At 35.3% G+C, this 54,290-nt stretch overlaps 3 protein-coding genes across 6 annotated transcripts in view; 1 reads left to right on the top strand and 2 right to left on the bottom strand.

Annotated features, from left to right (window-relative positions):
• Nucleotides 1-5,604: 5,604 nt before the first annotated feature.
• On the bottom strand, nucleotides 5,605-33,857 carry LOC144448248 (fatty acyl-CoA reductase 1-like). Of its 2 annotated transcripts, none has more exons than XM_078138419.1 (13): nucleotides 33,735-33,857; nucleotides 21,657-21,969; nucleotides 17,892-18,067; nucleotides 17,568-17,640; nucleotides 15,795-15,901; nucleotides 15,038-15,215; nucleotides 14,464-14,508; nucleotides 13,902-14,020; nucleotides 13,508-13,575; nucleotides 12,330-12,411; nucleotides 7,807-7,896; nucleotides 7,338-7,467; nucleotides 5,605-7,159 (listed from the first exon to the last, which is right to left on the bottom strand). In XM_078138419.1, exons 2-13 carry the CDS (start codon nucleotides 21,846-21,848, stop codon nucleotides 6,872-6,874), a joined length of 1,548 nt encoding a protein of 515 aa, XP_077994545.1. In that variant the 5' UTR covers nucleotides 21,849-21,969; nucleotides 33,735-33,857; the 3' UTR covers nucleotides 5,605-6,871. The 2 variants fall into 2 exon arrangements, with proteins under 2 accessions (XP_077994545.1, XP_077994546.1); XM_078138420.1 differs by lacking the exon at nucleotides 12,330-12,411 and adding an exon at nucleotides 11,382-11,460.
• Nucleotides 33,858-34,035: 178 nt separating this feature from the next.
• LOC144448539 (coiled-coil domain-containing protein 91-like) lies at nucleotides 34,036-42,055 on the top strand. 2 transcript variants are annotated; one of them, XM_078138805.1, is made up of 11 exons: nucleotides 34,036-34,183; nucleotides 34,878-35,022; nucleotides 35,877-36,152; nucleotides 36,192-36,343; nucleotides 36,948-37,163; nucleotides 37,858-38,037; nucleotides 38,749-38,856; nucleotides 39,271-39,432; nucleotides 40,276-40,452; nucleotides 41,114-41,227; nucleotides 41,729-42,055. In XM_078138805.1, exons 1-11 carry the CDS (start codon nucleotides 34,142-34,144, stop codon nucleotides 41,858-41,860), a joined length of 1,704 nt encoding a protein of 567 aa, XP_077994931.1. In that variant the 5' UTR covers nucleotides 34,036-34,141; the 3' UTR covers nucleotides 41,861-42,055. The 2 variants fall into 2 exon arrangements, with proteins under 2 accessions (XP_077994931.1, XP_077994930.1); XM_078138804.1 differs by having other exon boundaries at nucleotides 35,877-36,361.
• A 4,298-nt stretch (nucleotides 42,056-46,353) lies between these two features.
• The window catches only part of LOC144448250 (armadillo repeat-containing protein 3-like), a 16,088-nt gene continuing 8,151 nt past the window's right edge, over nucleotides 46,354-54,290 (bottom strand). The window contains exons 11-20 of one of the 2 annotated variants that reach the window (XM_078138422.1): nucleotides 54,173-54,290; nucleotides 53,806-53,878; nucleotides 53,305-53,441; nucleotides 52,762-52,930; nucleotides 52,068-52,112; nucleotides 48,949-49,139; nucleotides 48,145-48,357; nucleotides 47,374-47,536; nucleotides 46,752-46,844; nucleotides 46,354-46,510 (exon numbers count right to left, since the gene is read on the bottom strand). The exon at nucleotides 54,173-54,290 is cut by the window's right edge and continues 59 nt beyond it. In XM_078138422.1, coding sequence (XP_077994548.1) covers nucleotides 46,400-46,510; nucleotides 46,752-46,844; nucleotides 47,374-47,536; nucleotides 48,145-48,357; nucleotides 48,949-49,139; nucleotides 52,068-52,112; nucleotides 52,762-52,930; nucleotides 53,305-53,441; nucleotides 53,806-53,878; nucleotides 54,173-54,290 — 1,313 coding nt within the window. In that variant the 3' untranslated portion in view covers nucleotides 46,354-46,399. The remainder of the gene's footprint in view (nucleotides 46,511-46,751; nucleotides 46,845-47,373; nucleotides 47,537-48,144; nucleotides 48,358-48,948; nucleotides 49,140-52,067; nucleotides 52,113-52,761; nucleotides 52,931-53,304; nucleotides 53,442-53,805; nucleotides 53,879-54,172) is intronic. The other variant, XM_078138423.1, reaches the window with a different exon arrangement.

The following is a 54,290-nucleotide window of genomic DNA, read 5'->3' as shown; positions in this document are numbered from 1 at the left end:
TTACGCCTGTCTGGGCCGACTTCCTAAATTATTCAAGAACTGTGTTGGAAGCACAGCAATCAGTTCTGAAGTTGAAGTTACTGCCAAGAACTGTGTTGGAAGCACATCGATCAGTTCTACCTGAAGTTGAAGTTACTGCCAAGATCTGTGTTGGAAGCACATCAATTAGTTCTGAAGTTGAAGTTACTGCCAAGAACTGTGTTGGAAGCACCGTAGCAATCAGTTCTGAAGTTGAAGTTACTGCCAAGAACTGTGCTAGTTCAAAGTGGATGGTCAAGTACTTGTAATTAACTACATCATAGGTTCATATATAGGATCCACTTAGATTTAGCACAGCTATTGGTCATGTCCAATTCTGAACGGATGTATGTGTTTCCAAGTTAAGAGCAGCGCATATGACGTCATGACTTGGTCTCAGACCTTGTCTGGTGATGTGAGGTCTGCTGTAGAGAGCTTCTTAAAGATAGTAACAACCAGACAATTTTATGGGTATAGTTTCTTGAGGAAGTAACACCAAGACAAGTCTCTGGGTGTAGAGAGCTTTTTAAGAAAGTAACAAGAAAAATCTATGGGCGTAGACAGCTTCTTAACATAGCCCACCAAGACTATATGGGCTAATAAACTGTACACATACAATGGCAAGGCATACAATATATTTGGAACTGGACATTGAACAAAGTAAACACACAGGTTCAACTTATTTGGTTATCAAAGAGTGTTTATTGTACTGTACCAAGCATTTTATCCATCAGTGAATTGGGTGACAAGGCCAAACTCTTTGTCATTCAAACCCCAAAACTGAAATCTAACTGACCTAACGAATAAAAACTCAGAAAAAAATCACAATGAGAACACAGAATTTCAACATATCACAATAAATATTACACCGGCTTGCAATAAGAAAGAATTACTGGATCAGAAAATATTGACAAGTGAAATTTGTAACACAACAGACTGTTATGTTTTATCTGTTTATCAAATTGTTTGTGGTTATAAACTTGTAACCAGAAAATTCTGGATTAACTACAATTGTATCATCACTTTGGCTATACTTGCTATTTGTGAAAATGATGCTCAAGAAAGAAGTAGTTTTCTTTGCTTCTTGTCATGAAAAAAACGAAGCTTAAAATAAATCATTTGATTACCCACTTACTGTACACACTATTCTGTTAGTAAAGTAAGGTTGCTACTTTACTTAGCAACCCAAACTTAGCATGCTCAGATACGGTTAACTTACCTAACAACTCAAACTGAGCATGCTCAAATACGGTTGCTAACTTAGCAACCCTGGCAAACTGAGCATGCTCAGATATGGTTGCTAACTTACTTGGAAACCAAAATTGAGCACGCACAGATATGGTTGCTAAATAAGATACTCAGTGACCCAAACTGAGCATGCTCAGATATGGTTGCTAACTTAGACACTTTAATAGCAAACCAAACAAACTGAGCATGTTCAGATGCAAATGACTGTAGATTCTTTATGTTGTGGTAGTACCTTATCTCACATCATCAGGAGGACAACTTTCATGCAAAGGGTTTGGGCAGAGTGTAAACTATGTTGATGGGGTACTCTCATCATTCGCCATCCACTGGAAATTTGCAAAGGAGGTCCACAACGGCAGATCTTTCAGTTTCAGGTTTGGGTAACAAAGATAAAAAATGCGAGTTTTTGCTTACAACAGAGATTAATTCATATTTATAGATAGAATGATACAGTTCCCAGAATGCACCATTCAAGATGGCTGGTGTGCACATTTCTTACTAAAACTAAGCTTTACTTAACACCAAATAAAATTACAAAATTTACTTTAAGAGTTTGTGAAATAACAGAGACAAATTTTATTTCTGGACCATGTCCCTTTTAGTGAGTGTTCGATCCAAATTTTGATATGATGGACTTTGAATCATCTATGTAAAAGTGTGACCTTTTTTTTAAAAGTTAGGTGTAAAAAATCTACATGCTTACAGATCTCATATCCTAACTTCAACATTCAATAACTATATTTGATCAAAATAAAGATATTCTGTGGCTAGTGATAGATAATAACAAAACGATACCATATTTGGACTGATGTTTGGTACTTTATATGCTGTTGTCATGGATATGAGAATGATTGACAACACAAATGTTGTGTGGTGACCATCTCAGATTACATTTGAAATCAATGTGATCATCATTTGGTCACCTGGGGGAATTCTCTGTCCACCCCTTCACTTGGAATAGTTTAACCCTGGATTCACAGGGACACCAATAAGCCCTCAATATAACATGGGATGGACCATTGATAGTAGCAGGGGTGAATTTGTTATAGTGCGGTAGTATATTCACCTACACTATAACTGTGGTAGTATTTGCATTGACAGGAGTTTCAAGACACTGAGATACTGATGGCTTCTTGAAGTAAGATTAGCATATAAGATGTTTATTATGAAGTGTTAGCTTGAATCTAGCAGATAGGGAAAGGTTGAAAATAATGGACCCTATGTAGGAATGTGGATAGTATGTGTCGAATGTACTCAAAACATTAATCTCTGTTCTCCTTAGGGCGACCCTTTTTATTTTTATGTTCCTCAAAACCAAACTGACAGTGTATTTCTTTGATTCAACAAATGATAAAAACTACCCCTCTATGGCAAGGATCAGAAAGGATAATTATGCCGACACTTAAAATGGTAAAAACAAAACCATTGCTGATATACACGATTTTTAAGTCATTTTGAAGGCATGGTGAATGTATGATTATGAATTAAAAACATCACCAATATGTTTTAGATACACAGCAACTTTTTTTTACTGACCTATCAAATTTGACTGCGATTGATGTGACCATACTCAGGATGGCTATCGATTGAGTAATGAATCAGTACGACGAGGTTAACAAGAACATCAAATTGACTGACACTGAGGGCGCACTTCTACTCTAATTACAAATTTTGAACACGCCCAAAAATTGCACTGCTGCGATGAGAAACATACAAATGAATAGGGCCATTGTAATGTCAAAACAGGAGTAATGAAATGTTGTGGAATGGTTAGACCACATTACATATGATTTACTATCATTGCCCTGGAAGATTCCATGACAAAACAGGGAGGGAAGCCTCAAAGGCTTAGATAATCCCTCTTTCTGTTCTTATGCTGATAAAGTCTATGGTAATTTACAAATACTAACATATCTCACTTACTTATTAGTGAAACCACTTTTTCTGTTCTTTGAATTTACTTATTGGCAAAAAAAACCCACTCATTTGTTCTTTGAAATATGTAATTAGACCAAGTGTTTTTAAATTGCACTGAACTTAAAAAAATCAAAAAAACACTTCAAGACAATATCAAAAGTAGAAAGTACATTGACATGTTACAACACTAAATCATTTAATGTTGAATGTAACAAACCAAAGTATAAACAAACAAAAATTATTTTCAGTTGTTCTCAAACACATGTACTGAAGTGAAGTGTACATCTACATGTACTGCACAGACACGTCTCCAAGGTTGGAACACACTAACACATCAGACAATCCCTTTTAAAGGTACACTGGCTGCAAATGACCATTTTTTGAAACTATGTTGTTAGATGTTATGACTGGCATTTATTATTGTACATCCTGAACAGTATTGAATAATCTGTGGGTAAACATATTTGTGTAGCTGTATACGCAGTATAGTGCTATGAATCCAACCAAGTGATTTTTTGGATCCTCACCCTAAAATCAACACCCCAAGGTAATTATGATTTCAAACTGTAACTGTACTACCATTCTCGCAAACCAAAGTTATTATTTCTACCACTACATTTCCAAATAAGTGGGAGGCTCGTTAAGAACGTTGCCGTAAAACAGGCTGTGGTTTGAGACGATGCTGTACTACTTCTGGATCACATAGACCTGTGATTAACATGTACAATGGTATTTTTAACAATTTTCAGTGAATACACGGTTGGTTGTCTTATCGGAAAAATTACACTCCAGTTACAGCTTTCAAAGAACAGACTACAGAGGGCAGAATGACATGATATTTACGATTGTGATTTCAACTACTTATACATGAGTATAGGGTAAAAACCTGGAGTCTATGCACTGACATGATATTTACGATTGTAAGTTTTTTGATACAAATTACCCGATGTCACCACACATTGAGCAAATATGCTCAAGAATTTGATCGTACTCGACTCATTCAATCATAAATTTCCTTGGATGATATGGTCATATACACGCAGATTTTTTTGACACAATACACTCTAATTTTTGAGTTTGAAAACTTCTGAGATAACTTTATTTTGTTCATACAAGATTTTTTTTTTTTTTTAAATGTTTGAAGTGTAAAATCATGTTATGGCACAATAGATGTTTGATTACTTAACTTTTAAATAAATTAAGTAATCAATGATGTTAAAGGAATGGATTGTGATTGCTATACTCAAAATCTTATTTTTATGATTTTTTTTTTTGCTCGAAGAAAGATAATTCACAGTGAAAATGTTTTCGGAAAAGATTTCACATCATTGGGGATAAAGACTTGGGTAAATTATGTCTCATATACTCAATGACAACTGACTTCTTATTTTACTAAGTATTCAAATACACAGAATTGGTATCAAAAGTTTACAGACAAATAATGGTAACCTTTCTTCATGTTAATTTGAAGTACAAAAAAGTACACGCAACAAAATGACAGAAACTAGAAGAGGCTAAATTGTACCAACTTTATTGTGTTTGGTTATTTATATCATATAATTATACTCCACATTAATATATCTATATTTCTATGCAAAATAATGATTTCAGATGAGTCACTGCATATGCCTAACTGGACTAGCCATTGCTTAACTGGACTAGTCACTGCCTAACTGGACTAGTCCTGCTTAACTGGACAAGTCACTGCCTAACTGGACTAGTCCTGCTTAACTGGACAAGTCACCGCCTAACTGGACTAGTCACTGCCAAACTGGACTAGTCACTGCCTAACTCTACACCCATAATACATGTATATTACACAGCTAGCTAGCTCCCTTTTTAAAATGAATTACAAATCGCAAATGTATAAATTACATTATTTATGATATCAATTATTTACATGTTGTGTGTAGCTTGGCTCCAGTGTTCCTTTATAACATCACACATTATCATACCAGACAGGATGGCACATGTTGCATTTACAAGAATTGTACAAAAATTACCATACAATGATTCAAAAGAATTCATAACATATACTGTGTGCAACGTAAGGTATATTAAAATAGTCCCTTCAATTTAAAGAATTTCATAAGTTATATGTTTCCCTAAACCATAAGCTTTGTAATCAACCAAAGATAAGTCATAGATTATAATAGACTCTCTCAGTCCTCGGAGCTTCGCTTTACTAAAATTAAAGCTAAACGAATTATTTTGTATGTACCGATACCAGTGATATAACGGTACTCGAATATCCTTGTACTGTGTGCCCTTATCGACCATGATAAAGATAACCATTCGTTGACGTGTGACTGCAACGTGCCGTGTTTTCGCGAAAACACAGAACGTCGCAGTCACACGTCAACGAATAGTTATCTCTACGTGGTCGATGAGGGTGCACAGTACAAGGTTATTCGAGTACGGTAATGGAGTATGTTATGTAGATGGTATCGGTACATACAAATAATTCATTTAGCGTTAATTTTAGTAAAGCGAAGCTCTGAGGACTGTGAGAGAGTCTAAGATTATAAGGGTACATAAGGACACCAAGTAATAGATATATTGCTATAAATCTGTGAAGGGTGCCCCCACATGGCCATATCTGCGCAAATTCCCAGCAAGACACTAACACTCACAAGTGTCTTTGTCGCTCATAATTAATGTTACATATTTGGCAAAAAAATCTAATAATGCTGTTTAACAGGTATATTTTCAATTCCATTCAAAAAATAAACAAGATTTCCCGCACAGACATTTTAAATAATCAATGTATATACTGAATTGTGCAAAAGTTCAGAACAGCAGACAAGCTTTCAGCTCCTTCTCTGCTTTAGTCTAAATCTTCACTAGTCCACGTAAGTATTGACAATTTTGCTCTTAAAAACTGTACATTTTAAGGTGCGTTTCCAACAAACAGCACCTTCTATTGATGAAGTATCACTGTGCTAATACTTTTGTTTTTAAAATGACATGGGTAACACTGACCAGCTGCAGTTTACACTGTACAGGGAAACATGTCAAAAGATTGTGCTGTTTGGCAGAAAGGGGAGTTTTTTGATCTTGATACTTTTATTCAATGTGCTTACAGTACATGCCTATTATATGGATGATACCATTTTAAGCTTATATGATGGGGGGGGGGGAAGGGTTGATGAGATTGACACTAAAGTAGTACTTGAATCATACCACTTTTAGGCTGGACATGGGGGATGGATTAGATTGTTATTGCAATGAACACATCATGTGAAGGTTTCGTTCAGTATTTCAGCTACACAATGGGAAATCACTTTGAACTCTGACCTCCACTTTGAACCTTGACCTCCTCTTTGTGATAATTGAAGGTAGAAGATAGAACCCTAAATTTAGTATGACCTTTCACTTAGAAAGTAGGTCAAATTAATTACAGGTATTGTTCTTGTCAGCGAGTCCAAAAGGTTTCCCAAGTTACAACTCATCACCATGGTAACTAAAGTACAAAATATGAAACTTTTTGTTTACCGTGTTAGAATTTATTAACTGGTTAATGCCGCCTAAAATACTGCTATGGTATTCAAGACTTCCTGTTTATCTGTTTTTTTTTATAAATTAATATTCCATCTTGATGGCCATATACATCAAAATCTGATTAACTGTCTCTAACTCTTCAGTGAAATGACAGTTGGAGACAATTTGTTGACATCTGTTGTTGTATCTAGCTGGTAGAACTTGTGAGTCTTGTGAGCCTGACAAATTTGACGAACAGACTTGTGACAAAGTACCAAAGATTGCGAGCTATTTGTGATCGGGCGATCAAGAAACGCCAAATGACAACAAAGAGGATGGCGTTAAATGAATAGCGGATGTTACGTAGCTTCTTCAGATGTGCTCTTGCTTGTGGTAGTCCGGAGAGTTCTTCGTTGAGGACAAAACGTTTGGTTCCCAGGCAATAGGCTTCTAGGTAGGATGGCCAGTCAAGGGGACGAACGTCAGAGTAGAATACCTGAAGGAAGATGATGAACCAAAGAAAATGAAAATCAAAGAACAACTCTACACATCAAATCCTAAAATACTACACCATATGCTGAGTAAATAATTTGATAACTACAGACAATTCTAGGGGTCAAATCATACCAAATTGTAAAAAGAGCATTACTTAGCAGCTGATGTGAACACCTCACCTTGTTGTCTTCCTCGGACAGCAATGTACAAAGTGAGTCAGTGTTCTCACTAGACCATTCCCATGTGTTGGTTGTGAAGTATTCTAGACTGGACATGGCTTTCCTCATCTTGTCATAGATACGAACCATTCTGTCAACAAATCAAAACACTATGTTTAGTTTGAGAGGTACTGAAACACGTACCAACCCTTTATCTCATGCATCACACCCCACAACCACTACCATCACAAACCCAACTACTGCTATCACAAACCCAACTACTGCTATCACAAACCCACCTACTGCCATCACATCCCAACTTCTACCATCACAACACCCACCATTGCCATCACCTCACACCACTGCCATCACCCAACGATTGCCATCACACCTGGGACCCACCACCACTGCCATCACCCCACCATTGTCATCACATCCCCTACCACCTTCCACCATCACCATCACCCCCAACACACACAACACAGCCTACCTTGCTTTCTTTCCCATCAAACGCAACAGGAAATCATAGAAGTAGCCAGGGAGTTTGTGACACACAATATTCCAGTATTCATGAACAACCCTAAGAAATGAACAAGACGACAAAAAAAGTTACAGAAAACAAAGCAATTTAAGTAATATGATCATTGTTCAAATGAAGCGAAATTAAAATTTGCATCAGGTGCATTGGAAAAGATTTGTAATTTTGGACTGTATATGAATCTTGTAACATAAATAATGATACCAGTGTGCCCTTGAAAATAAATAAAAAACAGAATTTTTTTACTGAGTGTCAAAATAAGACATTTCTAGCGAGTCACCACATCATAGGGAATAGGAGAATACCAAAGTTTGTTTTTTATCAGATATTACTAGGTGCTAGTTGTCATTAGTGTATGATATTACCTTTGAGGACACACTGAGTATCTGGCACCCTGTTTTTTAGGGTATATACATTAACCAAGGGATCATACATGATCATTTGAGAAACAAAATCTAAACTTGCATGGTTTTGACCTTGTTTCTCAAAAAAATGAAGAAAGGAAATTGACACAAAAATTATGTACGTAATTTAATAATTAACATAATATTTATATTTCAAAATATTCGCTCTTCATCATAGATTGAAAGATTCATCATTGTTGGTAACCATGGTAACACATTGAAAGATTCCTCATTATTGGTAACCATGGTAACACATTGAAAGCGACCTCATTGTTGGTAACAATGGTAACACATTGAGAGTCCTAATTGTTGGTAACCATGGTAAAGCATCGAAAGATGCCTCATTGTTGGTAACCATGGTAACACATTGACAGAGACCTCATTGTTGGTAACCATGGTAACACATGGTTAAAGGGCTATGTTTCAATCCCAAGTCATCACATCTTAATAAGGATTCCATGGGATTATTTGTTCTGTACCAACTTTTTCAATGCTGATAAATAAATAAATACCAAATCCTCATCCCTGTGGTCACTCCAAAGAGAGCACACAATGATAAATCTTTCCATCTATCTATCTCTCTACTCCATGCAGTTATATACATTCACAACACATCACTACGCCATGCAAATGTAACCACTATATATGTCACTTGAATGCTATTGCAAATCTGAACTGTTCAAGGGACATTTATACCTGGTATATATACACTTGCATGTAGTTGTGAAGTTTATTACATACATCTATAGTTCCAATTTATACCATTATGTATTGTAATTACACCAAACTGGAGTTGTCGTCAGCTAGCGGGGAGGCTAAATTGTTGATAACTTGTTAGAGATTTACATAGTCTCATGTCTCCATTTTATGACAAGTTTATTGAAATAATGCAAACTAACGACGAAAACAATAATGTAGAATACTATTAAACGTCAGTGAAAGAATTACCATGGTAACACTAGTGATTTCCATTTTATCCTCCGACATTTTGGCAAACTACAACTCCAATTTAGTCCCACTGCAGACACTGATCACATCTACTGTAAAGATGCCATCATGTTACAATTTGTATCACCATATATAAGAATGGTTTTATATATAGACCATACTGCTTGACATACATTTCGTTATTATATAAATTACACAGACAAGGCATTTGCTATGTATACAGCTCTCCACACTTTCAGCAATTTGTTTAGATAAATAGAAATACCAATGTCTATGTTCGCAATCTAATTTGGCAAAACAATTATAACAGGCCCCAGAAGGTATTCAGCTATTGCACAATATTGATGAGATATTGACAAGCAGAAATATCCCCTACATCATTGTCTGGAGGGCAATGTCACATATATACATTTTTTTACACATCTTGGTAATTCCATGATGATGAGAACACAACTTTTTTCCTGACTAAATTTTAACCAAAACTCGACATGGGCATTGAAGGGAGATAAGTAGGTAAAATCTACGAGAGTTCAAAAGCCTACAGGTATTTTATTGGTACCTCCCACCTACATGTATTTCATAGCACTACTAGGTATGACAATGTACACAATTTTCCTCCTTTTGGGTAGTTACCAAACTTACAAATACTGTTGTTGAAAATGACGTCATCTCCTGATATACATTTTTTTGTATCTCTGTAACTGTTGCCATGGGAGCAAAAAGTTATTGGCAGATATGGTGCTACTATATCTATAAGCCAAGCTGTTAATTGAAATATGATATTTCGAGTCATGAATTTAGGAAGAAAGGACAAGAATATTGGGAATGAGATCAACGACTTTATGCGATACATAGCTTGTGACATTACTTGCATTAATTTCATTTTATAACTTGTGTATTTCTTAAGCTCAACAGCATTTTTTGTGACATTACTTGCATTAGTTTCATGTTATAACTTGCATATTTTTTAAGCTCAACAGCATTTTTTTTACTGCATCTGGTGCACGAAAAAGAAATGCAATGGTCTTGCAGTAGTCACTCCGAGTGTAGGTATAATATGCAAAGTGAATGAAAGTAAAGTTTGAGATCTTTGATGAGACATTGAGATTTCAGAATGTTTGCAGTGGCATTGCCTGTCAAGTTGCTGCAAAGGTAGAAAGCTTATTTAAATCTATTCCACATATGCCCAACAAATAGGTGCTAGTTAGGAAAGAATTGGGGAAGAAAGGAACGTTAGTTAGAGTACAAGTTTCAAGGAAAAAAGTTGAAGAATTTACTGACTTGAACATGTCACATGATATAAATTCTGCTTCCTGATTGGCTGATATTTGGTTTACATTGTTGCACTGAGTAAAATGTTATGGCAACAGTGTGAAAATATAGTGCATGCACTTTTTACAAACTTTTCTTTTGTATTTGATCCAAGCCTTCTTCTGTCATGAACTTAGTGGAACCTCCAAAAATATGATTTTTGAGACAATAAGGAGCTAGCTCTCTGCTATTATTAAGATGAAGTCTTAGACATTGTGAAAATAGAGCTCCTCAGAGTTCATGACTTGCTTCTGACAAAAATCTGAGGTTTGTTGAAATTATCATTATTATTTTGAGGATGTTAAGAAATTTCAGAATAGGTACCATTGGCATACCTGTTACTGTGTACTACACAAAAAGAATTTAAATTCTTTCATCAGTGAATTCACAAAATAAGTCTGGTAATGCAAGTCATACTTTGAGGACAGACTGAGTGATAGTTACTTGTATATTTATTTAAATTCAAAGATTTGTAGATGTTTTATTTCAAAGCATTGATTAATTTCTGATATCCGTCAACTCTCTCAGAAGCCATGGTAAACATACCATCCTCATTTCATTTCGTTGTGAAGACGTTCAAATTTTATTTTACATGATTCTGTCAGGTTTGAAGAATTTGATATCATTTGACATGCACAGAGTAGTCTCTTCCTAATGTTGTTAATTTAAACGTTACAGCATGTAGGAATATTCAAGTCAGTGAAAAAAAGGAGGGGGAATATACTGTGCTTATTTACATATAGGGTAATTACGGTATTATGAGGAGCAACCCAAGACAAAATACTACAAGGACTGCCGTGATTGGCTATCCAAGGCTACATAACTATAGAAGGACTGCCGCGATTGGCTATCTTGTCATCTTACTGATTATCGGTGATACTTCCACCAGGGCGACGAAAACTACCATGAAGAGGAAACCTCTTGTAAATACTTGGAATAACATCTGTAATCAAAGACAGCTTGGTATGTCAGCATTTGGAATCCCCATTCCCGAGCAACAGTTGCCGTAACAACTATCTAAATTTCCAAGTACGACAGTCATACTGTTCATATCAGACACGACACATTGGTTATGATGTCCATTTACATTTCCTCAATGCCTCAAACTGTAAAGTTTTCATAAAAAGGAAAGTTGTGTTTTTGTGGCTGATATCGATTGTTTGACTGTCGTATCAAGGTATTTGCATACATAGAATATTTGCATTAACTGCCCATTATGCATTCTCCTTAGCTACCATCATCACATGCACCACTTTATTAGTTTTCCTTTACCCACCCACTATCATCAAGTGTTGTATACAGCATGGGATGTCAAGCTCCATCAGATGTAGAACTAATGGTACACCTCATTGCCCTACAAATGACCCCGTCATAGGCGGCAGCCATGTTTGATTTTCATAGGTGGCAGCCATGTCTGATTTCAACACATGGTGGCCATATTGGATTGCCACAAATGGCAGCCATATTTGATTTCCTCAGGTGGCAGCCATATTTGATTTCCTCAGGTGGCAGCCATATTTGATTTTCATACAAAATGTAGATGGCAGCCATGTTTGATATCTAATTGGTTGACATGTATGTAGTTGACCAATCAAAAATCAAACAAGGCTGCAACCTGTTGCAAGGTTCTTTGTGAGGCAATGATGCATACTGTTTTAGGGGAAACACTACTGATGGGCTTCTATGGGATGTGTGATGTTTAACATGAACTAGATGGAAGCCACTGAGTGATGCATCATGGGAGTCACGTACTGCAAATACTCTCTGCTGTTTTACACTATCCCTATATACATGCAGGGATGGATCACTTACAGAACATTTGTGACACATGCATTGGGTCTTCTGAATGCATTTTCAAGAGGAACCCGTTTGAAGAATGGTGGAATAACTGACTCTGTGAGCAAAACATAATATTACAACATGCAACAGAAAAAAGTGCATTACCAGAATTCTAATAAGTGCAAACTGTGTACCAAATATAAACATAAAATAATTTGCATATGGGAATACTTTGGAAGATAGCAAATCATCAACTTAATATGAATCTAACTTTTAATCTTTAGCTACATCAATGTACAAATAATAACACATAACAGAATTGCAGATTTCTTTTTTTTTCTCTGTCAAAAATTCCCAAATTAGGTACAAAATGAGTGGGATATGCCGGTAGTCTTTACACATAATTACGGTAGATAACTCACTATCTACCATTATATTTCATATAAGATGTGGGTGAGACTTTCCTTTCACTTTAAGTTTTATCACAGTTAGTTAATTATTCCTATCTCCTGTACGTTCAGCAAATCTATTATTAACAATTCTACATTGTAAATATTGTATCAAAATTGTTTGTTTTTTTCTCAGGAAATGTTATCGATGTACTAAATGTTACAAACATGGAAAATAATCAGTTTTGTACTGTTGTCTTACGATTGGTTTTTGGGATTGTTACCCTCAAAAATACTGATTATTTACAGAAATGGCATATCCTTAGTCTACATATCTATGATGTAAAATACTGTAAACCGTCTCAGGAAGTATTACAAAACACTCTTGCAAACATGGACAGCAATATTAGTTTTAGATTCTTATTTTGAAAATTGTGGATTGTTCAAAGTAATGACATATTCTGATCCTAGCTTTTACTATCATCAAAAAAAATAACCCCAGTGCAAAACAGTACAACAGTACTTCTATACCATGAGTTTAGCACACCCATTTCACCCACCAGACGTACCTTTCTTTCCCTAAAAACCAACATATTCCCAACCTTTATTGTCCACCCAACATTCCCTGAAGTAATACAAACAATACACAAGACATACAAATATCCCAAATATAATGAATAAATAAAGTATTTCCATGTTTTGAAAATGTTTTATTTATGAATGTAAAGATTAGCAGTGAATTAAAATTTATAATTTTTTGCTGCATTATTTTCAGTTTTTTCATATTTTTATTGGAATATTAGTCGAGTGTGTTTTACTTACCCATATCACCCCATCTAAAGGGATTATGCCCTCCTGTAGTCACATTGTACACAGGAACTACTTTTGGTCTGCAAAAGAATAGACAGTAAGACATCGGAAAAAAATAATTTTTTAAATGTGTTAAAAATGTTAAAATGTTATCTTGAGGCAAATATACATCTAATGTTGTTAGTAAAATATTCTTACGATAAAATGTCCAAATAGACAGACAGACAGACAGACAGACAGACAGACATACATCGCCACGACATTACCTCCCATACGGGAGTTAACAAAATATCCCTGATCCAAAACAAAGGAGTTGATAATAGCTGATATTTCAAGACTTTATTCAGAGTCTTAGCAGAAATATACAGCAATAAATAAACAAACAAAGTACTAAAATTTCACTTACTTGAGTACACCAATATTCCATGCTGCAGCTATCATAACATTGACAGGAATGTCTACAGGAACCACATCAGCTACAGCATTAGGATCAGCCCTCATACTACGTAAGAGTCCTTTACCACACTGAAATCAAGCAGTACAAATTTGATAGAATATCAACTTTGATACCATGCCATAGATCTTTACAGTTCTGAATTCAGCTTTGGATGCAGTGTACAAGACTTCAGAAACTGTAAATAAATTGTCTTTTATCATTTTGACACCAGTTGGCACATAAGAAATGAAATATTCAGTTTAACAGGACACTGAGAAATTGTATGAATGCTACACATATTGGCCCCTTGTTACCTCATGTACAGAAGAAAACAAACTGTCCTTTATAATAATAAATATAACAATATATACCTATCCAACAGAAAATGTGAAACTGTTGAGATTTTGTGACATACCACATCGATGACATGGCCGATATAACTATATCATCTACTCACACGTATCAAATTGTTCTAATGCAACAGTATAGTTATCAATCACATAAATTTGTAAATTAATAAAGGTATACTTACTGCAATGAAAATACCAGATGGACCATTAAAGTTATCAATCCAGCCCTACAATAAAACAACTCATTGATATCATCACTATTTTAATGATTATATCATCACCTAGGGTACATTCTTTTTTAATATTTCAATGCAAATATGTGTTGTAGATTTCTTCCATGAGATTGGAAATAAAAATTTTGAATTATTGTCTATTAATAGTCTACTTACATACATGCATCTCTGACAGGCAGTTAGTTGTGAAACACAACAGTTCAACTATGCAATAAACTTAATATCTTTACAACACTGTTTTCCTTCATAGATTGGGAAAATTCAAATGTGTCTATCATCTCCACTTCAGTATTGTACTGTATGTGCTTTTTAGCCTTGATGTGTGTGTGTGTGTGTATGTATGTATGTATGTATGTATGTATGTATGTATGTATGTATGTATGTATGTATGTATGTATGTATGTATGTATGTATGTATGTATGTATGTGTGAAGCAAGGCATACTGACAAAACAGTTCAGTCATCTGATTTATCATACTAAAGTTTGGTAGCATATGATTCTACAGTCCTAACATCTACTTACAGGAATGGGTTCCTTCCATGCAGCACCAACAATAGATGGTCTGACAATAGCTATAGGCATATCACCACAATCCTCCATCAATACATGTTCTGCTATGGCTTTTGTGAAGGTATATGTATTTGGTCTCCTGTCAATTAGTTTTGGGGTTAAGAGACGTAGCATTTCATCATCCATCCACCTGTAAACATCAAGATATCAAAAGTTAAAATTGAACCCAACATAGCTAGGGTCATAAGTCGGTAGTAATATGTAATTTATCTTTTGCCAATCTTACATGAGTGACTTGTACTAAGTTGTAGAAATGGTGGTCTTTATCACCTTCAATTTAAACACAAACACACTCACATCTTAAACACACATCTTAACTCCCACATTATCAAAAAGTCAATACCAATTTTCCCTCTAATGATAGCCAAATTTTGTTGTTGTGGGTCAAACTGAGAAAAACCGGCATTTCTTGTGAGTCACCACATAGAAAGAGATAGGGGAACACCAAATTTTGGTGCATCACTAGATATTGTGTGCATCAGTGGCACGTCAAATTGGCTTAGAGGGCACACTGGTCACCACATAGTAAGAGATAGAATCTTATCCGTAGATATTACTGCTTACCCATTTAAACAGCTACTTTCAAAATTATCGTTGTCCCTGATAGATGTATCAAATTAAGCTTTTTGTATCAGTGAGATAACATCTTCAAACACTGATAAAGGTTGCATACTGGTATAAACAAAACAAGTCTATCTCTTTTACTTACTCAATAGCATCATCTAATTTTCTGTGGTCCATGGGTGGTGGGTAGATCTTCTCTTCAATGTACTGTCTATCACAATTACAGTAGGCAGTTGATGTATGAACAAATGCCTGTAACAGGAAAAAGGGTTTTATTGTCCGAATAATGTCACAGAACCCAGTAGTGTCATGTGAGTACTAGTGTGATGTACTCTGGGTAATAATGTCACAGAACCAGTAGTGCCATGTGAGTGCCAGTGTGATGTACTCTGGGTAATAATGTCACAGAACCCAGTAGTGCCATGTGAGTACCAGTGTGATGTACTCTGGGTAATAATGTCACAGAACCCAGTAGTGTCATGTGAGTGCCAGTGTGGTGTACGCTGGGTAATAATGTCACAGAACCAGTAGTGCTATGTGAATCTCAGTGTGATGTACTCTGGGTAATAATGTCACAGAACCAGTAGTGCCATGTGAGTGCCAGTGTGATGTACTCTGCGTAATAATATCACAGAACCCAGTAGTGCCAAGTGAATCTCAGTGTGATGTACTCTGGGTAATAATGTCACAGAACCAGTAGTGTCATGTGAGTACCAGTGTGATGTACTCTGGGTAATAATATCACAGAACCCAGTTGTGCCATGTGAGTGCCAGTGTGATGTACTCTGGGTAATAATGTCACAGAACCCAGTAGTGTCATGTGAGTACTAGTGTGATGTACTCTGGGTACTAATGTCACAGAGTGCAGTAGTGTCATGTGAGTACTAGTGTGATGTACTCTGGGTACTAATGTCACAGAGTGCAGTAGTGTCATGTGAGTACTAGTGTGATGTACTCTGGGTACTAATGTCACAGAACCCAGTAGTGCCATGGGAGTACTAATGTGGTATACTCCGGGTACTAATGTCACAGAACCCAGTAGTGCCATGGGAGTACTAGTGTGGTGTACACTGGGTAATATGTCATAGAATCCAGTAGTGTCATGTGAGTGCCAGTGTGGTATACTCTGGGTAATAATGTTGTAGAACCCAGTAGTGCGAAGTGAATCTCAGTGTGATGTACTCTGGGTAATAATGTCACAGAACCAGTAGTGCCATGTGAGTGCCAGTGTGATGTACTCTGGGTAATAATGTCATAGAACCCAGTAGTGCCAAGTGAGTGTCAGTGTGGTGTACTCTGGGTAATAATGTCTCAGAACCCAGTTGTGTCATGTGAGTGCCAGTGTGATGTACTCTGGGTAATAATGTCACAGAACCCAGTAGTGTCATGTGAGTGCCAGTGTGATGTACTCTGGGTAATAATGTCGCAGAACCCAGTAGTGCCAAGTGAGTGTCAGTGTGGTGTATTCTGGGTAATGATGTCACAGAACCCAGTAGTGTCATTTGAGTGTCAGTGTGATGTACTCTGGGTAATAATTTCACAGAACCCAGTAGTGCCAAGTGAGTGTCAGTGTGGTGTATTCTGGGTAATGATGTCACAGAACCCAGTAGTGCCATGTGAGTGCCAGTGTGATGTACTCTGGGTAACAATGTCACAGAACCCAGAAGTACTGTGTGAATACCAGTGTGATGTACTCTGGGTATTTGGCTGAGTGTCTATGGTGTTCTCTGTTGTTGTACTTTTACAAGCATAGCCAATCAATTTTCTTAATCTATCTCAATTGGATGTACAAACAAGAACATATACAAAACATTCAGACAGAATATAACAGAATATACACAGGAATTTTTTTTCATTGAATGATATCTTGTTATTTTGCACTATATTATATACAGAATAAAAGATAAAATAAACTTACTTCTAATTTTTTCATGTCCTTGCAGAGTTTCACCATCTCTTGAAGGGCCTTCACATTCATTTTATATGAAAGTCTGGAAAAAGGAGAGTAAAATGTTTGATAACCATTGAGGGCGCTATTTATGAATGTGTCAAATGTTGCAAAGCAAGCGTGATAATCACAGTAGCCACTTTTTTGGAGTGATATCTAGACTGATACTATATATACTTTATTGGGCATATCTACACAGGCTAAAATTTAAGGGTGATAGTTCAAATTTCTGGTATGCATTCAACCTTTTGGAGGTATTACACAGTTTGGAAGTCCGAGAGAAAAAATTCTTACTTCATTTTTTCATCAAATTTGATGGTGGCTGCAACATGGAATACAACTCCCACTTCTTGTTGTAGCATCTCTCTGTCTTCATCACTCAGTCCTAATCCTGGTTCTAACATGTCACTTTTCACTGCAATAATTCTTTCCAGACCACTTGGGTTTTCTTCTCGTACTTTGTCATAAAGCTATAGAATCAATCCATATTTCAATAATATGAGAATAGTTGTATATATGAATATGAATGTTTTATTTAGGGGTTGTCGGTGGCCGAGTGGTTAAACCACTTGCCTCTTACCACTGCAGTCGGGGTTCCAATCCCCATTCAGGGTTCAATTAAATTTACCATGCTGTAAGTAAGAAGAGTGTCGTTCAGTTTGACTCTACCGAACAACGCAGGTTTTCCCCGGGTACTCCGGTTTCCTCCTGTATTAACACTGAACCCATGAGGGATGGCCCTCACTGGACTTCTTGGGAGACAAGTGTTTAAATGCTTAAAGAACTATCCAGTATAAATAAAGATTATTATTATTATTATTATTATTGAGAATGGGAATGTTTAAAGCTGCACTAGCTGTAACTGTAATATTTTTTAAAACCGTTTTGTTAGATACAAGGACTTACTCATAATAATATTGTACATCCTGAACTGTATTGGATTACTTGTGGATAAAATGTTTGTGTATATGTAGCTGTAAACATAATATGTGGAGTATGCGCCAAATATCATAGTCTGGATGCTACAGTAGGGTTTCTAACTAAACGATAGTGTATAGGAACTAGACTATATGTACCAATATCAACATTCAGCTGTAAACATAATATGATTTTGGAGTCTGCACCAAATACATGTATCATAGTCTGGATGCTACAGCGGGGTCTCTAACTAAACGATAGTGTATAGGAACTAGACTATATGTACCAATATCAGCATTCAGCTGTAAACATAATATGATTTTGGAGTCTGAACCAAATATCATAGTCTGGATGCCAACGGGGTCTCTAACTAAATGATAGTGTATAGGAACTAGCCTATCATATGTACCAATATCAACACCCCAATATGATCAAGATTTTAACCTGTTGATGTGTTACTTTTAGGTACAATCAACCAATAATTAACATGTAAGAGTGTCTGATTATTGCCATTTAAACAATTTTCAGAGAGTGTACTTATTGTTGATTATCTAATCAAAAAAAAAATTCTAGCTACAGCCTGTGCAACTTTAAGTACATAACAATGTTAGAGTAATGTATGTAAAATCTACCTTTGTTTTGTTAATGAATTTGACGCAACAACACAGAGACTTGGCTATCTGATTCCACATACTGGCTTACAAATGACACCGCCCACTTAGCCAGATAACCAAGTGTCTGAGCCTATGGTTCCTATACAGTATTGTTACGATTTACACCTCTACTCACATACTGTAGTCTAGTTCCTATACAGTATTGTTACAATTTACACCCCCACTCACATTTCAAGACTTCTAGAGTAATGTCTTTGACTACATGTATGATGTATACTGTGACCACGTTGGCATCCACACTAGGCTAATGAGGCAATACATATAAATACATATTCTAGGGCCCTTTACAGTATGATGAAACAAATAAATTTGACAGCCTGCCCCCTTCCTCTGCTACCTGGGTTCTAAAACCCTACCTACAATGTACATGTATCTGACGTGGTCTGACAGTGTCATGCCAAACAGTTATGTCTCTCGGCAATAAAAACACTAGCAAACATAATTTAAGCTAGCTGACACTAAAACACTTCAGACACGTGTGTGTCACTACATGTAGATGATCTATCATCCATCAAACTCTATTGGCCGAAATACATGAATCACCACCCCTTGACTACACACAGGAATGTAGTGTGTAGTTTGTAGTATGACAATGGTACACACATGGTACAACTTTTTTGTTCGAATAAATTTTCCAGTCAGTGACTCACTTCAACTCAAATGTCATTTTGAAATGACTGTTTTTCTTTCTTTTAAAAATTAAAAAATAAATAAATTTGAGACTAGGAAATCTGCCGTATTCGGTACTATGTTTTACTACATGTACATAATATAACATCCTGTGTGGACACTGAAGAACCCTGATACTACAATGTAATATACATGTAGGAGGTGACCCATGAAGGTTGACCAGTCCAAACCAAATGACTGACAGATATCTTAAGTTAAAGAGCACGTTCAAATATATGTGATGTCATGAGTATCATGAAACTCATTATGATGTATGAGGGTGGAAATTTATGAATTTAATTTCTCGGGTGGATATAGTGAAAAGGCACATGTGAACAAACCACACCCATACTGGTATGCCATGTATGTAAATTACATATGTATGATTCATTCATATCTCAATCATCTATATTGTCATTCACTCTGCGTGTACACATCATACATCTGTTACTAGTGTTTGAAAATGTTTCCGTTATCAACGCGTCACACATCAAACATATGTTCTTGCAAACAAGGTTTTTAAAATGTCCATTCCCTATCTATTCACTGACAATATGCTCTGTTCATAAGTTGTCTGGAGGTCACTATTGTGAGCTACAATGAATGTACATGTATACTCATCTACATGTAGGTACAACTCCATCTCATTTGGCATTCCCTACATGTCCTTCAACAGGATTTGTTGAAAATGAATGTGAAGGGGGCCTTGTGACAACCACAATAACAAACTCATTCAATGAATAAGTGTAGACATACATGTATACATGTACATGTAGTAAAAGTTGTCTAGCGTTCCATACCATGTGCAATAATTTTGGTGGGAATTAACACACATGGCTGGTATTGTAATTTTGCATCCTCAAAATAAATAAATAAATAAACAAGTACATAAATAAATAAATAAATAAATAAATAAATTTGAAGTGTAGATTCAAGAACGGATCAGCAAAACATTTGGGCATTTTGAAGTGTTGCTATAGCAACCGATGTGCTGTTGGTTATTTCAGAGGAGCACACTACATATTCTTTTTTCTGTTATTTTACTTATTTATTTAGTTTGAGGATGAACAACATCAGCCATGCGTAAGAATTAACCTTAGTAAAAATCCTGGGGAACTCAGGTAAACTTTCAACCTTAACAGTAAGTCATTGGGAAACAAGACATGCATGAACAAGATTTTATGACTACATGGTGTAAAGATTGAAAGTGTACTTTAATTACTCGGTCATCAAATCATTGCCAAATCAAGGATGTTTCTGTTTCTAAGTTTCTAGATACACATAATTTATGCATCTCATACTCCTTTATGGATATTACACGCCTTCAATTATAGATTTTATCTCTGCATGACTCACATTACAAATAAACTGCACACACAAAATGAGATACATCATATACTGCATACAAATGAAGTCACATATGCACAACATATAAACATGCACACACATACATACATGTAGTAAACAACCGGCATAGACACACAAACATGTACATGACAATACAGACAAACAAACAGACAGAAACATACAAATACAAATACAAATACAAATACAATTTACAAATACAAATACAAACACAAACAAAAACATCAAAGAAATAAACATTGGTGCAAACACACACATAATTTCAAACAGATCATAAACAGACAAACAAATGTATACACATTGTCATGGTATAAATGAAAACACGTCCCACATACATGTATACCAGTGATACAGACTGACAGACAACATGCCATACAATGACATTATACAGATTTGCTATCATTTCATTTTGCATTTCACATATTTGACTAACCTTGGTAGCAATCATTTCTTGCACTCTCTGTTGTGGTGGTTGTCCAGCTTTAGGTCTTACCATCAAATACATCACATCAATATTTGGACAACATCTTAACAGTTTCTCTACAAGAACTTTGCCAAGAAATCCAGTTGCCCCGGTGATCAGTACTTTCTGTCCAGCAAAGAACTCTGCTACAGTTGGTGCCATATTGGTGTGGTTTATTACTTTATTGCTAGAATTTCTTTTTTTCTGTTCACTTTTTCTGTACTATTTTACTCTTTTTTAGTTTCACGTCACAGGTGAGCTAACTTTTCCACTCTTACACAATCTGTTGGGAAATGAAAGGAGAACACAAATATTACTCTCAAGCAAACCTGTTGTTATTTAGTCCAGATCAGAGACTGGATATCTGGCTTGAAAACGGTGTTCAACAGTACATATTAAACTGTAAGATAGTCGTGTTGTTTAGCCCTAGGCCTATCAGTCTTTTTAACCACATGGTGCTGGCTAGAGCTGATAGCATGGCACAAATGTTGTACACGTATCTACAGACTACAGTACATGAACATGTATGTTGAGTCAAATATCATTTGCCAGTACAAATATCATTTGGTAGTATGTATGTGGAGTTAAATATCATTTGGTAGTATGTATGTGGAGTCAAATATCATTTGCTAGTATGTATGTGGAGTCAAATATCATTTGCTAGTATGTATGTGGAGTCAAATATCATTTGCCAGTAGGTCAAAGTTTGATAGTCAATCCCATTAGTACTTATAGTCTGTACGATATGACATTCCTGCCATGCATTGCTATCATCTAAGTTAAAAGCCTGATAGGGCTGAACAACATGGTCGACCTATCCTTCAGTCTAGGCTAGTTGTTATTAGACCATTGTGAGACAACCAGACTGTGAATAAATTGCATTAAAGAAACCCAATAATAGTATGTTTTGCTATGAAATCAAATTACCATTGTGTCTAAACAGACATGTCAACATATCTATATATCTAGCAAATATTACAACATTAAAACCTACTTTAATATTAAAATTGATAGTACAACTGACTATTGAGAAGGGAATTAGTTAAAACTCATTTCATAGGTACAATTAATACTGCTATATTGTCTGAGCAGAGACACCAAATGAGCAGTCATTTTTTATTCTTTTTTTTTTTAACAATGGAAATGTCTGTATTGATTCAAGGCCAATTGTTATACAACATACACCATGCTGTGTCTGGTTATTACTACCAACTATAATGCAGTTATGTATTAATCATACACGTACAGTAACTTACATTATTATCACTCAAAATTTCTCATTATACATGTAAATTGTAATATTGGCGACTTTGCTGTACAACTCACAAAAGATGTACAGGTATGTGAAACTGGCTGCATATACACAACATGTATACATGTACAAATACACATTGATTGTACATACATACATTTCTCTGAGCGCAGACTACTTGGGAACTGCACATAAAGAAATGTGTACAAATAAGCCTTGTTGTTATTTAGTTCTGTTGTCATAATAGAACTCTAGATAGTAAATAGCCAGTGGTCATGACGATGTAGCGCTGTATGGGTATATATACATGTACATTGTATGTGCATGCTAAATGAGTACCTTGTTATGTCTGGTGTCCTAAAGTTATAAAACCTACTACATGTACATAACATGCGAATGCTTTTATGGAAAACTGATTTCATATATGTCCAAACTTTGAGTTATCAATTAAACATATTAAAACATGCGTAATGCAAGTGATCAGGACAGCATGGATACAAATGTGCATGTCATGTGAAAAAAAAATGTACTTGTTAGAGCACGTCTGATGACTCTAGCCTTTTGATAATCAACTACACGTACACATACATGTACAACGTACATATTACCGCTAACAATGAGACTACATGTACATGTATATGTATTATCAGGGCAAAATTCTCAAAATCATTATTTTTATGCTGAAACTATTCAATACAAAATCAGTGTTATTGTGTGGTGCTGGTATATGCACATGTACTGGTAGTTTAATTGTATAGAGTATAAAGAACTGTGTCTGGGTCATTGGCCTCTGATGGCATTGGCATGCATAATGGTTACCGATCAACATGCGTGTCACTGTGTAAATCTTACATTATACATACAATTGTGTACATGTAGTACAGTGAGGGACTCTACATGTATTGTATTGTACGCCCCAGAAACTGCACACATTTCTCTTGTTATATAGTTGTCGGTGACCGAGTGGTTAGCTTGCAAGCTTCTTAGCACTGCAGTACGGGTTTGAACTGTACCCACTCATAATCAGATGGGTTTGATTAAAAATGTCAAAATCTGTGTGTAGAAGGGTGATGCTCAATTTGACCCTACAGAACAATGTACATGTACAATGTAGGTTTTTCCCCAGGTACTTTGGTTTCCATCTGATTAGCATGTGGGTACTGTACAAGTGGTGACTGTAACCTACATTTGTAATTTGGATTAATAATTAAGTTTCCTCCTAAATTATATATACAAATTACAAGTATTGTGTTTTGAAAAACAATAGAAACTATTTAGCATATTACACATCAAGTTATTTTTTTTTGTACAAGTTCTACCATGACTCATTTGCTGAGGCCACACTGCTAAACACTGCATGATTTCATACTCATACTAATACTAGTAACTTGTGCTTTTACACTTACAGTACAATTGAGAAAAACTCTGCTGATATCAGACATAACAAGAAAAAGTAATTATATCAATATTCATACAAATGAACTAATTAGAGAAAGTTAAATTATTAATTAACCATAAGTAACAATTTAATATGGACTGTCAAAGTTTCTGTTTCCTGGCAAGAAAATCATCACAGCCATGTACATGTACATGAATGGGTAAGAGTAGTCTGGATACAAACATGTGGTCTCTAACTAAAGTGAGTGGAGGTGTAAATCATAATGATACTATATACCATACATGTACATGATGTAGGGACTAGACTAGGGTGAGATGATACAAATCACTCTGGTAATCTCTTACAAGTAATGTACATGTACATGTATGCATGCATGTATGTATTCATTCATATCTTTCTAATTGTACCTTTTGCTAAAACCAACTCTGTAGTGTCAATGACACAAGACAAGGGGAAGGAGCACCCCATCCAAAGTAGTAGCATGGGAGATTTTGACATAGCGTCTGTTGTCAATGTTGATATACATGTACATGTATATTTGATAACAACAATGGTTTAAAAAATATATAGGAATTACAACACTAAGAGTTGACACTCCTGTAACCGTGCTCAGTGAAAACAATGTACTGGTACAGATGTTACAACACATGGTCTGTTTGATGAGATAATACATGTACATTATGATCATCACTGTCATATTGTTACTTTCATTACGTCAGTATCTATATCCTGTCCATAAACTACAGGGTGTGTTGAATTATCAGTATCTAAATTTGTTCCGAGTCTCTCATGTTTTCCTACTAAAATAATTCCTCTTTCTCTCTGGGAGGTATTTATTTGTTTGTACACTCTATACCTATATGATGAAAGAGGATTAACTTTCAACCGAAATATCTTTATGAAAATAACAAGTACACTTAACATATTTAATGTGCAACTCTAATGGTTTTCATTAATTTAAGAAATGTCATTTTGTATTCTGATCAAATGTAAAAAATCTCATTAGCAAATCTAAAGTACGAAGAATTTTTTTTCCTGCTTGAATGTATATGTCTATCAATGGTGAGAGATAATTACGGCAGCAATCACCGGAACAAAACAAATGACACAAAATGATGCATAGAGGTAAATAAAGCATCTAGCTGCTTTTACCACATCAGATTTTAATCCGATTGGTACAGCACTTGACAATTTAGATTTAGTAGCAATTAGATAAAAATAAAACTGTCAAAAACTACTTAGAAAGACCATAAAACCATCTCCTCACCTTACCTCATCAATGGTACATACTGTACATACTACATGTACATGCATGGTACTGGTGAACACACCTACATGTATCAATATGCACTAATGTACCAAATACCAAAACAAATAAACAAATCAGTTGTAAACTTGTCCTTGACTTTTAATACTTCCAAATAAACTTTGGACTAACAAGTATACAAATAAGCTATCATGTAACTTGGGTAACAATTTACCTTGGTTTAGCTTAAAAATAAAAAATTATGTTGCATATGATATGACCAACAGAATTTTCTCTCTTACCATATTCAGATTTCAATCAACTCTTCTAGTTCTACATCTATCTTTATCTGCATCAGGTCAGCCTACAAACACTAAACAATAATTGGTTGTCTTGTAGTGTTAGGGCAGTGCCTTCCTGTTACTACTTGGCATGATGAGTTTGTATCCTGGCTAATAATGTTACATCTACAATGTATTCTGCTGGATAAGTTGTGTGGATAATTGAACTCTGAAATTCACATATTGTGTAGGTTTGTGCAATAGGCAACTTGCAAACCTGCCATGTTGAATGTTGCATCATGGGAAATGTGATAATAAATACTAATCAATTAGCATTGTAAATAATAATGTTACATTGTTTGTAACCACAAATAATCAGTTCATAGTTACCCTGACCATTGTAGGAGGTTTATTTTATCGATAGCTCCAGATTAGGAATTACGATAACCACAGATAATCCCATAGTCCTTTGCATCTGAGCATGCTCAGTTTGGATTGCAAGTTCCCTATTTTGAAGTTCGTAGGGAGTAAAGTCAGTTCAGACAATCTATTAGTTATCTCTGTCCTCTGACTTTGACACCCTCAATTCCTCTTATCTGCACATTTGTATCTCGTCAAAACAATGGTGCATTCCAGAGTGTGACTATCACATTGTTTTTACTCAACTACCTGCATTGTGTGAGCTATCAGTACGAGAGTAGACTTCAGACTTTATCCCTGTCATGGTGAGATGTAGGTGATGACACAACAATTAAATATGATGTAATGTTGATATCCATCTGATCAACTGGAACAACAACATGCAATGGAAAATTTCATGACCTCGACCAAACATCTAAAATATACTGACATACATAATATACTTTTTAGCCTGTGAAATTCATACATTTTATTTCATGCACAAATGTCCTGCAGTACAGGATAGACTGAACAGAAATCTGCTTAAGGTGCCCTGGTGACTCCAAATTTAAGGGAAATCTGGTAAAATTTGCACTGATTTCTGTATGCTTGTAAAGTTGTACCACCGTTCTGGTTAACAACACCTGTATTATAACTTCTAAGGAACAGGTACATGTACATTTTATCCTTGACTACTGCCAATTTTGAGCCCTGTGTGCAGTATGGTACCTTCCTTTAAACTGGTACCTTTAATTTGATACATATACAATGTAAAGTAGTCTCAATTGCTACAGGAAATTGTTGAAATTTGGGAAATGTAGGGTTGGATTTGTGTCATGGCATCATGTACTCATTCCAAATAACGTACATACAAATGAAAATGTCAGCATATACATTTGTACATGTACCGATACTACCCTGAATTTATGGACATAGAAATAATAGATGGGTTTTTTAGATACATTAAGAATAAATATTTGTGCATGATTTCTATTCCAGAGAATGTCAAGTATCTGTAAAATCTCACTGGTTCATTGATTTCATTTTGTATGGAAGTCAGACAATTCATGTATATCATATGTACATGATGACATAGACAAATAACAGGTAAAGGATTCTTATAAATTACAGTGGAATGGAACTGATTACTGCTGAAATTCTGCCTTTTTTTTTAATAAACCTTGACGCTAGGATTACTCTACCTTTGGCAAGGACTGTATTGTCATCAGTACAATACCTAAATTTGCATAATAGTAATTTGTATATGTTAATTTGTTCCCATTTTTTTCAGGAGACCATAGACCAGAAGAGGCATGGGGATAATTTTAGAGGCATGGGGAGAATTCTAAAGATTTCAAATCAATCTGTTCCATCACTACATGTACATGTATAGATACTAAAATGGCATCATTTTGGGGTGGACTTGACGTTACTAAAAATGAGCATTTTTCTTAAGATCTAAGAACTAAAGTTGAGAAAATCTCATCAAACTTTAATTTGTATCTTGCAATCAAACCATACATATGTACATGTACATGTACATGTACATTATATTTTTCAAAAACACATGAAATGAAGAGGAGTAACTCTACTTTGGTATAAAATTAGAAGTAGTGTACCTGTAGTGGTCATTTCTGATTGAATATCTCATTGAAACAGTTGTCATCTAAATGTATGTAACAACTTTTATTTCAACACTTTCAAAGGGGGTGTGTTTCGTTAGTTAAATGTCAGTTTTAAGTACTACTGCAAACCTTTCAGGTTGTTTGCATACAAATTATGACAGTCAATTGGACAGTTATCACAGTTTTTGACAGGTAACCTGTTTTAAGGAGTTTTGTAACATGTTTGTTTACAGTAAGCATTTATATAGTTTCCATCAGGAATGAACCTTATGGGGTGGCCCATACATGTGATGTACCAGTGTATTACTGGTGTATACAATGTATAAAATATGGTGTTCCCCGATCCCATTACAAAGTGTTGACCCTCATTTTTATAATTTTGACACACAATACAGGAAATGGGGTTGTATACTGGTACAGACATACAGTAGATAAAAATCTATATACTGTACTCTATAGACTATAGTGGTCTGAGGTATAATGCAATGTTTTTCATTGCATCTGTGGGGTTAATAAGTGCAGGCTGTAAATGGGATATAATCAAGGCCTAAAATAGGAAACATATAATTCACGTAGTCTAATAATTAATAAATTTTTATATTGTCATTTTTACATTATCTTAATAAGAAGTTATTTTATATTGACAGTCTAACTCCAATCCAATCATATATGTGTGCTGACAACTGAAATTGATGTCTCTCCCTCGTGGTACATTTTGTATAGCTACAAATGCATGTGTTCATCTCTTTCAATATTGCGTCGACTAATTATAACATTGTGAACTCTATAATGTATAATGCTAACACTAGTATATAGGTGATGATGCTTCTTTACTATTTATCTATATAACTTTATTAAGTGAAGCAGTGTTATCATCATCATTTGATACAATATATGTTTATCAAATCACGTACAGACTTGTTATATTATAATTTATTACAGATATGAATGTACATATACACTGTACTACAAAGTATATGGTTACTACAGTATCCTAATCCTTTTATCAAAAGTGGTTAACAATTGTGGTTTGTGGTTGATGCCAATGTGTAACTGTTAACAACAATTTTTTTCACAGTAAAACTGACCAAAAAATGGTTGGGAACAACAGTACCAGAAATTAATCATTTGCAAAATGAACTCAGATACATGCATAACCACTTGAATTGATTATAATGTGATATTGAAGGTCTACGTGCAAACTGAGTATGTCAATCTTGTCACCTGTTTTATATGTGCCTAGGGTTCAACAAATGTTGATGTCAGTGAAGTAGGTTATTTATTAATAACTAAATAGACATGAAGTGCTGTGAGTCCCTTAGTTAGAGGGGTCATCAAACTTTCACCATGTAATTAGTATTAGAAATAGTGGCAAAGTGCCAATTTCTAAACAAAATATTGAAATACCAGACTTTGATCAACCCGACATTCATTTCTTACATTGACAAACTGAAGTAGTCTCCTGTCAACGAAGCAAATTTTATAGTCTGTTTTAAAATATTCTTAGATGCTACAAAATGTTATAAATATAAATATCTTTAGATGCTTGAGTGTACTAAAAAGATTCATCAAATTATATAGAAAGGGTTACCATGTAAAAAGATGTTGTAGCAATTCACAAATACTTGCATATTGATTGTACTTGTCAAAATTAAACAACTTTACGTGAGTCTTATCAAAAGGAGAGAATTTGTCACCATAGAATTAGCTTGTGGCAGGTCACAAAAAGTTCATACAGCCTACATTTCACCTATTAAATCCTAACCTCACCAAGGCAGTGTGTCACAAATATATTCTCATCTTGGTTCATACAGATATAAGGACAACATAGCAAACTCATTGTAAATGAAACAAAATACAAATTATAGTAAACTGTCACTACTCTTCCCACTGTATTAAGACCATAGACCCTATATGTGTAGGGTCTATTATTAGACTACATAGCTAAATATCTGTTCACCAGACTTAAAATGACTTCAGAGGTAACAATGTCTTCCAGACAAGTGTTAACATGTGAAACAATATGAAAGGCTCTCAATGAGTATTTCACTATGAATAGTGAGCTAATTGGTTACAGTAACACACCAAAAATATTCCAATAAAACAAATGTTTCATTGCCACTTCAACCACAGACAAATCCCTGTCTGCATGTTCCAACATAATGGAATGTACAGGTACAGTACTACAGCAGTCTAGATGTTACCCTTGGTATCGAATCATCGAATAAAAGCAAGATCTTGAGGTTCAATCCTGGATAGTACTAGACTACAGGTAAAATGTACACTGCCTACTTCTCATCAGGGAAGTATCACTCCGAGGGGAGGGTGATGCTTCCGGAATTCCATGTTCTCATCAATGATCAATGTTGACAAAAGATTTTTTTTCCAAAAAGATCAAAACTTAAAAGCAGTATAATACTATTAAAATCAACTTAAGTCTAGAAATGATAAATATGTCATAACTTTGACAGATGTAACCCCTAAAATAATTAGAACACGAGACACTCCGAAAATAATTTATAAACGCCCCATGTACTGGAGCTTCGTGGGTTTGTATGGAAATGTCAAATACATTATGTAAGTTGTAACAACTAAGGGGCAACATCAAAAGTTCAATATAATATATCTAACTTAATTGCTTAAGTTAGGTCCCAGACCCCCCCACCCCCCCATCTAACTTAACTGACCTAAAATTGAAAATCGTTTCAGACTCATACTGTATACTTTCACTTTCAAACAACGTAACAATATACTACTGAATTATAAATAAAAACAGAAAGCCATTTTAACCGTGTACCGCTGATAAATCGGACCGAGTGTACCTTTTTTTGTTTCTCATCTCCAGTGGAATAGTCAGGCGGGGCGGGCAAGCGAAATAAAAAAAGGGGGCAAGGAAAAAAAATCTGTATTTTTTCAGTTCTATTCTCTGTCCTTCTTTTCTCTTCTCTTTATTGAATTCCTTGTTACAGGTCTCTTTCCTTCATTTTAGCAAGGTTGACAAGTCCGTAGAATAACTTTGTAAGAAGATGAATACTTATCATCCTGATGGGTGTATATCTGTAGCCAGGAACTATTGTATGATTTTATCAGAAGTACTATTACACTTCGTCCTTATTAATTAAAGTGGCATTGACATCGCTAATTTGAACTTTAGTATGTAACTTTTTGAGGAATGCAGTATGACTTTTACCAATTTTAAGCATAATTTTGAAAATGATAGAAATATTCTGAGCTATTATTACATTGCAGCAAAATGTACCACACGGCGGCATTAATTTCGAGCCCTGTTCCTCATCAAACCTCAACAGATTCAGCCACGAAAGACACATGCTGCTCCGACGTAACAAAGGGGGTGGGGGTGTGGGTAGACGGCAGTGTTCTGCCAAGGTTTCCAACAAGTGGGGACAAAGCACCGGGCCCCTTGGTTGCAAAAAGTGGGGTCATTTGACAGGGAGTGGGGTCAATTATTATTGCCTATGAAATATTCATATATATTATCTCAGACCACTATAGAGATACTGTGGTCTTAGATATTCCATTACACATAGACTATTACCTATATAAGAACATAAAAAAAATTCCATTCACAATAACAGTTCCCAGTAAGCTGTTTTTTGAAAATTGTGGACTACACATTACACCTTAGAAAAAGAAGGCAATTAAGATTATGTATTTTTAAGTCATTTCTACAGAGTATATTATATATTGTTTTGAAAGATTGGACAGCCAGGTAGTCACAATTTTTAATCTGAATATCATGAATAGCAGTGCTCAAATTTATAATTCCTTTTTTTCAGACAAAGACAAAGAACAACTTCAAAATAAGTCACAGGGAACATATGATTGAATAAAAACTTTGAGAAATCCTAATCTTGTAACCACTTGTTTCATTTGTAGAACTGTTAGTACACTGCTGTGTTTTAATATCATTCCCTCTTCAAATTCATGACTGAGGTTAAGAAAAACCAACATTTTGAAGAAAAAAAATCCCTGACTTTAAAAAGTTCCAAATGTGAACGAAAAACTTACAAATAATACAGTCAAACAAACTTTGAAATAATTTTTTTTTTATTAATTACCGTTACTGGCTGTGTATCATGATTTGGTCCTGTGATATCAAATGACAGCATTAGTTACATACTGTAAACTTGATACGGAAAGCTGACATTAGGTGTCCTTGAAACTCAGAAATCGTGAACTAAAACTATCAACGTCAAAGTTAGGATGCTTTGTAAATACCACTGTAATTATTTTCTGATTTGCACAACAAGTTCATTCTTCATGTCTGACTGGGCGCACATGCATCGGCCGTCTATATGGCCATGCCAGTTATCATGCATTGATTCAGTCAGTGCCCAACATTCACATATGTGTCACTGTCAACATCATGCAACATGATCCCCTAACAGTCTAACACAGCTTTTTCGGAATCAAAATACACATGTACTCATTTTGTTTCCATTAATCTAACCCATCAACAAATGAAAATCACAACCTGTCCCATAAATTTGGTTTACTAAGGCTTCTGAGCTGTGGCAGATAGATGTTCCGATTTCCGGTAGCAAGTTCAGTGTTTCGTACACGTCAGTGAGTACGTCAGAGGTCACGACAGTGATGGTAGACAAAACATGTGACGAGAGACGTCCATTTCGACGTCTCATCTACTCCCTCTAATGTTTCAATTTGTAGATTAAATTTATCAAAGTTGATCTTTTTGTGTCATTTTTTATGTTACCAATGGAACTGTGCGTTGTCACTGTATCTTATATGAGTGACAACAAAATTTTCCCTCACGGAGTCAGTATACTTCTTGTGGGATTGACGTCAGGGCCTGGCCCTGGACTTAGATAATTTTGATGTTTGCCGTAAAATGAATGTGCCAAAGCGGCGCAAGGTGGGAAAATTTTTGCGTCATTTGTAATTTTAGGGGGCCAATGTTGCAAGGTCGTGGCCTCGGCAGAACATACACTGGTCTAAGACGCCATGAGGAACGTTTGATGTTCATTCGAACCTTACAGTCTTGCTGTGTTGAACTCAAGGGTCGAGTCGGTCGGAAATAAAAAAAACGTTGTTTTTTTCTGATGTCGGAGCTGGAAATTAGGGTCGGTCGGGAGATGAGAAACAGAAAAATAAAAAGGGCCGCCCTTATAGGTAAAAGCAGCCTTGAAATCGTACTAAATTTGCTAAGTATGACGTTAAATCGTTTTTGACGGTTGAGAAATTAATTTGGCCAAAACCCCCCCACCCCCAAACTAAAGCAATTAAGTTTTTTTGTAAACATCGATCTTTTGACGTCGCCCCTAACTTGCCATCAATAAGTTTTGTCATTGAATTACTTGGTGTGTTAACGATTTGCCATACTTTATTTTATCTTATTCGAAAGACACTGACATTCAGTGGAATCGGACACATCATTAGTTCACGAATACGTCGAGTTTAAACTATTTTGACACATGTAATATTACTTGATGCATGACGGCATGTTATGTGAATACGCACGCCCTTCAAGCGTGTTCTGTAACGTGAACGTTACACATTTGTCCGGGAGTTGGGACATTTGTCCATTGAAGCACACGCCCACTTTCGATTTCATTGAAAAATCCTCGCTGTTTCATCACAAAAGGGGGACGTGGACTTAAAGGTGTAACCTTACGACATCTCACGATATTATATAGTAATTTTGAGGACGATAAACATAAAATGAGATTTGTAAATGTGACGCGCCTACACGAGTGCAAAGGTCATACACATTACGATGCGATGTACCCGGCGTTTCATCTGTCATGCAACATGCTGTTTTTTTACAATTCATTGATTTCACAAATTTTAAAATTGGGCCAACTTACCAAATATATAATAACGATTCTTCCTCCAAAATATGGTTACAATAGATCCAATAATACTGCAAAAATCAGCTCAGAAGTACCGTGGAAAAGTCCGTTCACCTGCGAGTCGGTTGTCAAGAAAACCGTAAAAGAAATTCAGAGTAATATTGAACACGTGACAAAATAGTGAAATCTTATTGGTCAATTACATCAGCCGATGTCCCATGGCATGCATCTCGTTATGTGTGAGACGATATCAATCGAGATTTGAAGCGATGACTAATAATTTACCCATGAATCATCACTCAAAATGTCAGCCCACTGTAACTTTTAACTTTGTGATTCGAGAAAATAATAATTTCTGACAATTTTGAGAAAGGACTCAGTAGACCACATAATTTAAATTGAAAGATTTGGCAAAGGAAATCATGTCAGTGAATTGGGCGAGTTTTGGAGCTTCTGAAAGTGAGGTAAAGTATATTTGTATCGACTCTTCCTGATAAATACAGTCACAGGCTGCAGCTCACCACCGACACGTTTCACGTGTGATAATTTGTTGGCCGAACTTCATTAGATGTGAATTACTCCGCATCTCTATCACATGAAAAAATAAGGCGTAGTATAAGGGCTGACCTGTATGCTAAATACTGCTTGTTGTTCTAGGTTTTTGAGAGAATAGTAAACAAACAACATCACAATAATAAACACACCAGGCCTGGGAAGTTCCACTTCTTCCAATCTACATAGTTATGGAAGTATAATACACACTCTGTCGGTGTGCGCGTATGAAGTACTTTATGACTTAAAGTTTACTAAGGTTTGTTAGAAAATAACGGAAAAGGGATAAATATGTGTGTGTGTATGTGTGTGTGTGTGTGTGTGTGTGTGTGTGTGTGTGTGTGTGTGCATACATGTATAACAAAGGCAATGCTAATTTCATCCTAACTACTTTAGTTGGTGTCTGGGAACGAAGTCATGAAATGTCACTTTCACCGTCTCTGCGTCATGTGTCTTCTCTAAAAACAAGAGAGAAGTATTTTCAAAAGCAATGGATGTACACAAGTACAAATGTTGCGATACATGTCGTACAAAATTAAATACTGACATCATTACATGTCATGATACTGTCAGGATTTCATTGAACTACATATTTTTCGTTTATAGGGTGGTGCCTCAGGGAATCCAAATGATGATGACTGGGCAATGGATGATGATTTTGGTGGCTTTGAAGCAGCAGAACCTGTACCACCAGAAATAGCAGACCAAGTCCAGGCAAGCCCTTCACCATGGGCAGTTTTCCCACCTGTAGGTAAGTCCATATCTAAACAAACTCCTTTCCCACACATTATTATTTCTACCTATCTCCGTAGATTGAGTTCCAGGAAGGAAGTCCATATTAGGGAGATTCTTTCCTCCAGTCAATAAATGCACACATCTGTGCATAAATGCACACATCTGTGCATAGGAAAATCCAAATGAGTCTTTCCATGAGTTATTCTCAAATGCATGCTGTTCACAGAATTCAGAATGGATTTATGGGATGTTCTCATGCTTTTGCTGTGTCAAAATCAACAATAAGGAATTTAAGTTATGAAGTTGACTTTACTGGTGGCCGAACACACTTCTAGTTTGTTTTTGTAATATCTGGGAGTTGTGAATTTTTGCTAACAGTTTTGCAAGACTACCAGTATATTGTTCACTTATATTATCTCCTCAAATATAGTTATTCTTATTTAATAATAATAATAATGTTGGGTTCTTATATAGCGCTTTCCCACACCGTGCTCAAAGCGCTTTACAATTATTACCCCTGGCTCGGATCAGAACGGCACAACGGCCCTTTAGTCTTCCTCAACTCCCCGGGGAGCATACAATCCATTGCAGCCATTTAAGCGCATAGGATTAAAGCCTTCACATTGCAACCTACATCCTACCAGGTCCCCAATTATACAGCTGGGTTGACTGAAGCACAGTCGTGGTTCAAATCTTGCCCAAGGACTTTAGCCACTCAGAAACAAACAGCAGGCAGCGACAGGGCTCGAACCTGCAACCTGTAGATTCCAAGCCAGTCACGCTAACCATTCACCCATCATGACTCCATCATTTCCATTTTCATACCCAGATTTGTTTTTGAAATGCTAACAAACTTTGCTTTCTTCACAGTTGCCACACCTGGTCAGCCTGATCTGTTACAAGCACAAAGTCAACCACAACAAGCCAAGAGTGATTTAGGTTTAGATGCAACCTTTCCAGGAGATGCCATACCAAGTAGTACACAACCAGAAATTACTTCCCAAATCCAACCAAATCCTCTGGAAATACCGCCCTCATTACCGCAACCTGAATTAACAGCATCTGTATCAGGAACATTAACAGTTGAACCAGAAATCACAACTAGTTCTATAGTGAGAAATACTCCACCACCTGAACTCACAACCAGTTCTATAGTGAGAAATACTCCACCACCTGAACTCACAGCCCAAGCTGAAGCTGCCGTACAAAATGCTAAAAGTAATAAACTTCGTCTTGATGACTTTGGATTGAGTGATGATGATGACGACTTGCCAACTTTCAATATTGGGACTATAGGGGGCGCTGCAAGGAAACCTGATGGAATTACACAAACTCCTGCACTGAGTGATTCAGAGGTACATGCTCAAATTTTCACTACAATACAACATGTATAACATTAGTTTAATTAAGATACTGAAAACAATGAATTATATAGAGGAAAAAAAGGAAGTTCTTGGTATGTGATTTTAACATGGTATGTGACAGCTGAATAGTTTATGTTTATGCCTACTTCGGATTAGGATTAAAATTTAGGCAAATACGTAGTTCGGCAGAGGTATTGAAACAGTTGGGCCAAAACAAAAGAATGATTCTACGGAATCTTGGCATTGTAATGGTTAACTTACAATGTTTACAATAGTAACACATTAACAATATTAGATATTTACATATTAAAATTTCTATTCACAGTCAAAAAATTTGCATACAGCAGCAAGAAAGATAATAATTTTTAGCATTTTATAAATAGTCAGAGTGTGGAATATCTAACCATAGACAATAATATGGATAGATATTCCACACTGATCTTTTATTAAATAGTAAAAAAAATATTTGTTTTGTTTATTTACCTATTTATCTGTTTTGTTTGTTTTTCATAAACATAACCAGTTAAGATTGAACCCAATGGTTGAACTAAAACCCTTTTTCATTATTTTGTTGTAGCAACCAAAGCAAAGGCTTGCCACAGTGAATCATGTGACTGATACTGCCAAGGACAGCAGGCAAAGTAAAACTGTAAATGAAGAAAGTCAAAATAACGAGAAATCAAAAACTGTTGAGAAAACAGTAGGAAAAGACAATGAAGTTTTAAATGAACAATTGAAAGAAATGGAAGGCAAGTTATCAGCTGCAGACAGAGAAAGACTTCGACTACAGAAGGTGAGAATCTAGAATTTATCTATGCTGTTTTCTAATCTTTTGGCTCTCTTGTAACTTATAAGGTGTGATTTGAAGTCTTGGCAAAGTTGTAGAATAATGGACTGACTGATAAGGAGCTAAAAGGGTGTAGGAGTAGGGCAAGACCCACTAATATTAAGCTGAACTGTTTCCTGCTCCCAGATAGTCACTATTCATCACTTAGCCTACATCCTGTTTATAGGGGAAGTATACATTTGTACCTTGTGAATTCATGTTGTTTGATAAACACTTGGATGCAAATGAGATAGGATGTATTAGTTTCATTCATTTTCACCTACAAGTATGGAGTTGGCACTGATATGAACTTAGGCAGACGTGACATGTGAGACTTGTTAGGGGACTTCTATCTAACATATTGCAATTACAAATAACACTAGAAGCAGTTGACAGTATGTCCAATGCCATGCAAGTGTCATATGTCACTTCTGGCTAAGTTTGGGTCAATGCCAACTCTGCAATTAGAAGCTTTGCTAAAGTTTTGAAATATTTGTGAAATCTTATAAATTTTACAAAGACTTCAATATCTTCTACAATAAGTTTTGTAGTGAACCATTGTAAAATATGTGGAAACTTGGACTGAGATTTGACCAATGTACATATGCATAGCACCTACATTGTATGAATGATAGAATTTATTTATGTTTGTATTTCACAGGAACTAGAAGATTTATTAGAAAAAAGTAAACTATTAGAAAGTCAAGTAAAGGAACATACACTAGAAGCTGATGAACAGAAGAGGAAGTATGAAGAGATGCAGGATAAACAAAGTAAAGAAATTGAAGAGATAAGAAAGGCTGGACATGATGCACTGGCTATTATTATTGAGGAATACAAGGTATGGTTAGATGTCTTGGGTTGGGGTGGGGGTGGGGGTGGGGGTGAGAGTGGGGGTGGAGGGTGGGGGTGATTTGGACATGATGCACTGGCTATTATTATTGAAGAATACAAGGTATGGTTAGATATCTTGGGTTGGGGTGGGGGTGGGGGTGGGGGTGATTTGGACATGACGCACTAGCTATCATTATTGAAGAATACAAGGTATGGTTAGATGTCTTGGGTTGGGGCGGGGGGGGGGGGGTTGGTGAGGGTGGGGGTGATTTGGACATGATGCACTGGCTATTATTATTGAAGAATACAATGTGAGCTGATGTCAAAGGGATTGGTGGGGTGTCAAAGCTGGATATGATACCCTAGCTTATTGCAATATATGATTGTATTACTTTATTTTCACCAATGTCACGTGTGAATATTAAACATACAAGTTACAGACAGGTATTATAGTGAAGGACATGACAAATAGCCCAAATGTCTTGAGATTTTAATTAATCTACTCTCTCTGTGGATGATATGACAACAAGTCACTGGAGTAAGAACTCACCAAGCAAATAAACTAGTCACTGCCAGCTGTGTAGAATAGTATGACTGTAATCATTTCTCAATTGCCAGCTTTTCACAAGCATTTTTTTTTATCAATTGTAAGTGTTTTTTATGACCACTTTGGTACATTTTAACATGTTTTACCCCATTTCTTATGATTTGATTGCAGGAATTAAGTAAATTAGCAGTGCAGCAACAACAAGAGACCAGTGAAAAACAACTTCAGACGGCAATTCAAACTGAAACAGAAACATCTAAAACAATGCTTAGAGCACAGGTAATGTAATATCAATATTAATTTAAAAACATATTTGTAGACTTTGGAATAGGAGGGAATTTATTTATCACTGTATCCAACCATTTCTGTAAGGTAAATTTCCATACAATATTCGTAACACAACACAACACAACACAACACAGCACAATAATATAACACCATATGACACAACATAACATAACACAATTTTACATACCATAACACATTAGACAACACAATATGACACAACACAACACAACACAACACAACACAACACAACACAACACAACACAACACAACACAACACAACACAACACAACACAACACAACACAAACCAACACAACACAACAATACTCCATGGCTGAGAAAACCAGCACATTTATTGATGATTAATAACTTATAGTTTTATCAATCTAATCAATATTCACCTTTAGCACGAAAGACTGATGAAAGTTGTGGAAGAAGAAAAGGAACTGGGAGAAAACAGATTAAAAGAAGCACTGGAAGAACAACAAACATTATCTCAAAAATTAATAGAAAAGTGTGTTGAAGAAGAAAGAGAGAAGGCAAACCAAGCAATACAACAAGCTGTAGAGGTATGTCATTGTTTCTATTTAAGTACTTTCCATTAAAAATGAAGTTTTGCTGTACAATATGATGAATACTGGCACAGGTCTACAGTGATAACACCACTTTTATTCTTCAGTCAGTCAGTCAGTCAGTCAATCAATCAATCAATCAATCAATCAATCAATCAATCAATCAATCAATCAATCAATCAATCAATCAATCAATCAATCAATCAATCAATCAATCAATCAATCAATCAATATACCAACCAACCAGTAAGTCAGTTAGTCAGTCAGTCAGTCAGTCAATCAATTAATCAATCAGTCAGTCAGTCAGTCAGTCAGTCAGTCAGTCAGTCAGTCAGTCAGTCAGTCAATCAATCAATCAGTCAATCAATGAAGCCAATCTGTCAATCAGCCAATCAATCAATCAGTCAGTCAGTCAGTCAGTCAGTCAGTCAGTCAGTCAGTCAGTCAATTAATCGATCAGTCAGTCAATCAATCAATCAATCAATCAATCAATCAATCAATCAGACAGACAGACAGTCAATCAATTAATCAATCAGTCAGTCAGTCAGACAGACAGTCAGTCAGTCAGTCAGTCAATTCTGTAAAGTACCAAACACTAGAGCACAGTTCTAAACCATGGCACTGAATGATTTGTGTGTGGGAGGGTTGAGAGTTGAATAGCAATGCTTTGATATGAAGTCACCAATTGATCAATTACTAATATCAATTCTAATACGGATGAATAGTTGTAAAACTAAGCTATCACAAAATGTGGATCTGTTTTCAAGTTGCAGACACTGAAACTATAGAGAATATCACAAATCAACTCACATTTTCATAATGTGTTGATCTAAATTACAGGAAGCCAACCAAGCCCACCAATTACAACTAGAAAAAGTTCTCCAAGAAGAAAGACAACAAACACGAAAACTTCTTGAAGAAGAAAGAAACAGATCTTCCAAACTGTTAGAAGAAGAAAGAGAAACAAGTAGAAAAACAGTAGAAAAAGCTTTGAACGAAGAAAGACAGAGGAGTAAGGTAAGAATCTTTTATTTATTTGGTACATTGCCAGTGGTAACAAATCATTGGTAAAGAAACCAATCAAAATCAAAGGTACTGTTCATCATGGTCATAATTATGTTAGTTTTATCTTTTATCTAGCATTTTGTCAACACAGTATACTCTGAGATTTATAATTATTTACCTATATTGGCTTAATGGCCTTTTATACTTCCTAAACTCTGCATGAAACATACAATCCATTGCAGTCTCTATAAGCATGTAAGTTAAAGCATTCACATTGCAACCTACATCCTACCAGGTTCCAATTATACAGCTGGGTTGATCAGGTCATGCTCGTGGTTCATATCTCACCCAAGGACTTTAGCCATTCGGAAACAAACCGTGGACGTGAGGCTTGAACCAGCGACTTATATATTCCAAGCCATTACACTTGTTCAGGATGTTGGCTCCCCCCCCCCTCCCTGCTTCCATCCTCAATTCTACTTACCTGTGCTGAACCTGGCAGCAAAATATTCTTAATGATGTAACCAGATTTCTTTTTGTCAAAGTTATTAAGTGAAAGAAAAACTGAAAAGATTGATAAAGAAACTGTCAAAAGATGTTTATTTTCTGCCTTACATTTACCAACTACATCCAGTCTTGTTGTGATGACTCACTTTTCACTGTGATTTTGTAGGAGGCAATAAAGACTGTATTTGAAGAGGAAAGAGATAAACAAGAAACTGCCATAAAACAAGTCACATTGAAATGTCGAGAAGAAATGTTGCAGTATATCCAGGAACAGAGAAAGGTGAGTTCAGCATACACATAGGAATTATGAAAAAAAATGGCCATGAAATCAAATGAGTGGATACTGTATGTTTATGTCTGTTGTCACAATTCTTTCGTTGTTGATTTGTGAAAATAAATAAATGTTTGTACATCATATTTTCACAATATCGATATTATACAAAATTCATAATTTTCAATGTCTGATATTTCAATCATCAGTTAATCAATCAATCAATCAATCAATCAATCATTCAATCAGTCAGTCAAAAATCAATCAATCAATCAATTAGTTATATTTATAAAGTGTCACATTCCAGAGCACTGTTGCTGTATTTTCAGTGATGCTGAGTGGTTGGACCATACTAAACAAATACGTATTCAGTTTCACTTTGAAACGGTGCAGGCTAGAGGCTTTATGAATCAGTGTCCAATGGAAATCAGTTCCAAATATTTGGTGTAACATGAGAGATGATGCATTTTGTGTCTATTCTCACAATCTGTTCTCTTTCTTCTATTGCAGGCTGACTCAACTCTTAGACAAAGATCTCTGGCAAGCATGGATTTATTCCTTGAAAGTGCACGACAGCAACTTCAATTACTCATGCAAGATAATCTTGGAGCTGTTAGGGATACCAATAATGAAACCCCCTAAGCAGCTAGAATATATCACTATGGTATCAAATATATATATTGCCAATTAAAGAATTTTTTTTTAAAAGCATCAAAGCAAATTATAATGCAACTCATGTTATAACAGAAGGGACAATTATTTATGTATGGTTTCCTGATTTTTGTATTTTTGATTTTTGGGGGTCGTTTCTGTATATCAAGTTGTTGGGAATAATATTTGTTGATGTTAATTGGTACATTATGTAAATAATTCAATACTAAAGTTTTAATTTTGATTTCTGGTTCTTCATTATGATTTATTTATATTGATATGTTGAAATGCTTGTCTGAAAAATAGAAAATTGGTTACAGTTGGCAGGTACATCAAGTTTGTATATTTTTAAACTTTTAATTTGCATGTTAGAATCTGTGGTATTTGTTTTGATGGTTTTATTCTCAGGAGGATATGAAACTGATGTAATATTTGTTTTAAGTGATGATGATGTTCTTCTATGGAGATCACTAATCTCTTTATATTTTTTATCTCGTGAGTTATCTATTTTTAGTCTTGATTCTTCACATTGGCAGGTTCCAACTAACGTCCCTCTGTAGACACATAACCTTGTGATAGCAGTTCTGTATTGAAACCGAAAAGTTTACAATTGTTCACACTGCGCAACAGTTTAACCTCACTTAGATGAACCCAAGTCCATCATGAAACCAACCGAGTCCATCATGAAACCAATCCCTTTGTGACTGGCCGATTCAACCTCACTTAGATACATCCAAATCCATCATAAAATCAAACAAGTCCATCATATGAAACCAATCCCTTTGTGATTGGCTGATTCTCTGTATTGATGCAGATTACGGCACTCAGCTCCAATCTCCATCTTGATTTTGATCACCCGCAATCGTTGACACCACTGACCTCATCTGATACAGTGGGTAGATTAAAACCAGCAAGAATTAATTTGTAACTGTTTTCTAGCATTAAGATACAAGTACAAGGCTATATGTCTAAGGAGAGAGATTGGTCAAAATCCACCAGCATGAATAATTTAGGCTAAAGGAGTTTATGTTGGGTTTTGGTATTTAAATTTATCAGATATGGCTTGAAGCACTTTGTAAGGTCCACTGTGATTGGTTAAAAAACAACGGAAAAAATAATACAAATTTTGCTGCATGTGTTGTAAATGGTTATTCTAGTAAAATATAGTTATTTATGCCTTCCAATCAGATGGAATCTTATAACAGCTTTATGTTGCCCTTCATACTAATAAGCAAGTATCCAGACATAGGTGACATCTATGGTATTATGCACTTTGATAAAAGATTTTTAATAATGATGTTGAACTCTGAGGATGACAATACAATCAGTACTCCATCCAGTGTCCAGTACTCCATCCAGTGTCCAGTGCTCCATCCAGTGACCAGCTGAGTAATAGAAGCTATACATCAAAGTTTACAACTGAGTTTAGATAGTTTTAGGTGTAATTTTTGCTGCATATTTAAAAGATACTCACAGTATTCTACTTATTGAAACATACTTATAATCATAACTTGTAGTCGATTGAACTCAAACTTGGTGCAAGAAATAAGTTATAAATGACTCAATGACGTAATTTGAAAATGTTGAGGAAATCCATACTATGCAGTTAACTGTTTGAACAATGCCAGAAGACAATTGTAATGTTATAGATGATATGCATTGATATTAACATTGTACTAAGAATAGTTTAATCAAGGTTTTATGTAACTATTTTCACTTGAGTTAAAGGTTTATAAACTCAGCTTGTGCTACTTTAAGGTGATATTGTTATCTCATCAACATATCAAAATCCTATGCATTTTGTGTTTCAAAGAAAGTTACTCCCTAAATATCAAATTATGATATACTTTGTAAACACACTAAATCTAGAACTGCTATCATTTGAGATATTGAGTTTGACTGGCCAGCTGAAGGAGCACAGATTTAGCCAGAATGTTGTTATCCATCAATGTTAAATCAATGTTTATAATATAGTAATCTTATTTATGTCGGATATTTCTTTAAGTACATATAAACGCTTGTCTCCCAAGTCCAGTCACGACCGTCCCTCACTGACTTAATCATGTTAGTATAGGAGGAAACTGGAGTGTCCCAAAAGTGCAGTGAGGGCCATCCCTCATCAACATGTCATAACAACAGTTTTAGTTTGTGTTTATCCTTAGTTCAGCTGCAAGCATTCTTTCCACCATCATATTTATTGACATCCCATAACAAAAACACTGTAAATCCCAAATCTTCCTTATAATCATATCTTCCTGTTTGTTTGTTTGTTTGTTTGTGTTGCATTGTACACCTATTGTGATTGTAGGTGTATACATTAAGTCCATGCAAATAATAATAACCAGAATGCAGTAAACATGATACACACCAACTACATTTTGTACAACTTCAGTCCTATGTTCTAAATCCATCAGTAGTGTTACTTAGTTTGACAAAGGCTGAGCCAATAGTCTGACATATAGCTTACACTGCCAGATGATAAGCTTAGTGTTATTTTTCACATTAATATGATTGGCTTATCCAAGACAACACCTGGCTAAGCACCAATCAGCAATAGTAAATTAGTTCCATTCCTTATAAGGCCACTGATATGAATCCAGTACACAAGTATTTGTAGAAACAGTCACCATTGTCAGTAGTCTAGAGGCTATCCAAAGCTTTGAATCTCTTCTCACATCTAGCTGCATGAGACTCTTAAATAAATTTCAAATAAACAGTTGGATGTTTACTCATTTATATAAACGTTTGGTTCGTGATTTCCCATTGAGCTATAGATGGGGTGAAGGGTGATCTTGAGATTTCTACGGATAGCATCTAGACTACATCTTCAGTGGATGAGATGTACATAAAATAGTTACAGTGTAATTAGTATAGTTTTACATGAAATTGATATTACTGATTGTATAAATTAGAATGAGTTGTGAACTGTGTAACAGTATTCAACTTACATATCATGTCATGTCAGACATTGAAATGTACATATGCATGTACTCTAGAAATATCACACGTATCAAGGGCAAATAAACAGTATTTCTAGTACACGGTATATATTTTTGTGGTGTTTTATTTAATTTTGTGGATTTATCAATAGGAAACTTACTAGACTGTAGGATATGTCGTGTCGTTCAGCTCTCACTGGGTAGGAGGGGTTGATCGATGTGTGAGGGCGCCCTCTCACTGCATACCTTACAGACTAGAAACTTACAAACTTTTGATACATTATGAATGTGGTGTCGTTTTATTGATAGACATAATAAATATATTGTAAACCAGAGCGTCTTTTATGCCACTGTCCATGACACACAACTAAGAGGCGAGAGGTAAAATTTTGAGATCAACTTCAATGCTTTGTTAATGTTACAGTGTCAATGCATGTCATTTATTGGAGTTCTTATTTTTCTATATTTCTCAGTGTCTTCGCCATTTCACCAGTTATGACTAGCCTCCAAGGATTTCACACACGTTTATCTATTATGCATATACATATCGATAATCCTCAATAAACCACACTTTGTATTATCACTTTGACATATTGTTTATTGCATGTATAAGCAAATATCAGGTATTACAAAGCATAGAGTATATATACAGACTGGGTATATCATAACATTTAAATTATAAATTTCCAACACACACAGAATCAAGAGGCGACTTATCTACTGTCATTCATTTACATAATTACCATCTCTCAAAAGTAGTTCTGTGGCAGAGCATCAAGTTCACGTCAACTCCCTCCCTCCCTTCTTTGCATTAAATCTGCCACGCATATAATAAGGAGCCTTATAAAAACAAAAGCAAATGCATTATGGTCGAAAGAGGGCGCTATAACAATTTTGGCACGTCATCCCACGATGTGATATTCTTCTTGCAATTAGTACATAAATATATAGACTATTATACATGGAATCCCATGGAATGTGGATGCCATTGTTGATGTTATCATCAACGCAGTATTGCGAAGGAAGAAAATTTAGAATGGATCATAATTTTGAGATAAAAAGTTATCTTTCTTTATACCTTGTTCGATAAAAAATCTGCAATATTACAAGCAACATAATTAAAATATTTACATTTTAATTTGGAAGATTTTATATTAAAGATGGAATGTACAATTAAAAAATAATGTGCATCATGTTACACAGCAGCCCATGAAAATATAAAACAAACCCTAATTGCATCTTCAAATTTGATAATAGTTTTTGGATGGAAAATGTTTGTTTTTTCACTGATTATAGTGACAGTGTTTGTGTTGCTAAATGTTGATGACAACATCTTTGTACACTAGAAGATAAAATACTAGTTACTTTACATTCTGTATATCATCAATATTGATACTATCTATACATATCAGCTAATCTTTGAAAATAGTCTGGACTATGGATGGACTTCAGAGATGTGTATGTGTGTGTGTGTGTGTGTGTGTGTGTGTGTGTGTGTGTGTGTGTGTGTGTGTGTGTGTGTGTGTGTGTGTGTGTGTGTGTGTGTTTTAATGTGAGCATACAGGATGTGACTATATGTGAGTATGTGTTTCTAGAGTTTTTGATAGTTAACAGCATCAGCACAGTCAGATCTCATCAGTCTGCCTGGATCATGTATCAAGTCTATGATGTACTCCTTGGGTGGAAATGTTGGAGCACCAGGCTGAAAGACAAAATGAAAAAAAAACCCAGATACATAAATATTTCCACGATTGAAAAAATGAGTCCAACATGAAATGTTGGCAAATTTTAAAAAACATGTTTTACCATTTTGAATTATTATTAACTTCTGTATCATAATATATCTGTTGGTAGAAGACAATAAAATATAACACTCTTAGTAAGATATTTGTTGAGTAAGACAACATTTAGTTTCAGGCCTCCTAATTTTCATTGTAACTTACTGCTTCGTCATCTGTCAACATAACTTCGTTCCAAGCTCTGCCATATTCACCACGTACCAATGACACACCAACAGCTATGTTGTCACACAACACCTAGTAGATGGAATATTACCATGAGTATATTAGAATAATCATGTTGGCATAGAGAATATTAATGTTACCATGGAGATATAACTGTTAACATGTAATCATGTATACATAAGTCAACATGTATGCATTCTTTAAGACACTTAATCACAACAGAAGAATCAATATGTACGGTGGATTTATGATAACTGATGTTGCCATAGAGATATGAATCGAGTGTTACCATGGAGATATGGAAGTTGTAATGTTACAATATGGGGATGTGTGTCAGCGTGTAACATAGAATATTCTCTATCAGGAACTATCAAGCTAAATATGAGAGAACAAGTGAACATCAGAAATAATACCTCTGTATACAGATGTATTTTGTACTTTTATTGTGAAATGTTTCAATCTGCAGACTTCTCCAAATGTATTTTTAATATCCATCAAATGATCAAGGTGCAAACTTGATGCACTGAGGCTTTGTCATACCCACTAAGTTTAACACACCTAACAACTATCACTATGGTTACCATAGAAATGATAAACTTACCTTAAATAAAAGAGCTCTGTGGTAGTGTATACCTGTAGTAATTTTACCAATAGGTATGATATTACTATCTAGATCATGTTTTAATTGACTGATTGGTAATTCATAACTGAAATTTGTCAGTTGTCCTCTCTCAATAGGACCACCCATCTTTTCACTCACAAACCTACATAAATGACAAAACATAGTAACAATAGTAATGATATGAAATAGACGTAATCATGATTTGAAGTGTTTGAAATCACATGTTCTCATATTATCATCAGATGTTATCATAATGATATTTGTTTCCAACAAAACAACAATTTGTTATGTCTACATAATCAATACAACATTATAATACAAGACTAAACAATTTACCATGAATTGGCAAATCTACAATTGTGTAAAGCCACTGAGTAGATTTACTGATCATTGTACTCTAACTGTGTTGTTATCTTTGTGAGATCAAGTTTACTCATCAGTTGATAAAGAGATTTAACTAAACTTGATTGATTGATTTATTGATTGATTGATTGATTGATTGATCAATCGATCGAAGTATACTTGATTGATTGATTGGTTGGTTGGTTGGTTGGTTGTTTGATTGATGATTGATTGATTGATTGATTGATTGAACTAAACTTGATTGATTGATTGGTTGATTGATTGATTGAACTATGATTACATTACCATGGCTAAAACTCACATTTACAGATAATGTCTGATTTCTAATAACTTCACAGTATAAATCTGACTAAAAATTCTAGAAATATTAAATCTAATCAGACTTACTGTGCCACTGCTACAACTTGTTCCCTTGTAGTTGGCAATGGGCCAACATTTGTAATGACTTCAGTGATGTATGTTTCAAGTGCTTGATCAGCTGGTGGATGCCATGTGGATGATTGGGCAGCCTGTACTTTCTGTAACTCTGCCAATCTCTCAGCTTCCTGGCGTTCACGCTCCTCTCTCTCTTCCCTCTCTTTCTTGGATTCTTTTCTTCCTCTACAGATCAAGGTAGGATTAAATCACAGTTATTATAACTTATGTTACCCATGAGTGTTTGGAGCAGTTCAAAATCATTTTGTAGAATGGAATAGTAATTGAAAATCAATTTAGTTACTTTGAATACATTGCAATGTTTCATTTACTGCATATGTATAACTTGTATATACCCAGCACTCTTTATGTCTTACAGCTTTCCATTCTCTATTTGTTGGTGTTTTTGTACTTTTTCCCTTGGAGTCTGTAAAAAGGATTTATACCCAAAGGATACCCTTCCTTGACATTGTCTGATGATCTAGGAAATGCAAAGCCTAAGGACACTACTTTCAGACCATGACATACATGGCTTCTATTTCATCCAACACATTCTTTAATTATGAAATTTAGTCAATACGTAATGAGTAAAATTCTGAAACGATTTAGCGCAAAAATCAAAACATATCATTTATGTTAATTTTAGGACATTCTCAACCTCTTGCACAGTTAGCACGCATATACCTTGATTCAAAATATATCATGTCTATAGCTATACCTTTATATTGCTGGAATAATTAATATTCTTAATTTCTGAATGGTCTATTATTTCCTTACCTGACATTAGATCTAGAACTTTTAACAGACACTTTAGATTCCGTTTTAACATCTGCTTCAGACGGTACAGGTACAGGTGAGCTGGCTTGACTTTCTGGTGCCTTGGTGTTGACTAGTAAAATTGGTCTCTTGGGTTCTGGTTTTAGTTTACTGTATTCCTCTAGTGTCTGGAATTTACCACCTGGTTTAAGCTGTCAAATAAATACAGAGAGAGAAAGAAATGTTAATTGATTTTTACTTCTAGGAATGTCATGAAATATTATGACTAATTATGAGTTCTGAGTTCTGTGTCAGCTGTAAGATACGTCATGTTGTTCAGCCACTATCAGTGATAATGATTACAGCACTCTGAGTTACCATATCACTATGGGTTGAGTTCTATATCAGCACTTAGAGTTACCATATCACTATGGGTTGAGTTCTATATCAGCACTATGAGTTACAATATCACTATGGGTTGAGTTCTATATCAGCACTTAGAGTTACCATATCATTATGTGTTGAGTTATATATCAGCACTATGAGTTACCATATCATTATGGGTTGAGTTCTATATCAGCACTTAGAGTTACCATATCACTATGTGTTGAGTTATATATCAGCACTATGAGTTACCATATCACTATGGGTTGAGTTCTATATCAGCACTTAGAGTTACCATATCATTATGTGTTGAGTTATATATCAGCACTATGAGTTACCATATCACTATGGGTTGAGTTCTATATCAGCACTTAGAGTTACCATATCACTATGTGTTGAGTTATATATCAGCACTATGAGTTACCATATCACTATGGGTTGAGTTCTATATCAGCACTTAGAGTTACCATATCACTATGGGTTGAGTTCTATATCAGCACTTAGAGTTACCATATCACTATGGGTTGAGTTCTATATCAGCACTCTGAGTTACAATATCACTATGGGTTGCATTCATATCACCATTGTCATGTTCCATATAACTCTTAGTTGTCATCTTAAACGGAGCAATTGTTATTCCTATATTAGTACCTTATATGGTCATATCATCATTTATGTCACCATATTATCATCTTATCATTTACCGTGAGAATATCTTGATGGTTTTTGAGAATTAATTGACACAACCCCCCAGTTCATCTGGGCTAGTACCGGGGTATTTACAGTCCCTCTATGATAGAAGGACTTTGTCTTAACATTAACAATTTGTGTAGTCATATGAATGTGACAACATGACTGCCATTTGTTCAGTTACTATAAGTAATATACAAAGTCACATATAAAACATAAAACTATCATAAATTAACCCACTTGTGAACAAATTACAGAAATACTAATTAATCCTCTAAAAACTCCTTGTGGTAAAATGAAAAGTTTACGATGCAAAATGTCAAATGAGTACAGATTTTATGCCCCACCCCTTTTATATTTATTCAGACATTTTTGAGAATGAGATAAACTGGAGTACCACTAAATGCTGTAAGTTGGCTAACAATACTTAGGGCATAGTGGGATGATAAGGAACAATAGTGCATGCTTTTCTTGTATGCAAGGCTCACAATCAAATAACACCATGCAAAGTAAAGAACTATAGTGTAAGCAGTAAAATACAGTCATGAATTGCTTTTGTTGAATCTTTAGGTGAATGACAGAATTGAAGTGCTACACTAAACAATGTTTGACTTAGTCTCATTTACCCAGACTCTTACTACTGGGCTATACTATGAGACCACCCAGACAAGAATCTGGGGAAACGTAATCCAAATTTGTCTGCATCAGATCTCTTTCCCAGAGCAGTGCATGTTGGGGTATACATGTACTTCACGTCCAACATTGCAGACTGAATGATTTAGGTACCTTCGAGACAGGTTATCATTTCTCAAGTGACTGATAAATCCTAATTACAACAAACAGGTCGAATGAAAGTCCTTTTTTCATGACTTGGATACAGTGTGACTTCCAGTGCAGGCAACATTGGATTATGTTTCCGCAAACTCTCATCTGGGTATAGTCTCGTAGTACAGCCCTCAGTGGTGTGAGTCTGGGTAACTAAGACTATGTTTGATTGTCATCTGTACAGTAGTACCTTTATTGGTGTCAAAACTTTGAAATAGATTCACTAATAGTGATTCACATCATTTGATTCATTAAATCATGCAATATGCAACCCTGAAGTGTAGTAATTCCAAACTTCATCACACATGTATCATGCTAGAATCAATCATGCTAGAATCAAACATCTAACCTATATGAATCTGTAGAGTCAATACATAAAAAACTGAAAAACCCTTTCAAAGAATGCAATACCTTAGTACAATGAGATTGGTATAATTAGATGTGATATAATAAATATTATAATGGAAAAATCACTTCAAAATATCACAATGTGTATCATAATAAATTGATTTATTTAGATTCATTATTGAGAATAGCATTTCTTCAAACTTTAGAATTTAAAGATTGTTTTTAAAGTGGTTATATGGATGATGATTTGGTATTTATTTTGGATTTTTAATTTATGAAACAATTTTATCATGGCTTTCTACTTGAGAAATCAATGTGAAACAATATATGCCAAGTTTCTAGTTGTAACTCAATAAATTGCAGAATACTAATAAATATGTAAAATGTTTGTTACTGTGTGTACAATATCAAACTTTTTACACATTTAAAAAAAAAATTTTTTGTAATGTGAATTAAAAATCAAAAATAAATTACCAATCCTTTATCGATATCGATATGACCACTTTGTAAAGTTGATCTAAATTTTTTACATTGGTATGAAATAAACACCAACACAATGTTAGTTGTTGTGTACTGTTATCAAAGTGCGTGTTAGACTAAGTTACTTTTTGTGCTTGAAGACAGAAAAACCTGAATTTAAGACTGGATTATTAAAACACGTAATTAATACCAGTAGTTCACAAAATGTGCAGTATAACACAAAACTCTGCCCCTTCTTATATTTTGTACATGCAGCAAAAACCGTGCAAAACACTTCAAGAAGTGCCAACACAAAGCGACAGTGGCATGGTTGATCTGTTGACCTTTGGCCTTCTGTTGCTATGCATGCTGGGTATTGTTAAAACATAGACTAGGACATGACATTCATATTTGTCATAAAAAAAAGTAGTTACCCAATCCCCCTCTCGGTCTTCATAGCTAGAACCATAATACTTGGCCTAAAATTGAAAATGTTATGATTACATGTATGCATGCAATGTGCGTCATAAGAACGTTCAATGTGATTGGTTGCTTGCAAATGCCATGTGATCATCTTTCATAGCTTGGTAGTGCTTGCTAGGAGTGATTAGCTGTTTGCTAGTGTCATGTGATAATGTTTGGCGGCTTGCCAATATTTGCTAGCAGTGAGTGGCTGCCTGCTAGTGTCATGTGATAATGTTTGGCAGCCTGCCAATATTAGGTAGTTGTGATTGGCTGCTTGCTTCAATCATGTTATAATGTTGGGCTGTTTGAAAATGTAAAGTGATAGCCATTGGCTATTTGCCAAGTGTTTGTGATTGTGATTGGCCAATGTCACATGGTTGTCACGTGACATGCTGAAATAAATAAATTTCAGAGCTAAGCATTTGAAACTAGTTTTTCATGTAAGACTTATATTCTGAAAATTGAGTATGTGAAAAAAATGAAAAGACTGACATATTCTTAAGGTCACCTCCTATCACCCCCCCCCCCCCCCTCCCCTCCCAATAAAAAGCTGGGACCCTTCCTTGGCACAATTTGTCAAACTAAGTTTACCCTATAAATCCTGATCTACCAGTGTATCCAAACCATTGTAGGATAGAGAGGGTAAGGTAACTTTAATCTTACCTGTCCTGGGTCATAGAATCCATCTTGAATGATATCCATAGGACCAAGTTTACCTGTGAGGGCGTACTTTGCTGGTAAGTTACTGTCTAGTAGTCTGTCTAATGCTGCCAGGCTGAACTGGTTTTGTCTTGTGCTAGATTGTTCTATCTCTTGAAGTGTCTCTAAACCCCTAATAAATAAAAACAAGGCAAATTTTCAGTGAATGCATTTACATTTTTATGTAGCAAAGTTTCTGTGAAGATGTTTCCCCACATAGTAATATTGAAAAATTTCAGTGTACGATTTAGATGATTTACACAGTATTAACCAACTGACTTCTCTGGTATCTATAGCAACCACTCGTCTGAGTTTACTGTCTTCCATAGCAATGGCGACATCTATTGCAACTACTTACCAAACTTTACTTATTTTCGTAGCTGCAGTGGTTTCTATAGTAACTAAATACCCAAGTTTACTGACTTCCAGCAGCAGTGGTTTCTATACCAACTACCTACCCAAGTTTACTGACTTCCATAGCAAGTGGTTGCTATAGCAACTACCTACCCAAGTTTACTGACTTCCATAGCAGTAGGAGTATCTGTAGCACAGACTACAATTGCCCATGATGCACTGCGTCTAACTTCCTCATTGCCAGATGTTAATAATTTAGTGAGTGCTGCCAGACCTCCAGATGTACGTAACTGTAAAATAAATACATGATACGATTGTCAACATCTATGATCAGTGCTGATGTTAATAGTTTAGTGAGTGGGGTTAGACTTCTAGATGTACATAACTGTAATCATGATATGAACATTGGTTTAGCATTCTCGCAAACCAGAGTTATTATTTCTACCACTACATTTCGAAATAGGAGGTTCATTAAGAACGTTGCCATAAAACAGGCAGTGGTTTGCGACGATGTGGTTTAGTTGATTGTCAACAGCTATTATATCAATTCTTTCTTATACCAACAATAGATATTGTTAATAGAAAATCCTTCACATTTCAGTTGGTTAAGATATTTTAATGTAAAATTAACACATAAAGCAATTCTATATTTACCTCAGCTCTTGAACTTGCATCACAAACAAATGCGGCTACAGCCAAAGCTGCTTTACTCTGAACTACAACATTTCTGAGGAGAATGTTGAAAAACAAAAATTATCAGAAATATGCTGTCTGATATGTGTTGTAAACAAATCAAAACCAGCAATCATTGAACTAAATTATTGAAATTCAAACTATTAAGTAAATGTTGTCATTTGTAGGTATACATATGTATGGATAAAAGCGAAACCATCATTTTTGAAGCTAACATACAGTGTTGACCTTCACACCTCCTATATACTGTGGTATGTCCCAAAAATTCCATATTCCATTAAGTACTGGACTGAACCATTATGTTTGAAAGGTAGGTCAGACTACTTACTTTGAAAGTAGAGGTGATGTGAGTGCAGACACTATTCCTCTACCCTGTATATCTGTTCTCATTATTTCATCTGATGCCATGTTTGTAAGTACAACAGCTCCATTGGCTTGGGCACCCT

Source organism: Glandiceps talaboti, chromosome 17 (assembly GCF_964340395.1).
Source record: "Glandiceps talaboti chromosome 17, keGlaTala1.1, whole genome shotgun sequence".
NCBI lineage: Eukaryota > Metazoa > Hemichordata > Enteropneusta > Spengelidae > Glandiceps > Glandiceps talaboti.
This window is presented reverse-complemented; position numbering and strand designations above follow the sequence as displayed.

Bases quoted from the DNA above. Each gene is read 5' to 3' on its own strand.
- LOC144448539 (XM_078138804.1), top strand. From the start codon at position 34,142: ATGTCAGTGAATTGGGCGAGTTTTGGAGCTTCTGAAAGTGAG. The intron at 36,362-36,947 runs GTACATGCTCAA...ATTTTGTTGTAG, and splicing joins CTGCACTGAGTGATTCAGAG to CAACCAAAGCAAAGGCTTGC. The intron at 38,857-39,270 runs GTAATGTAATAT...ATTCACCTTTAG, and splicing joins AAACAATGCTTAGAGCACAG to CACGAAAGACTGATGAAAGT.
- LOC144448248 (XM_078138419.1), bottom strand. From the start codon at position 21,848: ATGGCACCAACTGTAGCAGAGTTCTTTGCTGGACAGAAAGTACTGATC. The intron at 17,641-17,891 runs GTAAGAATTTTT...TCCTTTTTCCAG, and splicing joins AAATTTGATGAAAAAATGAA to ACTTTCATATAAAATGAATG. The intron at 13,576-13,901 runs GTAAGTGAAATT...ATTCTTTTGCAG, and splicing joins TGGAATATTGGTGTACTCAA to ACCAAAAGTAGTTCCTGTGT.